The following is a 52,467-nucleotide window of genomic DNA, read 5'->3' on the forward strand; positions in this document are numbered from 1 at the left end:
ACGCCTGTCTGTAGATACAGGAGGAGCAGGGAAAGCACTCTCGTGGCTCTCTGCTTCTGACAGCTCTAAATTAAACCTAAACATTTCCAATTAAAAGAATTTATTAAAAAATTAGAGAAACCTCAGGAGCAAGAACAGATTTGAGGAGCAAGAACAGATTTTTCTGCAGCTGCAGCATGAGGGGGATTTGCTTTGTTTTGCCAAGAGACTTAAACTTGATGGAGATTTTCTCTTTTCCTGTGGGATAAGACTGGATGGGTGCTTGGTGCCATGGCCTTGTTGATTGGATAGGGCTGGGTGATAGGTTGGGCTGGGTGAGCTTGGGGATGTCTTCCAGCCTGGTTGCTTATGGTTCTATATGCTGGGTAACAGCAGGCTGGAAATTAGGAGTGCTGAAAGTGAGGCTGCTCTCAGCCCTATCCTGGGCTTTAAATATATACCTTCCTTATATTTTCTTCTCTTTTATGCTTCTCTAAGTCAATACAAATATCTTTTAGCGTTTAGTGTGTCCTTATATATATATATGCACACACATATGTAAAAATGGATGAATATAGAATATATAGATTTACAGAATCAATCATAGATATATGTGCATATCTTCTATGTATGTAGTAATGAAAATACTTTGTATAAAGGTACTATATGTATAGAATTGGTTAGGATTTTTACTCTACATATTTAGATCTGTCATAAACATACATATATTTATATTTATATTTATATATATATAAAGATTTATGGTTTATATGCTGTGTAACACCAGGCTGAAAGTTGGGAGTGCTGAAAGTGAGGCTGCTCTCAGCCCTATCCTGGGATTTAAATATATACCTTCCTTATATTTTCTTCTCTTTTATGCTTCTCTAAGTCAATACAAATATCTTTTAGCATTTAGTGTGTCTTTCTCTATACATATGCAAACATCTATCTATACATATGTTTGCATATGTATAGAGAAAGACACACTAAATGCTAAAAGAGCACACTAAATGCTAAAAGAAAAGAGCAGGCTCGAGCTGCACTGCTGCTGGGACTGCCCTTGCTCAGCTCACTGTGAGGGAGGTCCTGATTGTCCCGAGGATTTGATGAGAGTGGCTTCAGGCTTTTGTGCTCTTGCCTCCCGTCCTGCCCCAAGCCTTCTGCCTCCTAGACCACATAGGGGATTTTTTTTCCCAGTTACAAAGCCCAAATCACTCTTTTTCATGAGCAGAAAGAACTGCATTCCAGACAGCCTCTTTACATAAGTTACAGATTTTAATAGAAAGCAATAAATATTTCTCTTCTCACATTAGATAACTGCCTGGATACAGGGAGGGGGAGGGGAGGGGGGAGCAACCAACAAAACAGACAGCCCCCCCAGCTAATCAGAAAGAGAGTAACTGTCTCCAAACTCAAGGAGAAAACCTTTAACTTATCCTCTAAGCTACCCTCCCAAACTCAAACTCCAAAACTTATCTCCTAAACTTATCTCCTAAACTCGAACTCCAAAACTTATCTCCTAAACTCGAACTCCTAAACTTATCCTTTACTTGATAGACTAAGCAGGCAAATCTGTGTGCCTGCTGCCTTCCCAATCTACGATCCTAGCACAGTAACTACAGTGGGAGTTAGTCAGCCGCAGGTGATCACAGTGTAGGTCTAACAGTGCAGGTCTCATAGCAGCTGCTGATGGATTATTTCCCACACCATCGTCTTGCGGAAGGCAGGCATGTCGTTCTAGAAAGGAAAGGAAAAGTCATGGCACAGGGAGTGGTGGCAGACAGAGGCAAAGCACACAAGCACCCCATGAGCTCTTGAACTTGGAGCTCTGAACAGGTCAGAGGCTGGCACATGCAGAGGTTAGATGCCACAAACCCACTGGCTGCTGTGTCTTGCCCCAGAGGAACCTCCTGGCTTCTGCCAGGAAGCAGATGCCAGCCGTAAGGATGGAAAAGGCAGCTCTGTCCTGCTCAGCCCATTTGGCAGTTCCATCCCAAGCAGCCATGCACCAAAAGCAGAGAGGTACAAAAGCTCAGCCCCTCCTGATGCAATTAAGAGCTGCTGCAGAACCTCCCTGGCTCTTGCATGTGTGCCAAAAGCTCTAGAGCTGCTGGCAGCCTTCGCTCACCTGAGTAAAGGTGGTGGCTCTGTCCCTGGAGATGTACTCAGCATATTTGCACATGAACACCCCACAGTCACTTCCGTTGGATTGCTGAGGGATCTCCTAATGAATGCAAAGCAGAGAAAGAATTTCCATCTCCCACTGCTGGACATAAGGAATAGGCTCCAGGCACTGCACATCATCCCTGCCCTCTGCTTCCTCCACTGGGAGGTCACAAGTCACTTTCTGGGCAGGCCATAAGGGAGAGCAGCTTCCTCCTAGCAGGTGTGTGGAGCTTGGCACACTGCTGCTTCCTCCATCAAGCCTTCACATGCAGTGCTTTGTACTCTCGAGTGGCTGAGAACCATCAGCTCCACCTCCAGCCTGAGGTGGCACCATAAGAACAGGAGATGCTCATGGATATTCTCTTAAGAGCTTGGACCTACTGAAAAGTGCTAAGGCCTTTGTGATGAGCAGAGTTCAGAGTTCAAAGCCAAGCAGTGCTCACATACATGGGATTCCATGCTGTGAAGAGTCCACTCTGAAGAAGCCAGCTCCAAGTTTCTTTTCTCCAGGCTTTCTTCTCGCAGGTATTGGCTGTGGAAAACAAAACCAAATCTCTCACACACTGGGTTCACCTCTGGAAGAGCAAATGCAAAAGCCCTTGGGCCAAGGCCTCTCGTTGAGGAAGTGCCCAGGCCACTAGCTGCTGGCAGAATGCTCTTGAAGCAGCAATTCTTTGAAGCAGGCATCTGTCTTGATGAGAATGGCAACACCACCAGTAACACCCAGCAAAGGCACCAGAGCACACTACAGTCCACATGATGAGCTGTAGCAGTGGGGGGTGAGGGGAAGTCCCCACACAAGACAGATTAAAAGAGCTACAGTTGAAACACTTGTTTCACATGTCCAAGAACTGTGGAAGGTTGCAGTCGTTGTTACAGAAACAAACCCCAGAAACTTTCTCCTAAGTCACAACACAAAAGCGTCAACTGAGCAGTTACTTACAACAGAGTCTGGCAAATCTTGTCCCCGCTCTTTGCCATGGAGTCGTAGTACCGGATGGTCTTCCTTCTGACATCCACCACCTGTTATTAGAAGGTCACTGTCAGACAAGAGCACAACCTTGTCTGGCACACAGAACTAAACCTGAATGACTTTTCCTGGGAGTTTCTCCTCTCTGTCCAATTCAATCAAATTTGACTCACCACTAGTGCCCAGTGCACCCTCAGGTGAATGGGTACGAAGATGAGGTCCTGCTGGAAGAGATCCACACCTTTGGTCCACTTTCTCACAGCTGAGTAGCCCCCAGAGATGAATTTTGGGTAGAAGAAAGTGCTAAAGGCATGGACTGCTGCAAATCCCTCCTTCTTACTTCTTTCTGCAATGAGCTTCATGTAGAAATTGATGACCTGTGCCAAAAGATGTACTTGAGATGTGAAGGAAAGCATGAGCTTACCAAAGGGAAAAGAGCAACCTGTTTCTGGTGGCCCCTGTTACGTGCTAAGGCTTTGGCACTTGGTTTCTTCTCCACCTGCCACCTGTTGCAGTAAGCTTGACTATCTCCTGAAAGATGCCTGTACAAGGGAGAAAACTTCCAGAAACCCCAGACCCTGAAGTCCCTGAAGGAAGAACTGCACAGACACTTGCAGTCTCTGCAGGGCAGGTTGTTGAGGAAGCCTGCAAAGCCTTGTGCAGGCAGTGCAGGGGTGTTGGTAAGTCGCTGCTGGATCCAAGTGTCGCCGAGCGGCAGCTGCTGTACCTCATCGTTCAGCCAGCGATGCTCCCTCAGGGTGCCGATGTCCTCACGGGTGACCTTCAGCTTGAAGGCACTGCTCACGATCTCATCGGGGTCCCCTCTGCCAAAGGCATCACAGACCTCCTTCTCCAAGGCCTGAAATGAACAATGAGATGGGGAGGCACTTGTGAAACGGAACTGAGCATCTGTGGGCAGCTTTCAACTCCAACAAGGCCTGAAAATCAAGCTCAGGTGACACAGCCGACAGCAATTCTTGTTGGCTGCTTCAGCATCCCAACTTGGAACTTCAGAGCCCAGGTTTGCTGCAATTTGTTTTCACAAAGGAAGCTGATCTAAACCATGTGGAGTCACAAACACTCCAAAGCAGACGAAAACCGGAGTAGAAGTTCAGCAAACACCTTTCCCACAGCCTGCAGCTCTCACAGTCCCAGGGCTGAAGCCAACCACAGCAGGTGTGCTCCCTCCCAAGGCAGCTAAGGCAGAAGCCTGACAGAACTGGGTGGTGGGGGCTTCAGAGGGCACTGAAGGAACAGCAAAGGGGGAGACTGAGGCAGCTACCTTGGAGCCAGGCAATCGGAAGCTCAGGCTGTGCTTGCAGCTGCTGTCCCATGGATAGCTCTGCCTAAGTTTGCTTAAGGAGACCTTAAGGCTGCTGCTTTCTCTAACAGCATTAGCTGTGGTACCTCTGTGAGCACAGAAGAGCCTTCTGATGGTTTCTCCACTCCTGGGACTTTGCTTTCTTCAGCCTCGAGGCCAGCTGACTTTCTGGGCAGAAGAGGTGCCAGATGTAGTTGGTGTACTGCCTCTTCTGAGCGTTGAGCTCCATGCTTGCCCTGTTAGACAAATAGATGTGAGGGTAGGAAGTAATCGTCTAGAAGCACAGCTTGTTCTTCCCCTTCTTCTGCTGGCTGCTGCTGCTGCTTCAGCTGCCCCTATCTTCCCTGGCTGCTGTTTTGGCTGCTGCTGCTTCTGCTGCTTCGCCGCCGCTTGACCCCTCCCCCATCTCCCTTAAGGTTATTGTATAGGTTTTTTTTCCTCTTCCTTCTCTAGCTATTCTCTCTCTTTACACTGTTATACTTCTACTATAAGAAATACAATTTCATCTTTCCCTGACTTTCAAAAAACCAAAATCTGTCTTGTGCTGAGTTTATTTCTCCCCGGGGGAGGGATCTGCCTGAACCCAGGACACCACAGGATGGCTTGTCAGCTGAGGAGGAGGGTGGATCCCAGCACATTTTTCCTTTACCAGCTGCAAGAGCTGTCTGTATTTCACCTTTTCTCCTCGCTGAACATCCTAGTAGAATGAGAGGAAAAACACAGATGAGCACAGCATATGAAGCAAATGTTTGCAATGGGGACCATGTGCGTGGTGCACAGGCTGTTCCCAAAATACTGGTACATTATTCAGGTTTACTTCAGCAGGATTTCCCACACCTTCATTCAGTGTCAGCCCTGATGCAGAGATGTGTGTCCCACTGTAAGCCTCAGAATTCCTTCTGCAACTGTTTTGCAGACTAATGTGCATTCTTGTCAATAGACATAAGTATTAGGTGCCAGGAGTCCCCAGGGTGTCTTAATCTTATCCCACAGCTTGACACAGCCTGCTTCTTGAGTCCTTCAGTGTAAGTGCTTCTTCCATGTGAGCTAGGCTTACCAGGACTTTTACAAGTGCTGCTTCAGGTATTGGAAGGAAAAGGCAGGGGAAGACGTCTGAGATAGTCTGGTGAGGATGGATTAGCAGCAACTGAGTGCTCTTTTGCCTACTTTATCCTTGTAAAATTGTGGTGTAAAGACCACAGTTGAACTAGACTCAGGACAGAACAGTGAAACGACCAGAAGGCTCCTCCCCCAGTACACCACTTCCATGAAAATGCCTTCAAATTCCATTATTTGTTCCTTTTGAGCAACAAAGCCCTGCCCTCTTCCAAGACTTCATATATCTAAGGGCAGATTGAATTCCATATGCTGATTTTCCAGAAGCATTCTCTCAACGTCATTACTACACCACTGTGCAGTTGCTTACTGATGCTCCAGCCTTTACATACATCCTTGGCCTAACTGCTAAGCTGTTTCATTGCAGAAGTCCCCTCTCTCAGCCAGCCTACCTCTGCAGCAGTGCAGTGAACCTTCCTCGTTTTGGTGGCTTCTGGAGTCACGGACTCTGGCACAGCGCGCTCCTTCATGGGGGGCCTTAGTGTTAAGCTGCCGTCTGGAAGGTGTTTGGCAGAGTGTTTGCCATTCCTGCCCGTGCTAAAATCACCAATGGAAAAAGAAATAGCATCAAGAGAACATTCAGAAATGCACCTCCTCATTCCAGCTCCAACAACAACTCTTTCCTAAAGTGTGTACAGTGATAAGGGCAGAGACAGGAGAAGCTCATAAGGTTCAGGTGAAGACCTGCTGCCCTCAGCTGGCTAAGGGGAAAGTATAGAGAAGCAGAAATGAACAGCTGCAGTGCCTTCCATATCCACTGTGGAAAGCAAATACCAGCATCAAATCCCATCATGAGCCATTCCCTGCTCTACTTTGAGATAAGTGTGCACACAGGGCCTCAGCGTCTGGTTAGGAGTATCTGAGATGCACCTGGCTTGTGAGAAGTAGTTCCAGAGCTACAAGCTTGGTACTCATCTTTCACAGCACCAAGATGAGGAACATGATTTGTCTTCTTCTGGACAGTACTGGAGGTTAAAAGAGATACTCACACAGAGCCAGAAGAAACAAGAACCATGATTAAGATTACTCTACCTGATCGTATCACTTCTCCGAGCCTGCTGGGGGCTGCGAACATCTGCACAGTTGATATCTGCACAGAAAAGGTATCATGGAACAAGAGTCAGCTCTGAAATACCATCAGCTGTGCAGAGCTCTCCGAGTGATAACACACACAAAAATAGTTCATGACAACTCTGTGGTTAGGGGGCTCAAATTCTGGCAAATCCTTGGAACTTTGACAATGTAAGTGCAAGGGAGATGCAGCAGGGCATTTGTTCAGTTTAAATCTATGACAGTTGGAGTTGATGATCTTAGAGGTCTTTTCCAACCAAAGCAACTCTATGATTCTCCTGTTAAGTGATGCCTGCAGCTACAAATATCACTGGTACCCTGATCTCTGTCAAGTACAGTTGTAAACGAACGTTCCACTTCAAGATGAAGTCATTACAGCCCATAACCAGCTATGATTTGGGGGTGGGGGTGAAGCTCCCTTCTTTATCTCTCTTTCTTTCAGTGTTTCTCTGTCCAAGCAAGTATTGAACAGGGCACTTTATGTAAAAAAGAAGAGCATAAGCCATCAGTGACTATCAGAGGAAACCAAAGAGTTTTAGGAGTTTACAGTAAAGAACTTCATCAAAGATATTTTTTCCTCATACATTATAATATGATTTGTGTTACATTACTCTAGGACGTGTTTGGATTTTCATGCTGGCTGCCACAGCAAGTTGTGCACACAAACTACTGCCTGCCTAAACCTTAAATGTCAAAAAGGGTTATCAGGATGAACTACCTAAAATGAGTGTTTAAAATAATTTGGCATCAAAACTGAAGGACTGCATCCAAAGCAGCTCTTCTACTGAGATGACAAATATCTGGCCCAAATCAAGAGGCAATGCCAGGCTGCAAGGAGGAAACAGAGTGCATGCTCACATAACCCTGTACACTCCCTCAACATCATACCTGCACTAATCCACACATCCCTAGGGGTAGAGTGGCAGAGCACACAAAGCAGGGACATGAATGCATTAAAGACTCGATGTCACCCTTACCAATCTGTGGCATTTCTGTTTCTGGTGCAGAAACTCTTGGTCTTTTAGGTGAAGGCTTGGAAGTAGTGGCTTGACCCTTACAACAGAAACAAAACCAAGACAACAAAGTAAGTCCCAATGTGAGTATAACCTGAATGCGAATCCAAGCAAACATTAATTCCAGGCTTGAGGACAATGATTTGCTGGTTCACACTGCAGCAGGACACAAAACTGACTTGCATGCTTGGCTTTTTTAATGCAAGCTGCATCTCAGTTAAAGATGATTTAGAGAGAGCTGCTCCCTCTGTCATCTTGCACAGATTCTACCCACTCTCAAAGGACTTGCTAACCTCTTCTGCAGTTGGAGTGGCATTGCGCTTCCTGGCCCTCTTTGGTGGCAATTGCTCCACTGCAGGACCTGCAGGAACTTTATGCACAGAGATGACATTGTCTGGGAAGAAAAGAGACAGGCCACAGAAGACCACGATTTAAAAAGGGATGAGGATTCCATTTGCACTACAGCCCATCTCCTTAATGCAGCCTAAAGCTGGGTAACACTTTCTAAGTCACCAAGCCTTTTCCCCAGAGCAGTTGTCTCAGCCTTGAAGAGAATGACACTGTGGCAGTGAAGGCATAGAGGGCACCGTGGTCTTGGAATCACCAGTCCCACTACCTAAGATGTGGGAACTGTTTCTACCAAGTTGGTCTTGCTGCTAAAAGGAGAAGCAGAGGAAGAAGAGATCAGTGTGACCTGTTTGTCAAAGCTGCTTAAGCCTGGAAGGGTCTCTTGGACAGCCACTACCATTAAATCAGGGGCAGCCAAGCAGGAACGAGGAAGCTCCATGCCTTCCTGTGGATCTTGTGCTAAGAAATGGCATATAGTCTAAGGGCTTACTTCTTCCCTCTTCATATCAGCAAAGAAGGGAACAGAGGAAATGTCCACCTCCAATTGTAAGCAATGCAGCTGGCATCCAGAAGGTCCAGTGTGTCTGCAAGCGGCTGCAATGTTTTACCTCTACATGTTTTAAGGAGGGAGGTTCAGAGAAAGGCTCACCCAAGAGAGCACATCTCTACCCTGCTGTTCTCTTCTAAGCCTGGCCTTGGCTGCATCTCCATCATCTCCATCCTTCTTTACTCATTCTCCCACTGCCTTTTCAACATTCACATGCCACAACTGTCAGGTTCAGACAAAATGGACTCTTACGACTTCAGTTCAGCTTTCCTTTTTCCTCAAAGGTCACAGAAATAGCTTTTCTCTTTGCCTGACATCCCTTTGAAGTGACCTTCCTTCACAGCCCAGATTCAAACGATTTCTTTGGAAACAGGGAGGTATTTTGAACCAGCAGAGGTACATTGTGAGTGCAAGAAGCTGGGCTTTAAACTGCTCTTTCTGCTGGCATGCATGAGCTTCCCAGCAAAGAGAGGGACCTGGGGTAGCTCCTGCTGCTGGTAAACGTCTTGTGCCTTGCCACAGCCAACACAGAGAACATTGTGGAGACACCCTCAGGCACTGGCTACACCAAGGGCCAGAAGGAAAAAAAGGCTTAAAATGCCACGGGTTCAGTGAGAGTGCTGAAGGACGAAAGGCAGAGTTTTGGCAGGTGCACAAAAGCTAAGGCAAATCAGGTAGAATAAAGACTCCTGTCATGGGCAGTACCTGTTCTTTGCTTTTTTGATGGAACCTGCTCCTCATCTTCCAGAGGTGGCTGAATGCTGAGGAGAGAACACACGAAACAGTGTTGGGCTACCAGGGCAGGCTTCTAACGGGCGTTCAAGGGCCCCAGCATCGGGAGTTCCTTTTCATAGCACAAAGGCCTCCCCATCCAAGTGTCCCCAAGAGCATCTCAGATGCAACCGTCTCTCAACTGCCACCGCTGAGCACCTCTCATTAGCACCTTCATCTCTCCCAGTCAACAGACTGCTCCCAGAGAGGTACTTATCTCACCAGAGCGTCTTAGGATGCTTTATCTCCTTAATGCTCCCAAATGTCTTACGTTTGTTCCACCAACGAAGTGCCGAAGTGCAGGCACGGGGGAAAGCTCCAGTTACTGACAAGCTCCCTAACTCCTCATACACTCCTATTACCTCTGGCCTCTTTTCAAAGGAAGCTTCTCCATGGGTGCTGAGCACAGCTCAAGAAGATGGTAGGAAACGCGAGTTTGGGTGGCTTAGACGCGTACACACAACAAAGTCGCAGTGCTCCAGCGGCGCAGTTGCAGAGATGCTCCTGCTGCTCGGCTGCCAACAGACGGACGCCCAGGAGCGCTCGTTGCCAACGGGCAAAGTGTCAAGCTGCCGACGTAACAACTCGCGTGGGGCACAGCCTGCCCGGGATAGGCTCCTGCGGGGCACCCGCGAGCATCCCTGCCACGTCAGGCTGTGCCTTGGAGATCGCTGGTGGGAAACTTCGTGTCTGCTGTCCAGCTTCTGGAGCCTCCGAACGCAACTTCCCTTGGCTGCTTGGAACGCCACTCCCTGGGGTCGCCTAACTGAACTGGGCTCCTGGTCAGCCTGTGGCAAGGGCAGCCTGCAGTGCCCACAGAGCAGGGCTGTGGCCAGCATGGCACTGGGAGCAGTGGCCTGTGCACCAGCCAGGCTCTGTCCAGATGATTGCTTTTCCCATTCTGTCTGGAGTGAGAGACACTGAGTAGAGTCTACTGTGGAGCAGGTTTCTTCCAGAGAGAGCAGCCACATGCCTCAACCCCATCCCTGATGCATTCCTTCCCTCTCTTCGGACATGGGAGCAACAAGTGCAGAGATGGCTTAGCCATCTGTGCCTGTGAGCTCTGGGCCAGCAGCAGCAGCTGATGCTTGAGAAGGCACTGCCCTTGCTTGCACTGCACACACCCTAACTCCCATCTGCACACCTGTCCTGCAGCCCATCTATCCCTAGGGGCATCTGTAGTGTTGTGTTCAACCCCCCTGCTCCGAGTCTCCACCTCTCCTCTTCTTTTCACCCCCCCTTGTGCAAATGGAGAGCGAACGAGTGGGTTTGGCAGGGAGGCGGCGTTAGGGTCGGCGGGGCCGGTGCTGGGGCGAGCCCCGGGCAGGCCGTGAGGCGCGGGGCAGCTGAGCTGGGGAGCGGCCTCTGGCGCGGCGGCGTGGGGCGGCGGGCGGCGGCCCAGAGAGCGCTGAGGGCCCCCAGCAGCCGCTGGGGTGGGCTTTGGGGGGCGTTCGGGGGCGAGCTGCCCGGGGTGATGCCGAGCGCCCCGCTGTGTCCGCAGGGAAAGTGGAGCTGCAGGGCACAGCGATGGAAGTGGCCTGCTCCGTGCCCGGAGAGCTCAGGTAACTCGTGGCCAGCGCCGCCGCACAGCCCAGCACCCTGCCGTGCCCCCGGCCCTGGGGGAGGAGGGTGGGAAGCGGCGGGAGCGGCGAGATGGGCAGAGGGGAGGCGAGAGAGCCGCCGGGTCTTGCTTTGGCTCTGTGCAGCGGCGCCGGGCGGAGGCAGCTGCCGGCCCACGGCAGAGCTGCCGCGGGGGTCCCGCAGCGGTGCCGGTGGGCCTGGTCCCCTCGCCGAGCCGCTGCCGGGCAGCCTTTGCTGGGCGTGCGGGCAGTGCCGAGCCGCTGCGAGCGGAAAGCTGCCTCTCGTTTGTGTGCTGTTATTTGGGGTGGACGCGTGTGAGAAAGCTCCGTTCTCTGCCGCTCGCTGCTGGGGCGAGCTGGGAGTTGGCAGGCAGGGAGGTGGTGCCCAGCAGCGGGGCTGCCAGCGGCGCGGGAAGAGGCTGCTTGCAAAGGCAGTCAGCAAGTGACGCTCCCCACACACCTGCGCTTCCCTCTTGTCCCGACGGAGGATGCTTAAACAGCTCACAAATAAGTGATGTATTTTACATCGCTCTCTTCTCACCTGCCTCCAAATTCTCTTTCCCAGCTCAGCTCCTGGATTTTCCCAGGTCATTGATTGCTGTTGTGGCTTTTTTTCCCCGCAGCTAAACCCCACAGTGCCTTATATTAACCTGTTCACTCAGGAGGGCTGTGCTTTTGCCTCACTGGACTATAGATTTTATGTGTACAGTGTGGTATGTTTTTGGCAGGGAGCAGAGCCTCCCGTGGTCATGTTTTAGTTCTCCTCCCCCTACATCTGTAGCCAGTCCATGTTTTGTCCTTGTGGTCAAGTTCCAGAGTAGCCCTGGGACTTCAGTGCCGGGAGGGGGGAGGTGTTCACAGGGTGAAATCCCCCAGTTATTTAAATGGGTTTGTGCTTGAATTGGGTTTGGGGAACCTGAGCCCCTTTGGGCTCTCCTCCCCCAGCGTTTCTGTGTCATGGGGATGGAAAGCAGGAGGTGCTGATGCCAGACGCTTCCCCGCAGCGCCCGGATTCCCCTGGAGTGCTTTCTTTCCATAACCAATCTAACAGAGATCTGTGTTACCGGTGCGCTCAGCCCTGTATAAAGATGGTTCCGTAAGAAAGGAGCTGGCAAACACTGTCACCATCTCGCCCCGTGGAAGGGAGGGGAAGGGACTTCCTCGAGGTGCTGCTGGCAGTGCCTAGCGGGGGCTTGTTTCTCTTCCTCCGAAGGCAGGCATTAAAGGTGGCGGTGGTAGGAAGGAGCCGGAATGCTGCCTGCTCTGCCCCGAACAAGTTAAAAAGCAGCCATTCTGCTGCTTTGGGCTTCTGTAGGAAGGATCCAACAGTGTCTCGATTGTTGTCGTTTCCCTCGTGTATACTGTGTTGTGCCTTGGAGAATGATTGATTGAAAGAGAAGGTTAGGTTGGTTTTGGGTTTGTTTTTTCCTATGTTTCAAAATGTTGAATTGAGTTTTAAATGAGAGGTTAACTTCAGCAGCAGTAGAGACTGCTTTTGTTTGCTTGAAGCAGAAGGATGCAATCCCTCTTGAAGAGTGTTTTGTATCTCAGAGTGTGGTGGTGAGGGGAGCATCAGCACCTTCCCCTTTTCAGATGTGAAGTCTTTGAAAGTCCTCTTCGCGGGAAAGAAAGATTAACAACAAACTAAGATTGGCTGTGAAATAGGGAAAGTCAAACCCAGCCACCCCAATGCTAACTTCTATACAAGGATTAGATAAAGACAAGTAGTAGTAGTAAAATAGTAAGTAGTAGTCTGATAAGTAGTGGGGATGTAACCCAAGTGCCGTTCAGTGTCTCCAAACCAGTGACTATCTTGTGTTCCCAGCTGCAAAGGTGCCTTTTAATTTCTGCTTCTGCTGTAAACTTCAGCTGTGAGAAATGGAAGCTGAGGGACATCTGAAGAGCAGGCAGTGGAAAGCTGATAGAGGGAGCTGGGGCTGGAAATCTCTGTAATATTAAAAAAAAAAAAAAGGCATTTTTGCTGTTGTAGCAAATGGCCAAACTTGGGTGGTTTTGTCCCAGACAGTGGTTGCTGGTGGAACAGTGCTGCAAGTGCCTGTGAGCTTTGCTGGAGGTGATTTTTACAGGTCCTGCAGGATTGTCTCCTGTTTCCAAAGGAATTACTCTTCAGTAAGTTAGTGCCAAGGTCTGGTTGATTGGCTAGGGCTGGGTGCTAGGTTGGACTGAATGATCTTGGAGGTCTCATCCAACCTGGTTGATTCTGTGACTCTGTGATCTTGAGCGTCCACTCAGTTCTTGTTTCCAGATGTTTAGTTTGGTTGTTTTTCGTTGTTGGTTGGTTTGGTGCATTAGTGATGTTGGGGGGGTTGGGTTTTCCTTACCTAGTTAGTTATTTGTTCCTTCACACCCCCGTGTTTTGAAACCCAAACTGCTGGTAATGGTAGGGCTTGGAATCAATGTACCAAGCCCCTTGGTCTCCTCACTGGCAGCCTGTCTTCCCTGTCCTTTTGAATTGCATGTCATCCACGGGCTGCCTGGTGAGGGGAGAAGAGATCCTCCTGCAGAGCAGTTGCTTTGCCAGGAAAGGTCCCCAGCAGCCATGGGCACGCCTGTCTGTAGATACAGGAGGAGCAGGGAAAGCACTCTCGTGGCTCTCTGCTTCTGACAGCTCTAAATTAAACCTAAACATTTCCAATTAAAAGAATTTATTAAAAAATTAGAGAAACCTGAGGAGCAAGAACAGATTTGAGGAGCAAGAACAGATTTTTCTGCAGCTGCAGCATGAGGGGGATTTGCTTTGTTTTGCCAAGAGACTTAAACTTGATGGAGATTTTCTCTTTTCCTGTGGGATAAGACTGGATGGGTGCTTGGTGCCATGGCCTAGTTGATTGGATAGGGCTGGGTGATAGGTTGGGCTGGGTGAGCTTGGGGATGTCTTCCAGCCTGGTTGCTTATGGTTCTATATGCTGGGTAACAGCAGGCTGGAAATTGGGAGTGCTGAAAGTGAGGCTGCTCTCAGCCCTATCCTGGGCTTTAAATCTATACCTTCCTTATATTTTCTTCTCTTTTATGCTTCTCTAAGTCAATACAAATATCTTTTAGCGTTTAGTGTGTCTTTATATATATATATGCACACACATATGTAGAAATGGATGAATATAGAATATATAGATTCACAGAATCAATCATAGATATATGTGCATATCTTCTATGTATGTAGTAATGAAAAATACTTTGTATAAAGGTACTATATGTATAGAATTGGTTAGGATTTTTACTCTACACATTTAGATCTGTCATAAACATACATATATTTTTATTTTTATATATATATATATATATATAAAGATTTATGGTTTATATGCTGGGTAACACCAGGCTGGAAATTGGGAGTGCTGAAAGTGAGGCTGTTCTCAGCCCTATCCTGGGATTTAAATATATACCTTCCTTATATTTTCTTCTCTTTTATGCTTCTCTAAGTCAATACAAATATCTTTTAGCATTTAGTGTGTCTTTCTCTATACATATGCAAACATATATCTTTGCATATGTTTGCATATGTATAGAGAAAGACACACTAAATGCTAAAAGAGCACACTAAATGCTAAAAGAAAATAGCAGGCTCGAGCTGCACTGCTGCTGGGACTGCCCTTGCTCAGCTCACTGTGAGGGACGTCCTGATTGTCCTGAGGATTTGATGAGAGTGGCTTCAGGCTTTTGTGCTCTTGCCTCCCGTCCTGCCCCAAGCCTTCTGCCTCCTAGACCACATAGGGGATTTTTTTCCCAGTTACAAAGCCCAAATCACTCTTTTTCATGAGCAGAAAGAACTGCATTCCAGACAGCCTCTTTACATAAGTTACAGATTTTAATAGAAAGCAATAAATATTTCTCTTCTCACATTAGATAACTGCCTGGATACAGAGAGGGGGAGGGGAGGGGGGAGCAACCAACAAAACAGAAAGCCCCCCAGCTAATCAGAAAGAGAGTAACTGTCTCCAAACTCACGGAGAAAACCTTTAACTTATGCTCTAAGCTACCCTCCCAAACTCAAACTCCAAAACTTATCTCCTAAACTTATCTCCTAAACTCAAACTCCAAAACTTCTCTCCTAAACTTGAACTCCTAAACTCGAACTCCTAAACTTATCCTTTACTTGATAGACTAAGCAGGCAAATCTGTGTGCCTGCTGCCTTCCCAATCTATGATCCTAGCACAGTAACTACAGTGGGAGTTAGTCAGCCGCAGGTGATCACAGTGTAGGTCTAACAGTGCAGGTCTCATAGCAGCTGCTGATGGATTATTTCCCACACCATCGTCTTGCGGAAGGCAGGCATGTCGTTCTAGAAAGGAAAGGAAAAGTCATGGCACAGGGAGTGGTGGCAGATAGAGGCAAAGCACACAAGCACCCCATGAGCTTCTGAACTTGGAGCTCTGAACAGGTCAGAGGCTGGCACATGCAGAGGCTACATGCCACAAACCCACTGGCTGCTGTGTCTTCCCCAGAGGAACCTCCTGGCTTCTGCCAGGAAGCAGATGCCAGCCGTAAGGATGGAAAAGGCAGCTCTGTCCTGCTCAGCCCATTTGGAAGTTCCATCCCAAGCAGCCATGCACCAAAACCAGAGAGGTACAAAAGCTCAGCCCCTCCAGATGCAATTAAGAGCTGCTGCAGAACCTCCCTGGCTCTTGCATGTGTGCCAAAAGCTCTGGAGCTGCTGGCAGCCTTCGCTCACCTGAGTAAAGGTGGTGGCTCTGTCCCTGGAGAGGTACTCAGCATATTTGCATATGAACACCCCACAGTCACTTCCGTTGGATTGCTGAGGGATCTCCTAATGAATGCAAAGCAGAGAAAGAATTTCCATCTCCCACTGCTGGACATAAGGAATAGGCTCCAGGCACTGCACATCATCCCTGCCCTCTGCTTCCTCCACTGGGAGGTCACAAGTCACTTTCTGGGCAGGCTGTAAGGGAGAGCAGCTTCCTCCCAGCAGGTGTGTGGAGCTTGGCACACTGCTGCTTCCTCCATCAAGCCTTTAGATGCAGTGCTTTGTACTCTCAACTGGCTGAGAACCATCAGCTCCACCTCCAGCCTGAGGTGGCACCACAAGAACAGGAGATGCTCATGGATATTCTCTTAAGAGCTTGGACCTACTGAAAAGTGCTAAGGCCTTTGTGATGAGCAGAGTTCAGAGTTCAAAGCCAAGCAGTGCTCACATACATGGGATTCCATGCTGCGAAGCGTCCACTCTGAAGAAGCCAGCTCCAAGTTTCTTTTCTCCAGGCTTTCTTCTCGCAGGTATTGGCTGTGGAAAACAAAACCAAATCTCTCACACACTGGGTTCACCTCTGGAAGAGCAAATGCAAAAGCTCTTGAGCCAAGGCCCCTCGTTGAGGAAGTGCCCAGGCCACTAGGTGCTGGCAGAATGCTCTTGAAGCAGCAATTCTTTGAAGCAGGCATCTGTCTTGATGAGAATGGCAACACCACCAGTAACACCCAGCAAAGGCACCAGAGCACACTGCAGTCCACATGATGAGCTGTAGCAGTGGGGGGTGAGGGGAAGTCCCCACACAAGACAGATTAAAAGAGCTACAGTTGAAATGTTTATTTCACATGTCCAAGAACTGTGGAAGGTTGCAGTCGTTGTTACAGAAACAAACCCCAGAAACTTTCTCCTAAGTCACAACACAAAAGCATCAACTGAGCAGTTACTTACAACAGAGTCTGGCAAATCTTGTCCCCGCTCTTTGCCATGGAGTCATAGTACCGGATGGTCTTCCTTCTGACATCCACCACCTGTTATTAGAAGGTCACTGTCAGACAAGAGCACAACCTTGTCTGGCACACAGAACTAAACCTGAATGACTTCTCCTGGGAGTTTCTCCTCTCTGTCCAGTTAAATCAAATTTGACTCACCACTAGGGCCCAGTGCACCCTCAGGTGAATGGGCACGAAGATGAGGTCCTGCTGGAACAGATCCACACCTTTGGTCCACTTTCTCACAGCTGAGTAGCCCCCAGAGATGAATTTTGGGTAGAAGAAAGTGCTAAAGGCATGGACTGCTGCAAATCCCTCCTTCTTACTTCTTTCCGCAATGAGCTTCATGTAGAAATTGATGACCTGTGCCAAAAGATGTACTTGAGATGTGAAGGAAAGCATGAGCTTACCAAAGGGAAAAGAGCAACCTGTTTCTGGTGGCCCCTGTTACGTGCTAAGGCTTTGGCACTTGGTTTCTTCTCCACCTGCCACCTGTTGCAGTAAGCTTGACTATCTCCTGAAAGATGCCTGTACAAGGGAGAAAACTTCCAGAAACCCCAGACCCTGAAGTCCCTGAAGGAAGAACTGCACAGACACTTGCAGTCTCTGCAGGGCAGGTTGTTGAGGAAGCCTGCAAAGCCTTGTGCAGGCAGTGCAGGGGTGTTGGTAAGTCGCTGCTGGATCCAAGTGTCGCCGAGCGGCAGCTGCTGTACCTCATCGTTCAGCCAGCGATGCTCCCTCAGGGTGCCGATGTCCTCACGGGTGACCTTCAGCTTGAAGGCACTGCTCACGATCTCATCGGGGTCCCCTCTGCCAAAGGCATCACAGACCTCCTTCTCCAAGGCCTGAAATGAACAATGAGATGGGGAGGCACTTGTGAAATGGAACTGAGCATCTGTGGGCAGCTTTCAACTCCAGCAAGGCCTGAAAATCAAGCTCAGGTGACACAGCCGACAGCAATTCTTGTTGGCTGCTTCAGCATCCCAACTTGGAACTTCAGAGCCCAGGTTTGCTGCAATTTGTTTTCACAAAGGAAGCTGATCTAAACCATGTGGAGTCACAAACACTCCAAAGCAGACGAAAAACAGAGTAGAAGTTCAGCAAACACCTTTCCCACAGCCTGCAGCTCTCACAGTCCCAGGGCTGAAGCCAACCACAGCAGGTGTGCTCCCTCCCAAGGCAGCTAAGGCAGAAGCCTGACAGAACTGGGTGGTGGGGGCTTCAGAGGGCACTGAAGGAACAGCAAAGGGGGAGACTGAGGCAGCTACCTTGGAGCCAGGCAATCGGAAGCTCAGGCTGTGCTTGCAGCTGCTGTCCCATGGATAGTTCTGCCTAAGTTTGCTTAAGGAGACCTTAAGGCTGCTGCTTTCTCTAACAGCATTAGCTATGGTACCTCTGTGAGCACAGAAGAGCCTTCTGATGGTTTCTCCACTCCTGGGACTTTGCTTTCTTCAGCCTCGAGGCCAGCTGACTTTCTGGGCAGAAGAGGTGCCAGATGTAGTTGGTGTACTGCCTCTTCTGAGCGTTGAGCTCCATGCTTGCCCTGTTAGACAAATAGATGTGAGGGTAGGAAGTAATCGTCTAGAAGCACAGCTTGTTCTTCCCCTTCTTCTGCTGGCTGCTGCTGCTGCTTCAGCTGCCCCTATCTTCCCTGGCTGCTGTTTTGGCTGCTGCTGCTTCTGCTGCTTCGCCGCCGCCTGACCCCTCCCCCATCTCCCTTAAGGTTATTGTATAGGTTTTTTCTTTCCTTCCTTCTCTAGCTATTATCTCTCTTTACATTGTTATACTTCTACTATAAGAAATACAATTTCATCTTTCCCTGACTTTCAAAAAACCAAAATCTGTCTTGTGCTGAGTTTATTTCTCCCCGGGGGAGGGATCTGCCCGAACCCAGGACACCACAGGATGGCTTGTCAGCTGAGGAGGAGGGTGGATCCCAGCACATTTTTCCTTTACCAGCTGCAAGAGCTGTCTGTATTTCACCTTTTCTCCTCGCTGAACATCCTAGTAGAATGAGAGGAAAAACACAGATAAGCACAGCAAATGAAGCAAATGTTTGCAATGTGGACCATGTGCGTGGTGCACAGGCTGTTCCCAAAATACTGGCACATTATTCAGGTTTACTTCAGCAGGATTTCCCACACCTTCATTCAGTGTCAGCCCTGATGCAGAGATGTGTGTCCCATTGAAAACCTCAGAATTCCTTCTGCAACTGTTTTGCAGACTAATGTGCATTCTTGTCAATAGACATAAGTATTAGGTGCCAGGAGTCCCCAGGGTTCCAAGACTTCATATATCTAAGGGCAGATTGAATTCCATATGCTGATTTTCCAGAAGCATTCTCTCAACGTCATTACTACACCACTGTGCAGTTGCTTACTGATGCTCCAGCCTTTACATACATCCTTGGCCTAACTGCTAAGCTGTTTCATTGCAGAAGTCCCCTCTCTCAGCCAGCCTACCTCTGCAGCAGTGCAGTGAACCTTCCTGGTTTTGGTGGCTTCTGGAGTCACGGACTCTGGCACAGCGCGCTCCTTCATGGGGGGCCTTAGTGTTAAGCTGCCGTCTGGAAGGTGTTTGGCAGAGTGTTTGCCATTCCTGCCCGTGCTAAAATCACCAATGGAAAAAGAAATAGCATCAAGAGAACATTCAGATATGCACCTCCTCATTCCAGCTCCAACAACAACTCTTTCATAAAGTGTGTACAGTGATAAGGGCAGAGACAGGAGAAGCTCATAAGGTTCAGGTGAAGACCTGCTGCCCTCAGCTGGCTAAGGGGAAAGTAGAGAGAAGCAGAAGTGAACAGCAGCAGTGCCTTCCATATCCACTGTGGAAAGCAAATACCAGCATCAAATCCCATCATGAGCCATTCCCTGCTCTACTTTGAGATAAGTGTGCACACAGGGCCTCAGCATCTGGTTAGGAGTATTTGAGATGCACCAGGGCTGTGAGAAGTAGTTCCAGAGCTACAAGCTTGGTACTCATCTTTCACAGCACCAAGATGAGGAACATGATTTGTCTTCTTCTGGACAGTACTGGAGGTTAAAAGAGATACTCACACAGAGCCAGAAGAAACAAGAACCATGATTAAGATTACTCTACCTGATCGTATCACTTCTCCGAGCCTGCTGGGGGCTGCGAACATCTGCACAGTTGATATCTGCACAGAAAAGGTATCATGGAACAAGAGTCAGCTCTGAAATACCATCAGCTGTGCAGAGCTCTCCGAGTGATAACACACACAAAAATAGTTCATGACAACTCTGTGGTTAGGGGGCTCAAATTCTGGCAAATCCTTTGAACTTTGACAATGTAAGTGCAAGGGAGATGCAGCAGGGCATTTGTTCAGCTTAAATCTATGACAGTTGGAGTTGATGATCTTAGAGGTCTTTTCCAACCAAAGCAACTCTATGATTCTCCTGTTAAGTGATGCCTGCAGCACAAATATCACTGGTACCCTGATCTCTGTCAAGTACAGTTTTAAATGAACTTTCCACTTCAAGATGAAGTCATTACAGCCCATAACCAGCTATGATTTGGGGGTGGAGGTGAAGCCCCCTTCTTTATCTCTCTTTCTTTCAGTGTTTCTCTGTCCAAGCAAGTATTGAACAGGGCACTTTATCTACAGAAGAAGAGCATAAGCCATCAGTGACTATCAGAGGAAACCAAAGAGTTTTAGGAGTTTACAGTACAGAACTTCATCAAAGATATTTTTTCCTCATACATTATAATATGATTTGTGTTACATTACTTTAGGACGTGTTTGGATTTTCGTGCTGGCTGCCACAGCAAGTTGTGCACACAAACTACTGCCTGCCTAAACCTTAAATGTCAAAAAGGGTTATCAGGATGAACTACCTAAACTTAGTGTTTAAAACAATTTAGCATCAAAACTGGAGGACTGCATCCAAAGCAGCTCTTCTACTGAGATGACAAATATCTGGCCCAAATCAAGAGGCAATGCCAGGCTGCAAGGAGGAGACAGAGTGCAGGCTCACCTATCCCTGTACACTCCCTCAACATCATACCTGCACTAATCCACACATCCCTAGGGGTAGAGTGGCAGAGCACACAAAGCAGGGACATGAATGCATTAATGACTCGATGTCACCCTTACCAATCTGTGGCATTTCTGTTTCTGGTGCAGAAACTCTTGGTCTTTTAGGTGAAGGCTTAGAAGTAGTGGCTTGACCCTTACAACAGAAACAAAACCAAGACAACAAAGTAAGTCCCAATGTGAGTATAACCTGAATGCGAATCCAAGCAAACATTAATTCCAGGCTTGAGGACAATGATTTGCTGGTTCACACTGCAGCAGGACACAAAACTGACTTGCATGCTTGGCTTTTTTAATGCAAGCTGCATCTCAGTTAAAGATGATTTAGAGAGAGCTGCTCCCTCTGTCATCTTGCACAGATTCTACCCACTCTCAAAGGACTTGCTAACCTCTTCTGCAGTTGGAGTGGCATTGCGCTTCCTGGCCCTCTTTGGTGGCAATTGCTCCACTGCAGGACCTGCAGGAACTTTATGCACAGAGATGACATTGTCTGGGAAGAAAAGAGACAGGCCACAGAAGACCACGATTTAAAAAGGGATGAGGATTCCATTTGCACTACAGCCCATCTCCTTAATGCAGCCTAAAGCTGGGTAACACTTTCTAAGTCACCAAGCCTTTTCCCCAGAGCAGTTGTCTCAGCCTTGAAGAGAATGACACTGTGGCAGTGAAGGCATAGAGGGCACCGTGGTCTTGGAATCACCTGTCCCACTTACTAAGATGTGGGAACTGTTTCTACCAAGTTAGTCTTGCTGCTAAAAGGAGAAGCAGAGGAAGAAGAGATCAGTGTGACCTGTTTGTCAAAGCTGCTTAAGCCAGGAAGGGCCTCTTGGACAGCCACTGCCATTAAATCAGGGGCAGCCAAGCAGGAACGAGGAAGCTCCATGCCTTCCTGTGGATCTTGTGCTAAGAAATGGCATATAGTCTAAGGGCTTACTTCTTCCCTCTTCATCAGCAAAGAAGGGAACAGAGGAAATGTCCACCTCCAATTGTAAGCAATGCAGCTGGCATCCAGAAGGTCCAGTGTGTCTGCAAGCGGCTGCAATGTTTTACCTCTAAATGTTTTAAGGAGGGAGGTTCAGAGAAAGGCTCACCCAAGAGAGCACATCTCTACCCTGCTGTTCTCTTCTAAGCCTGGCCTTGGCTGCATCTCCATCATCTCCATCCTTCTTTACTCACTCTCCCACTGCCTTTTCAAAAATCACATGCCAAAACTGTCAGGCTCAGACAAAATGGACTCTTACGACTTCAGTTCAGCTTTCCTTTTTCCTCAAAGGTCACAGAAATAGCTTTTCTCTTTGCCTGACATCCCTTTGAAGTGACCTTCCTTCACAGCCCAGATTCAAACGATTTCTTTGGAAACAGGGAGGTATTTTGAACCAGCAGAGGTACATTGTGAGTGCAAGAAGCTGGGCTTTAAACTGCTCTTTCTGCTGGCATGCATGAGCTTCCCAGCAAAGAGAGGGACCTGGGGTAGCTCCTGCTGCTGGTAAACGTCTTGTGCCTTGCCACAGCCAACACAGAGAACATTGTGGAGACACCCTCAGGCACTGGCTACACCAAGGGCCAGAAGGAAAAAAAGGCTTAAAATGCCACGGGTTCAGTGAGAGTGCTGAAGGACGAAAGGCAGAGTTTTGGCAGGTGCACAAAAGCTAAGGCAAATCAGGTAGAATAAAGACTCCTGTCATGGGCAATACCTGTTCTTTGCTTTTTTGATGGAACCTGCTCCTCATCTTCCAGAGGTGGCTGAATGCTGAGGAGAGAACACACGAAACAGTGTTGGGCTACCAGGGCAGGCTTCTAACGGGCGTTCAAGGGCCCCAGCATCGGGAGTTCCTTTTCATAGCACAAAGGCCTCCCCATCCAAGTGTCCCCAAGAGCATCTCAGATGCAACCGTCTCTCAACTGCCACCGCTGAGCACCTCTCATTAGCACCTTCATCTCTCCCAGTCAACAGACTGCTCCCAGAGAGGTACTTATCTCACTGAAGCGTCTTAGGATGCTTTATCTCCTTAATGCTCCCAAATGTCTGACGTTTGTTCCACCAACGAAGTGCCGAAGTGCAGGCACGGGGGAAAGCTCCAGTTACTGACAAGCTCCCTAACTCCTCATACACTCCTATTACCTCTGGCCTCTTTTCAAAGGAAGCTTCTCCATGGGTGCTGAGCACAGCTCAAGAAGATGGTAGGAAACGCGAGTTTGGGTGGCTTAGACGCGTACACACAACAAAGTCGCAGTGCTCCAGCGGCGCAGTTGCAGAGATGCTCCTGCTGCTCGGCTGCCAACAGACGGACGCCCAGGAGCGCTCGTTGCCAACGGGCAAAGTGTCAAGCTGCCGACGTAACAACTCGCGTGGGGCACAGCCTGCCCGGGATAGGCTCCTGCGGGGCACCCGCGAGCATCCCTGCCACGTCAGGCTGTGCCTTGGAGATCGCTGGTGGGAAACTTCGTGTCTGCTGTCCAGCTTCTGGAGCCTCCGAACGCAACTTCCCTTGGCTGCTTGGAACGCCACTCCCTGGGGTCGCCTAACTGAACTGGGCTCCTGGTCAGCCCGTGGCAAGGGCAGCCTGCAGTGCCCACAGAGCAGGGCTGTGGCCAGCATGGCACTGGGAGCAGTGGCCTGTGCACCAGCCAGGCTCTGTCCAGATGATTGCTTTTCCCATTCTGTCTGGAGTGAGAGACACTGAGTAGAGTCTACTGTGGAGCAGGTTTCTTCCAGAGAGAGCAGCCACTTGCCTCAACCCCATCCCTGATGCATTCCTTCCCTCTCTTCGGACATGGGAGCAACAAGTGCAGAGATGGCTTAGCCATCTGTGCCTGTGAGCTCTGGGCCAGCAGCAGCAGCTGATGCTTGAGAAGGCACTGCCCTTGCTTGCACTGCACACACCCTAACTCCCATCTGCACACCTGTCCTGCAGCCCATCTATCCCTAGGGGCATCTGTAGTGTTGTGTTCAACCCCCCTGCTCCGAGTCTCCACCTCTCCTCTTCTTTTCACCCCCCCTTGTGCAAATGGAGAGCGAACGAGTGGGTTTGGCAGGGAGGCGGCGTTAGGGTCGGCGGGGCCGGTGCTGGGGCGAGCCCCGGGCAGGCCGTGAGGCGCGGGGCAGCTGAGCTGGGGAGCGGCCTCTGGCGCGGCGGCGTGGGGCGGCGGGCGGCGGCCCAGAGAGCGCTGAGGGCCCCCAGCAGCCGCTGGGGTGGGCTTTGGGGGGCGTTCGGGGGCGAGCTGCCCGGGGTGATGCCGAGCGCCCCGCTGTGTCCGCAGGGAAAGTGGAGCTGCAGGGCACAGCGATGGAAGTGGCCTGCTCCGTGCCCGGAGAGCTCAGGTAACTCGTGGCCAGCGCCGCCGCACAGCCCAGCACCCTGCCGTGCCCCCGGCCCTGGGGGAGGAGGGTGGGAAGCGGCGGGAGCGGCGAGATGGGCAGAGGGGAGGCGAGAGAGCCGCCGGGTCTTGCTTTGGCTCTGTGCAGCGGCGCCGGGCGGAGGCAGCTGCCGGCCCACGGCAGAGCTGCCGCGGGGGTCCCGCAGCGGTGCCGGTGGGCCTGGTCCCCTCGCCGAGCCGCTGCCGGGCAGCCTTTGCTGGGCGTGCGGGCAGTGCCGAGCCGCTGCGAGCGGAAAGCTGCCTCTCGTTTGTGTGCTGTTATTTGGGGTGGACGCGTGTGAGAAAGCTCCGTTCTCTGCCGCTCGCTGCTGGGGCGAGCTGGGAGTTGGCAGGCAGGGAGGTGGTGCCCAGCAGCGGGGCTGCCAGCGGCGCGGGAAGAGGCTGCTTGCAAAGGCAGTCAGCAAGTGACGCTCCCCACACACCTGCGCTTCCCTCTTGTCCCGACGGAGGATGCTTAAACAGCTCACAAATAAGTGATGTATTTTACATCGCTCTCTTCTCACCTGCCTCCAAATTCTCTTTCCCAGCTCAGCTCCTGGATTTTCCCAGGTCATTGATTGCTGTTGTGGCTTTTTTCCCCGCAGCTAAACCCCACAGTGCCTTATATTAACCTGTTCACTCAGGAGGGCTGTGCTTTTGCCTCACTGGACTATAGATTTTATGTGTACAGTGTGGTATGTTTTTGGCAGGGAGCAGAGCCTCCCGTGGTCATGTTTTAGTTCTCCTCCCCCTACATCTGTAGCCAGTCCATGTTTTGTCCTTGTGGTCAAGTTCCAGAGTAGCCCTGGGACTTCAGTGCCGGGAGGGGGGAGGTGTTCACAGGGTGAAATCCCCCAGTTATTTAAATGGGTTTGTGCTTGAATTGGGTTTGGGGAACCTGAGCCCCTTTGGGCTCTCCTCCCCCAGCGTTTCTGTGTCATGGGGATGGAAAGCAGGAGGTGCTGATGCCAGACGCTTCCCCGCAGCGCCCGGATTCCCCTGGAGTGCTTTCTTTCCATAACCAATCTAACAGAGATCTGTGTTACCGGTGCGCTCAGCCCTGTATAAAGATGGTTCCGTAAGAAAGGAGCTGGCAAACACTGTCACCATCTCGCCCCGTGGAAGGGAGGGGAAGGGACTTCCTCGAGGTGCTGCTGGCAGTGCCTAGCGGGGGCTTGTTTCTCTTCCTCCGAAGGCAGGCACTAAAGGTGGCGGTGGTAGGAAGGAGCCGGAATGCTGCCTGCTCTGCCCCGAACAAGTTAAAAAGCAGCCATTCTGCTGCTTTGGGCTTCTGTAGAAAGGATCCAACAGTGTCTCGATTGTTGTCGTTTCCCTCGTGTATACTGTGTTGTGCCTTGGAGAATGAGTGATTGAAAGAGAAGGTTGGGTTGGTTTTGGGTTTGTTTTTTCCTATGTTTAAAAATGTTGAATTGAGTTTTAAATGAGAGGTTAACTTCAGCAGCAGTAGAGACTGCTTTTGTTTGCTTGAAGCAGAAGGATGCAATCCCTCTTGAAGAGTGTTTTGTATCTCAGAGTGTGGTGGTGAGGGGAGCATCAGCACCTTCCCCTTTTCAGATGTGAAGTCTTTGAAAGTCCTCTTCGCGGGAAAGAAAGATTAACAACAAACTAAGATTGGCTGTGAAATAGGGAAAGTCAAACCCAGCCACCCCAATGCTAACTTCTATACAAGGATTAGACAAAGACAAGTAGTAGTAAAATAGTAAGTAGTAGTCTGATAAGTAGTGGGGATGTAACCCAAGTGCCGTTCAGTGTCTCCAAACCAGTGACTATCTTGTGTTCCCAGCTGCAAAGGTGCCTTTTAATTTCTGCTTCTGCTGTAAGCTTCAGCTGTGAGAAATAGAAGCTGAGGGACATCTGAAGAGCAGGCAGTGGAAAGCTGATGGAGGGAGCTGGGGCTGGAAATCTCTGTAATATTAAAAAAAAAAAAAAGGCATTTTTGCTGTTGTAGCAAATGGCCAAACTTGGGTGGTTTTGTCCCAGACAGTGGTTGCTGGTGGAACAGTGCTGCAAGTGCCTGTGAGCTTTGCTGGAGGTGATTTTTACAGGTCCTGCAGGATTGTCTCCTGTTTCCAAAGGAATTACTCTTCAATAAGTTAGTGGCATGGTCTGGTTGATTGGCTAGGGCTGGGTGCTAGGTTGGACGGAATGATCTTGGAGGTCTCATCCAACCTGGTTGATTCTGTGACTCTGTGATCTTGAGCGTCCACTCAGTTCTTGTTTCCACATGTTTAGTTTGGTTGTTTTTCGTTGTTGGTTGGTTTGGTGCATTAGTGATGTTGGGGGGGTTGGGTTTTCCTTACCTAGTTAGTTATTTGTTCCTTCACACCCCCGTGTTTTGAAACCCAAACTGCTGGTAATGGTAGGGCTTGGAATCAATGTACCAAGCCCCTTGGTCTCCTCACTGGCAGCCTGTCTTCCCTGTCCTTTTGAATTGCATGTCATCCACGGGCTGCCTGGTGAGGGGAGAAGAGATCCTCCTGCAGAGCAGTTGCTTTGCCAGGAAAGGTCCCCAGCAGCCATGGGCACGCCTGTCTGTAGATACAGGAGGAGCAGGGAAAGCACTCTCGTGGCTCTCTGCTTCTGACAGCTCTAAATTAAACCTAAACATTTCCAATTAAAAGAATTTATTAAAAAATTAGAGAAACCTCAGGAGCAAGAACAGATTTGAGGAGCAAGAACAGATTTTTCTGCAGCTGCAGCATGAGGGGGATTTGCTTTGTTTTGCCAAGAGACTTAAACTTGATGGAGATTTTCTCTTTTCCTGTGGGATAAGACTGGATGGGTGCTTGGTGCCATGGCCTAGTTGATTGGATAGGGCTGGGTGATAGGTTGGGCTGGGTGAGCTTGGGGATGTCTTCCAGCCTGGTTGCTTATGGTTCTATATGCTGGGTAACAGCAGGCTGGAAATTGGGAGTGCTGAAAGTGAGGCTGCTCTCAGCCCTATCCTGGGCTTTAAATCTATACCTTCCTTATATTTTCTTCTCTTTTATGCTTCTCTAAGTCAATACAAATATCTTTTAGCGTTTGGTGTGTCTTTATATATATATATGCACACACATATGTAAAAATGGATGAATATAGAATATATAGATTCACAGAATCAATCATAGATATATGTGCATATCTTCTATGTATGTAGTAATGAAAAATACTTTGTATAAAGGTACTATATGTATAGAATTGGTTAGGATTTTTACTCTACACATTTAGATCTGTCATAAACATACATATATATATATTTATATATATATATATAAAGATTTATGGTTTATATGCTGTGTAACACCAGGCTGAAAGTTGGGAGTGCTGAAAGTGAGGCTGCTCTCAGCCCTATCCTGGGATTTAAATATATACCTTCCTTATATTTTCTTCTCTTTTATGCTTCTCTAAGTCAATACAAATATCTTTTAGCATTTAGTGTGTCTTTCTCTATACATATGCAAACATCTATCTATACATATGTTTGCATATGTATAGAGAAAGACACACTAAATGCTAAAAGAGCACACTAAATGCTAAAAGAAAAGAGCAGGCTCGAGCTGCACTGCTGCTGGGACTGCCCTTGCTCAGCTCACTGTGAGGGACGTCCTGATTGTCCCGAGGATTTGATGAGAGTGGCTTCAGGCTTTTGTGCTCTTGCCTCCCGTCCTGCCCCAAGCCTTCTGCCTCCTAGACCACATAAGGGATTTTTTTCCCAGTTACAAAGCCCAAATCACTCTTTTTCATGAGCAGAAAGAACTGCATTCCAGACAGCCTCTTTACATAAGTTACAGATTTTAATAGAAAGCAATAAATATTTCTCTTCTCACATTAGATAACTGCCTGGATACAGAGAGGGGGAGGGGAGGGGGGAGCAACCAACAAAACAGACAGCCCCCCCAGCTAATCAGAAAGAGAGTAACTGTCTCCAAACCCAAGGAGAAAACCTTTAACTTATCCTCTAAGCTACCCTCCCAAACTCAAACTCCAAATCTTATCTCCTAAACTTATCTCCTAAACTCGAACTCCAAAACTTCTCTCCTAAACTCGAACTCCTAAACTTATCCTTTACTTGATAGACTAAGCAGGCAAATCTGTGTGCCTGCTGCCTTCCCAATCTAAGATCCTAGCACAGTAACTACAGTGGGAGTTAGTCAGCCGCAGGTGATCACAGTGTAGGTCTAACAGTGCAGGTCTCATAGCAGCTGCTGATGGATTATTTCCCACACCATCGTCTTGCGGAAGGCAGGCATGTCGTTCTAGAAAGGAAAGGAAAAGTCATGGCACAGGGAGTGGTGGCAGACAGAGGCAAAGCACACAAGCACCCCATGAGCTCTTGAACTTGGAGCTCTGAACAGGTCAGAGGCTGGCACATGCAGAGGTTAGATGCCACAAACCCACTGGCTGCTGTGTCTTGCCCCAGAGGAACCTCCTGGCTTCTGCCAGGAAGCAGATGCCAGCCGTAAGGATGGAAAAGGCAGCTCTGTCCTGCTCAGCCCATTTGGAAGTTCCATCCCAAGCAGCCATGCACCAAAACCAGAGAGGTACAAAAGCTCAGCCCCTCCTGATGCAATTAACAGCTGCTGCAGAACCTCCCTGGCTCTTGCATGTGTGCCAAAAGCTCTAGAGCTGCTGGCAGCCTTCGCTCACCTGAGTAAAGGTGGTGGCTCTGTCCCTGGAGATGTACTCAGCATATTTGCACATGAACACCCCACAGTCACTTCCGTTGGATTGCTGAGGGATCTCCTAATGAATGCAAAGCAGAGAAAGAATTTCCATCTCCCACTGCTGGACATAAGGAATAGGCTCCAGGCACTGCACATCATCCCTGCCCTCTGCTTCCTCCACTGGGAGGTCACAAGTCACTTTCTGGGCAGGCCATAAGGGAGAGCAGCTTCCTCCCAGCAGGTGTCTGGAGCTTGGCACACTGCTGCTTCCTCCATCAAGCCTTTAGATGCAGTGCTTTGTACTCTCAACTGGCTGAGAACCATCAGCTCCACCTCCAGCCTGAGGTGGCACCACAAGAACAGGAGATGCTCATGGATATTCTCTTAAGAGCTTGGACCTACTGAAAAGTGCTAAGGCCTTTGTGATGAGCAGAGTTCAGAGTTCAAAGCCAAGCAGTGCTCACATACATGGGATTCCATGCTGCGAAGAGTCCACTCTGAAGAAGCCAGCTCCAGGTTTCTTTTCTCCAGGCTTTCTTCTCGCAGGTATTGGCTGTGGAAAACAAAACCAAATCTCTCACACACTGGGTTCACCTCTGGAAGAGCAAATGCAAAAGCCCTTGGGCCAAGGCCTCTCGTTGAGGAAGTGCCCAGGCCACTAGCTGCTGGCAGAATGCTCTTGAAGCAGCAATTCTTTGAAGCAGGCATCTGTCTTGATGAGAATGGCAACACCACCAGTAACACCCAGCAAAGGCACCAGAGCACACTGCAGTCCACATGATGAGCTGTAGCAGTGGGCGGTGAGGGGAAGTCCCCACACAAGACAGATTAAAAGAGCTACAGTTGAAATGTTTATTTCACATGTCCAAGAACTGTGGAAGGTTGCAGTCGTTGTTACAGAAACAAACCCCAGAAACTTTCTCCTAAGTCACAACACAAAAGCATCAACTGAGCAGTTACTTACAACAGAGTCTGGCAAATCTTGTCCCCGCTCTTTGCCATGGAGTCGTAGTACCGGATGGTCTTCCTTCTGACATCCACCACCTGTTATTAGAAGGTCACTGTCAGACAAGAGCACAACCCTGTCTGGCACACAGAACTAAACCTGAATGACTTCTCCTGGGAGTTTCTCCTCTCTGTCCAATTCAATCAAATTTGACTCACCACTAGGGCCCAGTGCACCCTCAGGTGAATGGGCACGAAGATGAGGTCCTGCTGGAAGAGATCCACACCTTTGGTCCACTTTCTCACAGCTGAGTAGCCCCCAGAGATGAATTTTGGGTAGAAGAAAGTGCTAAAGGCATGGACTGCTGCAAATCCCTCCTTCTTACTTCTTTCCGCAATGAGCTTCATGTAGAAATTGATGACCTGTGCCAAAAGATGTACTTGAGATGTGAAGGAAAGCATGAGCTTACCAAAGGGAAAAGAGCAACCTGTTTCTGGTGGCCCCTGTTACGTGCTAAGGCTTTGGCACTTGGTTTCTTCTCCACCTGCCACCTGTTGCAGTAAGCTTGACTATCTCCTGAAAGATGCCTGTACAAGGGAGAAAACTTCCAGAAACCCCAGACCCTGAAGTCCCTGAAGGAAGAACTGCACAGACACTTGCAGTCTCTGCAGGGCAGGTTGTTGAGGAAGCCTGCAAAGCCTTGTGCAGGCAGTGCAGGGGTGTTGGTAAGTCGCTGCTGGATCCAAGTGTCGCCTGAGCGGCAGCTGCTGTACCTCATCGTTCAGCCAGCGATGCTCCCTCAGGGTGCCGATGTCCTCACGGGTGACCTTCAGCTTGAAGGCACTGCTCACGATCTCATCGGGGTCCCCTCTGCCAAAGGCATCACAGACCTCCTTCTCCAAGGCCTGAAATGAACAATGAGATAGGGAGGCACTTGTGAAACGGAACTGAGCATCTGTGGGCAGCTTTCAACTCCAACAAGGCCTGAAAATCAAGCTCAGGTGACACAGCTGACAGCAATTCTTGTTGGCTGCTTCAGCATCCCAACTTGGAACTTCAGAGCCCAGGTTTGCTGCAATTTGTTTTCACAAAGGAAGCTGATCTAAACCATGTGGAGTCACAAACACTCCAAAGCAGACGAAAACCGGAGTAGAAGTTCAGCAAACACCTTTCCCACAGCCTGCAGCTCTCACAGTCCCAGGGCTGAAGCCAACCACAGCAGGTGTGCTCCCTCCCAAGGCAGCTAAGGCAGAAGCCTGACAGAACTGGGTGGTGGGGGCTTCAGAGGGCACTGAAGGAACAGCAAAGGGGGAGACTGAGGCAGCTACCTTGGAGCCAGGCAATCGGAAGCTCAGGCTGTGCTTGCAGCTGCTGTCCCATGGATAGCTCTGCCTAAGTTTGCTTAAGGAGACCTTAAGGCTGCTGCTTTCTCTAACAGCATTAGCTGTGGTACCTCTGTGAGCACAGAAGAGCCTTCTGATGGTTTCTCCACTCCTGGGACTTTGCTTTCTTCAGCCTCGAGGCCAGCTGATTTTCTGGGCAGAAGAGGTGCCAGATGTAGTTGGTGTACTGCCTCTTCTGAGCGTTGAGCTCCATGCTTGCCCTGTTAGACAAATAGATGTGAGGGTAGGAAGTAATCGTCTAGAAGCACAGCTTGTTCTTCCCCTTCTTCTGCTGGCTGCTGCTGCTGCTTCAGCTGCCCCTATCTTCCCCGGCTGCTGTTTTGGCTGCTGCTGCTTCTGCTGCTTCGCCGCCGCTTGACCCCTCCCCCATCTCCCTTAAGGTTATTGTATAGGTTTTTTTCCCCCTTCCTTCTCTAGCTATTCTCTCTCTTTACACTGTTATACTTCTACTATAAGAAATACAATTTCATCTTTCCCTGACTTTCAAAAAACCAAAATCTGTCTTGTGCTGAGTTTATTTCTCCCCGGGGGAGGGATCTGCCTGAACCCAGGACACCACAGGATGGCTTGTCAGCTGAGGAGGAGGGTGGATCCCAGCACATTTTTCCTTTACCAGCTGCAAGAGCTGTCTGTATTTCACCTTTTCTCCTCGCTGAACATCCTAGTAGAATGAGAGGAAAAACACAGATGAGCACAGCATATGAAGCAAATGTTTGCAATGGGGACCATGTGCGTGGTGCACAGGCTGTTCCCAAAATACTGGTACATTATTCAGGTTTACTTCAGCAGGATTTCCCACACCTTCATTCAGTGTCAGCCCTGATGCAGAGATGTGTGTCCCACTGTAAGCCTCAGAATTCCTTCTGCAACTGTTTTGCAGACTAATGTGCATTCTTGTCAATAGACATAAGTATTAGGTGCCAGGAGTCTCCATGGTGTCTTAATCTTATCCCACAGCTTGCCACAGCCTGCTTCTTGAGTCCTTCAGTGTAAGTGCTGCTTCCATGTGAGCTAGGCTTACCAGGACTTTTACAAGTGCTGCTTCAGGTGTTGGAAGGAAAAGACAGGGGAAGACATCTGAGATAGTCTGGTGAGGATGGATTAGCAGCAACTGAGTGCTCTTTTGCCTACTTTATCCTTGTAAAATTGTGGTGTAAAGACCACAGTTGAACTAGACTCAGGACAGAACAGTGAAACGACCAGAAGGCTCCTCCCCCAGTACAGCACTTCCATGAAAATGCCTTCAAATTCCATTATTTGTTCCTTTTGAGCAACAAAGCCCTGCCCTCTTCCAAGACTTCATATATCTAAGGGCAGATTGAATTCCATATGCTGATTTTCCAGAAGCATTCTCTCAACGTCATTACTACACCAGTGTGCAGTTGCTTACTGATGCTCCAGCCTTTACATACATCCTTGGCCTAACTGCTAAGCTGTTTCATTGCAGAAGTCCCCTCTCTCAGCCAGCCTACCTCTGCAGCAGTGCAGTGAACCTTCCTGGTTTTGGTGGCTTCTGGAGTCACGGACTCTGGCACAGCTCGCTCCTTCATGGGGGGCCTTAGTGTTAAGCTGCCGTCTGGAAGGTGTTTGGCAGAGTGTTTGCCATTCCTGCCCGTGCTAAAATCACCAATGGAAAAAGAAATAGCATCAAGAGAACATTCAGATATGCACCTCCTCATTCCACCTCCAACAACAACTCTTTCATAAAGTGTGTACAGTGATAAGGACAGAGACAGGGCAAGTTCATAAGGTTCAGGTGAAGACCTGCTGCCCTCAGCTGGCTAAGGGGAAAGTAGAGAGAAGCAGAAGTGAACAGCAGCAGTGCCTTCCATATCCACTGTGGAAAGCAAATACCAGCATCAAATCCCATCATGAGCCATTCCCTGCTCTACTTTGAGATAAGTGTGCACACAGGGCCTCAGCATCTGGTTAGGAGTATCTGAGATGCACCTGGCTTGTGAGAAGTAGTTCCAGAGCTACAAGCTTGGTACTCATCTTTCACAGCACCAAGATGAGGAACATGATTTGTCTTCTTCTGGACAGTACTGGAGGTTAAAAGAGATACTCACACAGAGCCAGAAGAAACAAGAACCATGATTAAGATTACTCTACCTGATCGTATCACTCCTCCGAGACTGCTGGGGGCTGCGAACATCTGCACAGTTGATATCTGCACAGAAAAGGTATCATGGAACAAGAGTCAGCTCTGAAATACCATCAGCTGTGCAGAGCTCTCCGAGTGATAACACACACAAAAATAGTTCATGACAACTCTGTGGTTAGGGGGCTCAAATTCTGGCAAATCCTTGGAACTTTGACAATGTAAGTGCAAGGGAGATGCAGCAGGGCATTTGTTCAGCTTAAATCTATGACAGTTGGAGTTGATGATCTTAGAGGTCTTTTCCAACCAAAGCAACTCTATGATTCTCCTGTTAAGTGATGCCTGCAGCTACAAATATCACTGGTACCCTGATCTCTGTCAAGTACAGTTCTAAACGAACGTTCCACTTCAAGATGAAGTCATTACAGCCCATAACCAGCTATGATTTGGGGGTGGGGGTGAAGCCCCCTTTTTTATCTCTCTTTCTTTCAGTGTTTCTCTGTCCAAGCAAGTATTGAACAGGGCACTTTATCTACAGAAGAAGAGCATAAGCCATCAGTGACTATCAGAGGAAACCAAAGAGTTTTAGAAGTTTACAGTAAAGAACTTCATCAAAGATATTTTTTCCTCATACATTATAATATGATTTGTGTTACATTACTCTAGGACGTGTTTGGATTTTCATGCTGGCTGCCACAGCAAGTTGTGCACACAAACTACTGCCTGCCTAAACCTTAAATGTCAAAAAGGGTTATCAGGATGAACTACCTAAACTTAGTGTTTAAAACAATTTAGCATCAAAACTGGAGGACTGTATCCAAAGCAGCTCTTCTACTGAGATGACAAATATCTGGCCCAAATCAAGAGGCAATGCCAGGCTGCAAGGAGGAACAGAGTGCATGCTCACCTATCCCTGTACACTCCCTCAACATCATACCTGCACTAATCCACACATCCCTAGGGGTAGAGTGGCAGAGCACACAAAGCAGGGACATGAATGCATTAATGACTCGATGTCACCCTTACCAATCTGTGGCATTTCTGTTTCTGGTGCAGAAACTCTTGGTCTTTTTGGTGAAGACTTGGAAGTAGTGGCTTGACCCTTACAACAGAAACAAAACCAAGACAACAAAGTAAGTCCCAATGTGAGTATAACCTGAATGCAAATCCAAGCAAACATTAATTCGAGGCTTGAGGACAATGATTTGCTGGTTCACACTGCAGCAGGACACAAAACTGACTTGCATGCTTGGCTTTTTTAATGCAAGCTGCATCTCAGTTAATGATGATTTAGAGAGAGCTGCTCCCTCTGTCATCTTGCACAGATTCTACCCACTCTCAAAGGACTTGCTAACCTCTTCTGCAGTTGGAGTGGCATTGCGCTTCCTGGCCCTCTTTGGTGGCAATTGCTCCACTGCAGGACCTGCAGGAACTTTATGCTCAGAGATGACATTGTCTGGGAAGAAAAGAGACAGGCCACAGAAGACCACGATTTAAAAAGGGATGAGGATTCCATTTGCACTACAGCCCATCTCCTTAATGCAGCCTAAAGCTGGGTAACACTTTCTAAGTCACCAAGCCTTTTCCCCAGAGCAGTTGTCTCAGCCTTGAAGAGAATGACACTGTGGCAGTGAAGGCATAGAGGGCACCATGGTCTTGGAATCACCTGTCCCACTTACTAAGATGTGGGAACTGTTTCTACCAAGTTGGTCTTGCTGCTAAAAGGAGAAGCAGAGGAAGAAGAGATCAGTGTGACCTGTTTGTCAAAGCTGCTTAAGCCAGGAAGGGCCTCTTGGACAGCCACTACCATTAAATCAGGGGCAGCCAAGCAGGAACGAGGAAGCTCCATGCCTTCCTGTGGATCTTGTGCTAAGAAATGGCATATAGTCTAAGAGCTTACTTCTTCCCTCTTCATCAGCAAAGAAGGGAACAGAGGAAATGTCCACCTCCAATTGTAAGCAATGCAGCTGGCATCCAGAAGGTCCAGTGTGTCTGCAAGCAGCTGCAATGTTTTACCTCTAAATGTTTTAAGGAGGGAGGTTCAGAGAAAGGCTCACCCAAGAGAGCACATCTCTACCCTGCTGTTCTCTTCTAAGCCTGGCCTTGGCTGCATCTCCATCATCTCCATCCTTCTTTACTCATTCTCCCACTGCCTTTTCAACATTCACATGCCAAAACTGTCAGGTTCAGACAAAATGGACTCTTACGACTTCAGTTCAGCTTTCCTTTTTCCTCAAAGGTCACAGAAATAGCTTTTCTCTTTGCCTGACATCCCTTTGAAGTGACCTTCCTTCACAGCCCAGATTCAAACGATTTCTTTGGAAACAGAGAGGTATTTTGAACCAGCAGAGGTACATTGTGAGTGCAAGAAGCTGGGCTTTAAACTGCTCTTTCTGCTGGCATGCATGAGCTTCCCAGCAAAGAGAGGGACCTGGGGTAGCTCCTGCTGCTGGTAAACGTCTTGTGCCTTGCCACAGCCAACACAGAGAACATTGTGGAGACACCCTCAGGCACTGGCTACACCAGGGGCCAGAAGGAAAAAAAGGCTTAAAATGCCACGGGTTCAGTGAGAGTGCTGAAGGACGAAAGGCAGAGTTTTGGCAGGTACACAGAAGCTAAGGCAAATCAGGTAGAATAAAGACTCCTGTCATGGGCAGTACCTGTTCTTTGCTTTTTTGATGGAACCTGCTCCTCATCTTCCAGAGGTGGCTGAATGCTGAGGAGAGAACACACGAAACAGTGTTGGGCTACCAGGGCAGGCTTCTAACGGGCGTTCAAGGGCCCCAGCATCGGGAGTTCCTTTTCATAGCACAAAGGCCTCCCCATCCAAGTGTCCCCAAGAGCATCTCAGATGCAACCGTCTCTCAACTGCCACCGCTGAGCACCTCTCATTAGCACCTTCATCTCTCCCAGTCAACAGACTGCACCCAGAGAGGTACTTATCTCACTGAAGCGTCTTAGGATGCTTTATCTCCTTAATGCTCCCAAATGTCTTACGTTTGTTCCACCAACGAAGTGCCGAAGTGCAGGCACGGGGGAAAGCTCCAGTTACTGACAAGCTCCCTAACTCCTCATACACTCCTATTACCTCTGGCCTCTTTTCAAAGGAAGCTTCTCCATGGGTGCTGAGCACAGCTCAAGAAGATGGTAGGAAACGCGAGTTTGGGTGGCTTAGACGCGTACACACAACAAAGTCGCAGTGCTCCAGCGGCGCAGTTGCAGAGATGCTCCTGCTGCTCGGCTGCCAACAGACGGACGCCCAGGAGCGCTCGTTGCCAACGGACAAAGTGTCAAGCTGCCGACGTAACAACTCGCGTGGGGCACAGCCTGCCCGGGATAGGCTCCTGCGGGGCACCCGCGAGCATCCCTGCCACGTCAGGCTGTGCCTTGGAGATCGCTGGTGGGAAACTTCGTGTCTGCTGTCCAGCTTCTGGAGCCTCCGAACGCAACTTCCCTTGGCTGCTTGGAACGCCACTCCCTGGGGTCGCCTAACTGAACTGGGCTCCTGGTCAGCCTGTGGCAAGGGCAGCCTGCAGTGCCCACAGAGCTGGGCTGTGGCCAGCATGGCACTGGGAGCAGTGGCCTGTGCACCAGCCAGGCTCTGTCCAGATGATTGCTTTTCCCATTCTGTCTGGAGTGAGAGACACTGAGTAGAGTCTACTGTGGAGCAGGTTTCTTCCAGAGAGAGCAGCCACATGCCTCAACCCCATCCCTGATGCATTCCTTCCCTCTCTTCGGACATGGGAGCAACAAGTGCAGAGATGGCTTAGCCATCTGTGCCTGTGAGCTCTGGGCCAGCAGCAGCAGCTGATGCTTGAGAAGGCATTGCCCTTGCTTGCACTGCACACACCCTAACTCCCATCTGCACACCTGTCCTGCAGCCCATCTATCCCTAGGGGCATCTGTAGTGTTGTGTTCAACCCCCCTGCTCCGAGTCTCCACCTCTGCTCTTCTTTTCACCCCCCCTTGTGCAAATGGAGAGCGAACGAGTGGGTTTGGCAGGGAGGCGGCGTTAGGGTCGGCGGGGCCGGTGCTGGGGCGAGCCCCGGGCAGGCCGTGAGGCGCGGGGCAGCTGAGCTGGGGAGCGGCCTCTGGCGCGGCGGCGTGGGGCGGCGGGCGGCGGGCAAGAGAGCGCTGAGGGCCCCCAGCAGCCGCTGGGGTGGGCTCTGGGGGGCGTTCGGGGGCGAGCTGCCCGGGGTGATGCCGAGCGCCCCGCTGTGTCCGCAGGGAAAGTGGAGCTGCAGGGCACAGCGATGGAAGTGGCCTGCTCCGTGCCCGGAGAGCTCAGGTAACTCGTGGCCAGCGCCGCCGCACAGCCCAGCACCCTGCCGTGCCCCCGGCCCTGGGGGAGGAGGGTGGGAAGCGGCGGGAGCGGCGAGATGGGCAGAGGGGAGGCGAGAGAGCCGCCGGGTCTTGCTTTGGCTCTGTGCAGCGGCGCCGGGCGGAGGCAGCTGCCGGCCCACGGCAGAGCTGCCGCGGGGGTCCCGCAGCGGTGCCGGTGGGCCTGGTCCCCTCGCCGAGCCGCTGCCGGGCAGCCTTTGCTGGGCGTGCGGGCAGTGCCGAGCCGCTGCGAGCGGAAAGCTGCCTCTCGTTTGTGTGCTGTTATTTGGGGTGGACGCGTGTGAGAAAGCTCCGTTCTCTGCCGCTCGCTGCTGGGGCGAGCTGGGAGTTGGCAGGCAGGGAGGTGGTGCCCAGCAGCGGGGCTGCCAGCGGCGCGGGAAGAGGCTGCTTGCAAAGGCAGTCAGCAAGTGACGCTCCCCACACACCTGCGCTTCCCTCTTGTCCCGACGGAGGATGCTTAAACAGCTCACAAATAAGTGATGTATTTTACATCGCTCTCCTCTCACCTGCCTCCAAATTCTCTTTCCCAGCTCAGCTCCTGGATTTTCCCAGGTCATTGACTGCTGTTGTAGCTTTTTTCCCCACAGCTAAACCCCACAGTGCCTTATATTAACCTGTTCACTCAGGAGGGCTGTGCTTTTGCCTCACTGGACTATAGATTTTATGTGTACAGTGTGGTATGTTTTTGGCAGGGAGCAGAGCCTCCCGTGGTCATGTTTTAGTTCTCCTCCCCCTACATCTGTAGCCAGTCCATGCTCTGTAGTTGTGGTCAAGTTCCACAGTTGGTTTTGGTTTTGTTTTTTCCTATGTTTAAAAATGTTGAATTGAGTTTTAAATGAGAGGTTAACTTCAGCAGCAGCAGAGACTGCTTTTGTTTGCTTGAAGCAGAAGGATGCAATCCCTCTTGAAGAGTGTTTTGTATCTCAGAGTGTGGTGGTGAGGGGAGCATCAGCATCTTCCCCCTTTCAGATGTGAAGTCTTTGAAAGTCCTCTTTGTGGGAAAGAAAGATTAACAACAAACTAAGATTGGCTGTGAAATAGGGAAAGTCAAACCCAGCCACCCCAATGCTAACTTCTATACAAGGATTAGATAAAGACAAGTAGTAGTAAAATAGTAAGTAGTAGTCTGATAAGTAGTGGGGATGTAACCCAAGTGCCGTTCAGTGTCTCCAAACCAGTGACTATCTTGTGTTCCCAGCTGCAAAGGTGCCTTTTAATTTCTGCTTCTGCTGTAAGCTTCAGCTGTGAGAAATAGAAGCTGAGGGACATCTGAAGAGCTGGGAGTGGAAAGCTGATGGAGAGAGTTTGGGCTGGAAATCTCTGTAATAATAAAAAAGGGTATTTTTGCTGTTGTAGCAAATGGCAAAGCTTGGGTAGCATTTAATGTGTCTTTATATATGCACACACATATATAAAAATACATGAATAGATATAATCATAGAATCAGTCATAGATATATGTGCATATCCCCTATGTATGTAGGAATAAAAATTACTTTATATAAAGGTACTATATATCTATCATAGAGAGTCATAGAGTGGTTTAGGTTGGAAGGGACCTCAAAGATCATCTAGTTCTAACCCCTGCTATAGGCAGGGACACCTCCTAGTAGTGCAGGATGCTCAAGGCCTCATCCAACCTGGTCTTGGACACCTCCAGGGAGGTTGTGGAGCACAGAATCACCAAATGTGATCAATGATATATAAGTGGTTGGGTTTTTTACTCTATAAATACCCATTTAGTTATAATTTAAACATTTAGACATATGTATATATATATAATAATTTAGGTATTATATGCTGGGTAACACCAGGCTGAAAATCAGGAGTGCTGAAAGTGAGGCTGCTCTCAGCCCTGGTTTGGGTTTTAAATATATACCTTCCTTTGTCCCAGGGCAAGACAAAGCTTCATAAAACCGCCTTCCAGTTGCCAAAACCTGGCTGTGTTAGAGAACTCCCCTCTGATTTTGGCAGAGGTGGTGTGGCTCTTCTCTGGCCAGGGCATTAGAGCTGGACTAGGTGAGATCATGCCTGCAAGCATCCAGGTGTACAGTGAATGAGTTCATAGCTTGGCTGAATCCTCTGTGGACTTGGATGTCTCAGAATTCCCCACTGCCAGGCTGGGGAGGGTTTTGCTGGCTATTACCTCTTGGGAAGCCTTTGGAATGCTTCCTTTGCATCCCTATACCAAGGCTGTCCCTCAGCTATGTCAGGAGTGCAACCCCATCCAGGTTGGGTGTGTTGGCCATCTGGAAGGGCAGGCCTTGGGGATATGAGTTTAGATTTCTCCTTGGAAAGCAGCCCCACATTGATTGGAAGTGGTGGGCATTGGCAGGATGTACTTTTGGAGTTCCCACCTCAAGGGACAGCAGGGCCATGGAGGGTCTTGGGGTCCTGTCCCCACCCAGCTGGCCAGCCCAGGGCAGTTCTGTCAGGGTGATGCATACGTCCCAGCTGTGCCTGTGTGGCCATGGCTCTTTTCAGGTCTCTTGGTAGCCAGAGAACAGAGCATTCTGGGGACAGCTTCAGCCCCAGCAAATAGTGCCTGGGGTGAGGCTGGCAGAAATGGCTTTCCCTGGCAATGAGCTGCTCCAGCTCAGCCTGGAGAAGGAAGATGCTTTGGCAGTCTCTTGCCAGCTGCTGTCTGACTCCTGGAGAGCCTTTGTCCTCTTGCCATGGTATGCCTGCAGACCCTAACCCAGGCCTTTGTCTTTGCAGGAGCAGGAAGATCCAGGTTTCAAACATTCCCCCCCACCTGCAATGGGAGGTAAGAAGTGAATGATCCTAAAACCCATCCCATTCATCTCTTCTTCCATCAGCTGAGCAGCATGAGTTCTGCTGCTGGAGTACGTGGCCTGCACACAAGCCGCCTCCAGTAACCCCAGGAGGGAGGTGGAACATGACCTGGGCTCCATCTCCTGCCTGCTTTTGGGTCCCTGAGCCAGCTCTGAGGAGTGGGGATAGGCACCGAGCTAAGGGGCTGCAGGTGGATGAAGAAATTCAAGCAGCTGGGTGACACTGGCTCTTTGGAAGGTGTCTGTGGGTGAAGCATGGAAGAGCTATAGATCATTTAGAGTAGTCAAATACATTTTCTTAGACAACATTCAATGCCTGGTAATTGATATAGAACATATGGCTCTGGCCAGCCTCATCTAGGGTAGGGTGTCCCTGCCCATGGCAGGGAGGTTGGGACTGGGTGATCCTTGTTGTCCCTTCCAACCCTGACTGATTCTATGATTCTGTGTGTAGTGAAACAGGACATACATTTTTCAGCTTTGAGAGATGGTGAGCCTGTTGGTTTTCCTGTCAAATAAATGTCACTGTGTTTTCCTGCTAGCTGTATGAATCCATGAGAAATCAAGGTCTTAGTTTAATACTGATACATGCTGTTGGAATTCTTTAAAAATAAATTATTTTATTATATTGAACAAAAATAGGAAACAGTGCAGTACAAAACACTATCATTATATAGGTATTTTGGATGGTTAAGAAACTATTCTAAACCACAACTCTTATTTTGGACTCGATGGTCTTGAAGTTCTTTTCCAATCTAAGAAATTCTGTGATTCTGTCATCCTGCTCTGGCAGGGAGGCTGGCCAGCATCAGGAACAGTGTGGCCAGTAGGACAAGGGAGGTTATTCTCCCCCTGTACTCAGCCCTGATCAGGCCACACCTTGAGTACTGTGTCCAGTTCTGGGCCCCTCAATTCAAGAGAGATGTTGAGGTGCTGGAACATGTCCAGAGAAGAGAGACAAAGCTGGTGAGGGGCCTGGAACACAAACCCTATGAGGAAAGGCTGAGGGAGCTGTGGGTGTTTAGCCTGGAGAAGAGGAGGCTCAGGGGTGACCTCATTGCTGTCTACAATTACCTGAAGGGAGGTTGTAGCCAGGTGGGTTGGGCTCTTCTGCCAGGTAACCAGCAACAGAACAAGGGGACACATTCTCAAGTTGTGCCAGGGGAAGCATAGCTGGATGTTAGGAGGAAGTTGTTGTCAGAGAGAGTGATTGGCATTGGAATGGGCTGCCCAGGGAGGTGGTGGAGTTGCTATCCCTGGAGATGTTCAAGCAAAGCCTGGATGAGGCACTTAATGCCACGGTCTAGTTGATTGGCTAGGGCTGGGTGCTAGGTTGGACTGGATGACCTTGGAGGTCTCTTCCAACCTGGTTGATTCTATGATTCTATGATTCTATGTGGTATGAACATGCTGTTAGGAATTTCTTAAAATCAACTTTTTTTCTTGGAGAAAACATTCATGTAAACTATGCTTTCACATGAGTTACAGGTTTCATGCCAGCTTGATGTCAATGCTGCTACTAGCTTATTTTAACCATAAATGTGAACGATATATATTGAAGTGATGATTCATCTCAATTTCCTTTTTGTTTTCTTTTTGAAAGAGATGCACCTTTTAGACTTAGATTTTTCACTTTATCTTTTGTCAAATCAACATTATATGCTTATTATCATAATGAATAATATGTTGTTCATTTCTGAGATCACAGAATCATAGAATGGTTTAGGTTGGAAGGGACCTCAAGGATCATCCATTTCCAACCCCCCGACATAGGCAGGGACACCTCCCACTAGAAGAGGTCACTCAAGGCCTTGTCCAATCTGGCCTTGGACACCTCCAGGGAGGTTGTGGAGCACAGAATCACCCAATGTGATCAAAGATCACATTGGGTGATTCTGTGCTCCACAATCTCCCTGGGCAACCTGTGCCAGTGTCTCACCACCCTCACTGTAAAGATCCCTTTCCTAACATCTAGTTTGAATCTTCCCTCTGTCAATTTAAACCCATTACCCCTTATCCTGTCATTATAAGACCTTGTCAATAGTCCTTCCCCAGCCTTCCTGTATTGATCTGCAATATATCTTTCTGCAGAAGTCCTTACTGAGCCATATGATGGACATTAACTTAGATTCCCAGAATTTCACTTTCTGTTCATTTACAACTTAAGATGATTTTTGTTCAAAAGTAAGATTGCCTGGCAAAATTATTGTTGAAGTCACAGAAGTGACAGGTATGTGGTTGATCAAGGAGAAGGCAGCTTGACAAAATCAAGTTAAAATCATTGTTTTAAATCAATATTCAGTCAGTCCACATTGGCTAACGTGGATTCTAGTTTCCTAACTTGAAACTGCCTAAATCTGTTATGAAAGCACACGCTAAGAAGAAAATTCATTGACAGAAAGTGAGGAAAGAGGATTTGTTGTTCAGTGGCTCTACTCACATAGAATTACATTTTACAGTGTGTTGTTACACAGAAATTTGATGAATACAGTATTAGATGCACGTCATGAAAGTTGTGGTAGTCATTTTCTTGAAAGGAAATAATCACAAAGTGTCCTGAAAGGAAATAGTCACAAAGAGAAAAGAATATGCTGACGTGTTTCTTCTACCCAAAGACTTACAATTGATCACCAAATGCTTAAAGAATCTTGGTCTATTGGTATTAAATTAGCAAATACCTTGTAAGAATTAACGTGCTGCTCTATAAAGAAAGAGAATAAAACCTCTACATTTGTAACTTTAAATGTATAAAGTTTAAGTTTAGTACTTGACATGTAAAAAAAACCCATCAACCTAATACACTCTTCAAATATTACACCATTACACCCAAATACTGCAATCACTATTGCTAATATTCAGATCTTTAGTCAGTGGCAAATGATATATCAATCAGCTGATGATTACAGAGTAATATTTGACCACTTAATTACTGAAGTTGATTGTGGAAGCAAGTCAGACATGTCAGTAAGAACTGCCTTCATTGTACAGCACTTAAGTAAGCATTTTTACAGCCTGGTAAGAGAGCAAATTTCTCTTTTCAAATATGCAACTTGAACAACTGAAGCAAATTAGTTCCAGAAGCTCCTGAATTAGCAACATCAAGGAATAATTTTGCCCATATGCCATTCTGGCAGGATGCCTCAAATGTGACTTTGATGGAGTGTCCCAGATCCTAGAATCCTAGAATCCTAGAATCATGGAATCATAGAATCAACCAGGTTGGAAGAGACCTCCAAGATCATCCAGTCCAACCTAGCACCCAGCCCTATCCAGTCAACTAGACCATGGCACTAAGTGCCTCATCCAGTCTTTTCTTGAACACCTCCAGGGACAGTGCCTCCACCACCTCCCTGGGCAGCCCATTCCAATGGGAATGGGATCACTTGATCCACACCTTTAATCACCAAGGAAGTTTCTTCCTGGTGACAAAATCATTATTTGCTTGAAGTTTAGGTAATGAATTTAGAAACATTTAAACTAGCTGCATGGTGGTATCAGCTTTATCATGGTGGTAGACCTTTATCATTCATCAGCAAGTTTTGTAGTAAGAAGCAATGATTTTCTATAAAGAACAGTATCAATGTCAGCATCTGATATGGATGGAGCATGTATATATAGAATGGTAGAATAATTTGTGTTGGTAAGAACCCTAAAGATCTTCTAGTTCCAGACCCTCTTCCATTGGACCAGGTTGCTCAAAGTCCTGTCTAACCTGGCCTTGAATACCTCCAAGGAAGGGGCATGAACAACCTCCTTGGGCAATCTGTTCCAGTGTCTCACTACCTTCACTGGAAATAATTTCTTCCTAATCTCCAGTCTAACTCTACCCTCTTCCATCTTAAAGCCATTGCCCCTCATCCTATCACTACAAGCCATTGTAAAAAGTCCCTCCCTAGCCTTCCTGTAGCTCCCCTTCAGTCAGTAGAAGGCTGCTCTAAGGTCTCTCTGGAGCTTTCTCTTCTCCAGGCTGAACAGCCTCAACTCTGGCAGTCTGTGCCTACAGATGAGGGCCTCCATCTCTCTGATCATCTCTGTAGCCCTCCTCTGGAGCCACTCCAAGAGTCTGATCTCCTTCTTATGTTGAGAGCACAAAACCACACCATTAAATTACATGAAGTTTATAATACAGTATTTATTTTTGAATATTTGGGAAGATAGTCTGTGTCTATTACCTACCCCTTGTAAATTACACCAGAGCAGAGTCACACTGAGTCTTCCCTAGAATGTTCCACCCTTCTAAATGTGTAACTGCAGGGACCTGAGAGGATTTGTACTAGGTTTCTCCAAGGCAACTAGGTGGTATGTCTGTCACAAGTAGTAACAGCAACAGAAATGCACAAGTCCTAGAATAACTTCAGTTCCACACTGCTGATGTAGCTGGATACATCCAAGGGAGCAATTAGTAAGCGCAGCAAAGCTGTACCAGAGTATACTCGGTCCTGTCTGTGTTGTTCTTGAGTTGTGACAGCAATCATCCTGCAGCCACACAAAATATGAGAGCTTATTTTAGCAAAGGGAAAAGCAAGAATTATTGGGCAAAATTTCTGTTCATAGAATCAACCAGGTTGGAAGTCACCTCCAAGATCATCCAGGCCAACCTAGCACCCAGCCCTGTCCAATCAATTAGACCATGGCACTAAGTGCCTCATCCAGGCTTTTCTTGAACACCTCCAGGGATGGTGACTCCACCACCTCCCTGGGCAGTCCATTCCAGTGGCAAATCTCTCTCTCTGTGAAGAACTTCCTCCTAAATATTATACTCCCAAAGTGAAAATATACACATCTTGAAAGGGTTTTGTTTAAATTTCTGCTTATTTTCTGTCTCTCATCATTCTGCTGATCTGATGAGAAAAGGACACCACCAAGTTAAAAAGAGCAGAGCCTGGTTTTTAATGTCACCTGTTTAGAAAAATACAGAAAGAAAAAGATAACCACTGTCATTATTGGGGTTTGCCTCTAATGGCTACTGAAAGTCGCAGTAACATTTAGATCTTCCCTTTTGTAAATCAGAATAAACTGCACGGTGGCCAGCACAGAATTCCTCCACTCTCGTGTTGGGAACCTGGCTCCCTCTGGTGGGAGAAGCTTCTTTGAGCTCACTGTTTTCACTGTCTAAAGAACTTGTAGAAGATAAGCTAAATGAATCCTGTTCTGAGCTTGCGGTGGGAGACATCACAGTGCAGCACAGTGCAGGTGTCAGGGCAGTGTTGTCCGGTGACACTGTACCCCTGTGAGATGGAAGGGTCCCCGATCCCACACCATCATTTTCCTATCTGCTCTGCAACGTTTGCCACAGTGGTGGTTATAGATGCAGTGCTGCTGTTCAGTCACTGACAACCAGCTGTAAGGCACCACTGTTCATCTGGCTTTTTCACCAGCTAGACTGAATGTGTGTGAAAGAGAACATCTCATTTTTCCAAGTCCATTACCAACCAAATCACTGCCCAAGTGCATACCTGCAGGCACATTTGTAATTGTGGGCTGGGGCAAGAGTGTAGGCAGCTCTGACGGATTTAGAGGTTTAGTTTCATCCAGGAGGTCATGGATAAGGGGAGTTAGCCTCGCAGGGTCAACAGGAGTTAACATTGGAGACCTCTTTAATGCATCCCCCTTCTGTCTCACTTGGTGCAGGCTGCTTTTTGCACAGACACTGCAAAATCTGAGAAACCAGCAGCTCTACTGCATGAGGATCTCCCTTTCGTGTGAGTCTGTGCTGCTGGCCCAGTGGACACCCCCTGCAGTTAGTGGGCAGTTATGACAGCCTGGGTCAGTAGTTACAAGTACTCCAAGGCCACAACAGCCTCCTGTTCCGTTCTCACTTACTAGGATTCACTCCCCATCAAGGGAAATTTGACACACATATTCCATTTCTGATTCCTTCAGGCGTCTGGAATGCTGTGTCTGTACCTGTGCTCACTCAGCTGGTGACCACAGAAGGGAATGCACTGTAATGTGAGTGCTACCATTCCCCGCATTTGTGACGTTGGTTTCAATCAGTGGTTGTGTAAGTGGGGGTTCTGGTGGTCTTTCCCCCAAGAGAGAGCTGTTCCCCTTGTGTTTTTTTTTTATCCCCTAACCCTAGCTGTCCCTGCCTTGTAGGTGACATTTAGCATGATTTGGGTGGAGAGTTGAGTAACACAGTGATACCTGTCCAGCTCACACTGAGCAGTGCCAACTTTAATACTAAAACTCTAGTTACTTAGGCATAGGTCTTTGCTAGGGCACTACAGCCTTCAAAGTGTGTTTTGAAGACATGTGTTTTGCTGTTTTAGCCTTGCTTTCACTAGTTTTAGCCAAAACAGAGCTATCTTATCTTCACAAGACTCCTTCCTTCAGCTGTTTTGCAGGCCAGCTCCATGGATCTTCTCTCCCAGGAGTAACATAAACATCTCTGGTTTGCCAGCACCTCGACCTTGCTCCTGAAGCACACTAACTTGCAATCCTGCCCCATGGTAAGTTGGGCACTTATCCCACACCACCACCTCCAATTTCTTGTGCTCGCCTGAATACACTCTGACTAAGGCCTTTGTGCCCACACAATAGGATCAGCAGTGCAGCCATAGCCTCTTGAACTGGCAGCAATTTTCTACAGAACTTTTATTGCAGTCTTGGGCCACATAGCTTCAACATAATACAGGCCTTATGAGCAGTCTTATCGTGGTACAATTTGCAGATTTACTCTGTACCAGAGGCATGTCCTCTTCTCCCAACTACAAGGTTACTACATCTCTTTGAGGTGTTTCAGAGAGTAGCTAGCTGTCACACCAGACTTGAGTCACATCTGGTTTCATCTTCCCCCTAAGGTCTCCCTATTACTTTTGTTTTCACTAACCAACACAAAACTTCACAGGCTTCATTCTAGGCTCCTATGGCACTCCTGGAAAGAAGAATTATTTTCCGTTTAATATGTTTTGCTTCCTTATTTTTTTCATAATCTAAACCTTTTCTTCTTCTGAGTTACTGCAGCAGTCTTAGGCTCTGATCAGAACAGAAAATATAATTTTAAGGTATTCAGAGCCATAAAAATAAGCTTTCTAGATCACATCTCTAAACTGTGATCTTTCCATCTCTCCAATTACCTGACACTGCACAGACCAAGAAAGCTGGAAAAGATGACCTCTCATAACCCTTCCCAACATGGCCTAAGTTATCCTATGACTTTTATCTTTTTGCACCAACAGATTTTTCCTCATTCTTCTGGGACTTTCAGGCTCTCCCTACCTGTTTATTACCCCTTATTCAGCACTGAGAGGCTACCTTTAGCTCCTGTCAGCCAATAAGGGCAACTTCTGTTATTTACTCTTTAAAGTTTCAATTTGGTATGTTCGTGCTGTTCCCCCATATTCTCCTGATAGGTGGAAAGAGCTTCCTAGCAAGCAAAAATAATATGTCTTTTCCCTGTGTTTCTTACAGTTCCTTGCTGTGAGGTCTACAAAACTCTTTCTTTGTGCTCTTACCTCTTGCCAAAGCCTTATGGTGGCAATGGTTCTTCAATTTCTTAATGAGTGTAGCGTAAGAGTATCCTGGTCCATTCCAACAACGCAAACCATAATGCAATGCAGAGGGTTTAGGTTTCAAATGGTGTGGTCAACAGGAGCAGGGAGGTCATTCTGCCCCTGTACTCTGCACTGGTTAGACCACACCTTGAGTACTGTGTTCAGTCCTGGGCCCCCCAGTTTAGGAAGGACATTGAGATGCTTGAGCATGTCCAGAGAAGGGCAACGAGGCTGGTGAGAGGCCTTGAGCACAGCCCTATGAGGAGAGGCTGAGGGAGCTGGGATTGGTTAGCCTGGAGAAGAGGAGGCTCAGGGGTGACCTTATTGCTGTCTGCAACTACCTGAGGGGTGGTTGTGGCCAGGAGGAGGTTGCTCTCTTCTCTCAGGTGGCCAGCACCAGAACGAGAGGACACAGCCTCAGGCTGCACCAGGGGAGATTTAGGCTGGAGGTGAGGAGAAAGTTCTTCACTGAGAGAGTCATTGGACACTGGAATGGGCTGCCCCAGGGAGGTGGTGGAGTTGCCGTCCCTGGGGCAGTTCAAGGCAAGGTTGGACGTGGCACTTGGTGCCATGGTCTAGCCTTGAGCTCTGTGGTGAAGGGTTGGACTTGATGATCTATGAGGTCTCTTCCAACCCTGATGATACTGTGATACTGTGATAAACCTGGAAGTAGCATGTAACACCCAGCCATGGTTGCAATGGAATTACCTGGATCACTGTGTTTATTATATGCAACAGAAGTTTGCAGGATAAGCACAGCCTCTCTAACAGGCTCTCTAAGATCTAGTTAATATCGCACCCATTCAGTTGTTTGGATCCAGGTGATTAATTTATTGTTGCAAACTTTAAGCAAAGCAGGTGGGTTGAGGATTACATTAAACAGGAGATGAGTCAAAATCAAATATTGGCTGCCCAGCAAATCTAATAATTTATTTTAAAACACATTTCTAGTCTTCATGAAACTTTAGAAAGCCCAACAATATCTTCAAGCTCCAGAAAGGAAATGATGTACAGGAGCAATGGGGCAGGAAGCTGTTTCAGGAAGTCATAGTTACCTTGGCAGAGACTGAGGACATGTTCCAGAACTTTGGCACCAAAGACTAGAGCAATCTGAATTGTGATTAAAAAAACCCTGTGACCCAAAACTAAGAGACAAGACATTTGTAAAAGTCTGAAATTTCTTCCCAACAATCCCATGTTAGTCAGAGACATCCTAAAAAAATAAATCAATTAGAAAAGTCTGTTCAATTTTTTAACAGGTAATATCTTCTACTGAACATCATCTGAAATACTACAAATTACTAATCTTAAGAGTTGGCAGTGACATCCAGGAAGCCAGCCCAGTGAAACAAAACTTTAGTTAAAAACCTGTACATTATGTAGCACACAGCAACCTTTTGTCTCAGCTGAGGAACACTGAAACGGTAGCAATGCTGAACTGAGATCCATTTGGTCCACTTTTCCACATAGACTGGTACTTGATTACATAAAGAATGTGCTGTTTACTCAAGAGTAGGATTAGTAAAACAACTGGGAAAAGTGCTTCAGTTTTGTGTTTTGGGGAAAATAATAGCATCTCTGACATCAGGCTCACAAAGAGGAGCAGTGGCCTGGAGCATCTCTCCTGTGATGACAGGCTGAAAGAATCGAGGCTGTTCAGCCTGGAGAAGAGAAGGCTTGGGGGAAACTATATTTCAGTATCTGGAGGGGACCCACAGGAAGGCTGAGGAAGGACTGCTTAGAAGGGCTTGTAGTGATAGGATGATGTGCAACGGTTTGAAACTGGAGCAGGGTAGATTTAGGTTTGACAAAAGGAGGAAGTTCTTTACAATGAGAGTGGTAAAATACTGTAACAGATTGTCCAGAGATGTGGCTGTGGCCCTGTCCCTGCAGACATTCAAGGTCAGACTTGATGTCGCCCTGATCAACTTGATCTACTTGAAGATTGACTGCAGGGGGTGGGACAAGATAACCTTTCAGGGTCCCTTGCAACTCGATGCATTCTGTGATTCTGTGATGAAGAGTCCCTGTAGTTCTGCTTCTTACCTTACATAGGTACAGTTAAAGCACTACAATGAAACTGAAGCCAGTCCTCTCCTACAGTGACATGACACTTTTTGACTCGTTTACTTTACAATCCAGCACAATGATAAGTTTTTTTTCTATGTATTGGCTACCTAGTGAGCTATTCCCCATCCTGAATTCCTAGTGTCAATGATTTCTGCTTTGGTATCCAACCTGGAACTTGGCCTTTGGAATATGACACTCTCTTTTCAGACCGTTTAGCTATTTTAGCAAATTGCTGTAATAAAAATACTAGTTCATTCTAAATCAGGATCCCAAATTCAACTTGCAACACTGCCAATGAATCATCAGTGGTAACACTGGACCTGCATGTTGTTTCTGAGGATTTCATGACATGAACAATGTGCCCTTGTGGCCAAGAAGGCCAATGGGATCCTGGCGTGTATTAAGGAGAGTGTGTCCAGCAGATGAAGGGAGGTTCTCCTTCCTCTCTACTCTGCCCTGGTGAGACTTCATCTTGAATACTGCATTCAGTTTTGGGCTCCCCAGTTGAAGAGGGACAGGGATCTGCTGAAGAGGGTCCAGTGGAGGGCTACAAGGATGATTAGGGGACTAGAGGGCACTGCCTGATGAGTAGAGGCTGAGGGACCTGGGGCTGTTTAGTCTGGTGAAGACTGAGAGGGAATTTAATAAATGTCTGTAAACATTTGAGGGCAGGGCAGATCAGGAGTGGGGGGACAGGCTCTGCTCACTGCTCCCTGGGATAGGACAAGGAGCAATGGGTGTAAGTTGCAGCACAAGAGGTTCCACCTCAACACAAGAGGGAACTTCTTTACTGTAAGGGTCACAGAGCACTGGCACAGAGTGGTTGTGGAGTCTCCGTCTCTGGAGACTTTCAAGGCCTGCCTGGATGTGTTCCTTTGTCATCTGTGCTAGATTGTGTGGTCCTGCTCTGGCAGGGGGGTTGGACTGAATGATCTCCTTGGGTCCCTTCCAACCCCTAATACCCTGTGAGCCTGTGATCTGGATTTGCAGAGGCCTTTTATTTTTTTTTCATGCATGCATACTGAGACCAACATTCAAAATTAAAGCAGAATTACCTTTCAGGAATTACAGCTGAAATGCACAATTCCATTTCATAATTTGGAAAAGGTTGCCCAGGGAGGTGGTGGAATCACCATCCCTGAAGGCATTTAAGACATGCATGGACATGGCACCTCAGGACATGGTTAAATGGCCATGGTGGTCTAAGGTTCACAGGTGAACTTGATGATCTTAGAGGTCTTTTCCAACCAAAGCAATTCTATGTTCTTATGACTCTATTACTACTTTTTGGATCAATTGTTGTGGCTGTTTTAACCAACCAAAGTCTGTTAAATCATAAAAGGAGAGAGAAATAGAATCATGGAAGTTAAACCTATATTGGCCACAGACAGCAAGTTCATCTGGCTTGGATGCAGTACTTTTTCTCCTAAAACATTTTGTGAGGTTAGTTAAAAACCCTCAAGCTTATGTGAACATATTTGAAAGAGCATTCCAAAGATTTGGCCATTAAGATACACTTTTTTCTCATTTTTTGTTCCAAACATTCCTATATTAATTATGTAGAAGGAAGCTATCACCTTTTTTGGCCCCTTTTTGGGTAAATAGCCCAAATCTGTGCAAACTTGCTTGTCTGTTGGTATATCCTACTGCAAGAGGAAATAGTTGGCTGCTGGTTCTTATTTGCTTTTTTTGCTTTCCAAGCATATAGTTGGTAATTCCTTTTGCAAGTACAAAAATGATCTACACAGCTAAAAATTGTCTGCCTAATCTAACACAGGCTGATATGTAAGAATGATCCAAAGCTTCGCTTACAAGGAAGGGCAATGAGAATGTTTGTAGCAAGCATCTGTCTGATACTGGATGATTAAGCAGCTACTACATGACTACATCAGTAGAGAAGGGGAGGGCAGTGGATGTCATCTGTTTGGACTTTTACACTGTCAGCCACAACATTCTTCTCCCCATGCTGGAGAGATATAGATTTGATGGGTGGACTGTTCAGTGGATAAGGAATTGACTGGATGTTTCCATCCAGAGGGTAGTGGTCAGTGCCTTGATGATGATGGGTATTTACATATATTCTCATGCCTTTTTGCTTTTCCAGTATTCATACATTAATTAATATTAATAAACTAATTAAAGAAGCTTATTAGCCAAAGCAATCACATCTTTCATGAAATTTATTTCAGATCAATATTGCTAGATTAATTCAGTTACATACCATGGCACATTTATAATCATTACTGTCATCTTACGATGAAGTGATGGATCATCAACAAAATCCTCCTGAGATTCTTTAATTTCTCCAGGTCTTGATTCATGAAATTCATTCTTAAGTGAGATTTTTTTCATCATCTGAAAAAGTATCTACAATAATGGAAGGAAAATAAAAAGGAGAATAGGAAAAGAAAAAAGAGAAAAATAAATAAGGGAAAAAAAATGGAGAAAAGTAAAAAGAAGAAGAAAATGGAAGAAGAAATTAATATGAAGTACCATGAGATAAATACACTGCTGATATTCTGGACTCTAGTTGTGTAAATATTAGTACATTCCCAAAACAAAGTTATTGTAAGAGATCAGACCATGGTTACATCACCAGGGGCCCTAGAATGTGCTCCGAAGGACAATAAACATCCTGTA

General features: G+C 47.9%; 4 protein-coding genes and 1 long non-coding RNA gene across 5 annotated transcripts in view; all 5 read right to left on the reverse strand.

Moving 5' to 3' along the window:
* Positions 1-1,303: 1,303 nt before the first annotated feature.
* On the reverse strand, positions 1,304-7,569 carry LOC135186739 (sentrin-specific protease 2-like). The gene is made up of 10 exons (XM_064164716.1): positions 7,512-7,569; positions 6,585-6,642; positions 5,945-6,089; positions 4,523-4,672; positions 3,843-3,974; positions 3,289-3,492; positions 3,089-3,168; positions 2,593-2,677; positions 2,108-2,203; positions 1,304-1,716 (listed from the first exon to the last, which is right to left on the reverse strand). Exons 1-10 carry the CDS (start codon positions 7,567-7,569, stop codon positions 1,654-1,656), a joined length of 1,071 nt encoding a protein of 356 aa, XP_064020786.1. The 3' UTR covers positions 1,304-1,653.
* Positions 7,570-7,596: 27 nt separating this feature from the next.
* LOC135186841 (uncharacterized) lies at positions 7,597-10,414 on the reverse strand. The gene is made up of 3 exons (XR_010307124.1): positions 9,237-10,414; positions 7,930-8,030; positions 7,597-7,676 (listed from the first exon to the last, which is right to left on the reverse strand). It is a non-coding gene; the product is annotated as an uncharacterized LOC135186841 (long non-coding RNA).
* A 4,490-nt stretch (positions 10,415-14,904) lies between these two features.
* Positions 14,905-20,933, reverse strand: LOC135186740 (sentrin-specific protease 2-like). The gene is made up of 12 exons (XM_064164717.1): positions 20,928-20,933; positions 20,713-20,788; positions 19,698-19,755; positions 19,058-19,202; positions 18,486-18,599; positions 17,989-18,138; positions 17,309-17,440; positions 16,755-16,958; positions 16,555-16,634; positions 16,059-16,143; positions 15,574-15,669; positions 14,905-15,183 (listed from the first exon to the last, which is right to left on the reverse strand). Exons 1-12 carry the CDS (start codon positions 20,931-20,933, stop codon positions 15,121-15,123), a joined length of 1,209 nt encoding a protein of 402 aa, XP_064020787.1. The 3' UTR covers positions 14,905-15,120.
* Positions 20,934-27,840: 6,907 nt separating this feature from the next.
* LOC135186741 (sentrin-specific protease 2-like) lies at positions 27,841-34,058 on the reverse strand. The gene is made up of 11 exons (XM_064164718.1): positions 34,034-34,058; positions 33,138-33,195; positions 32,498-32,642; positions 31,555-31,686; positions 31,076-31,225; positions 30,396-30,527; positions 29,841-30,044; positions 29,641-29,720; positions 29,145-29,229; positions 28,660-28,755; positions 27,841-28,268 (listed from the first exon to the last, which is right to left on the reverse strand). Exons 1-11 carry the CDS (start codon positions 34,056-34,058, stop codon positions 28,206-28,208), a joined length of 1,170 nt encoding a protein of 389 aa, XP_064020788.1. The 3' UTR covers positions 27,841-28,205.
* Positions 34,059-48,696: 14,638 nt separating this feature from the next.
* FBXO36 (F-box protein 36) overlaps positions 48,697-52,467 on the reverse strand; it is a 4,407-nt gene continuing 636 nt past the window's right edge. The window contains exons 2-3 of the mRNA XM_064165224.1: positions 52,085-52,194; positions 48,697-48,874 (exon numbers count right to left, since the gene is read on the reverse strand). Of these exons, the coding sequence (XP_064021294.1) occupies positions 48,712-48,874; positions 52,085-52,182 (261 nt within the window). The 5' untranslated portion in view covers positions 52,183-52,194 and the 3' untranslated portion in view covers positions 48,697-48,711. The remainder of the gene's footprint in view (positions 48,875-52,084; positions 52,195-52,467) is intronic.

Source organism: Pogoniulus pusillus, chromosome 26 (assembly GCF_015220805.1).
Source record: "Pogoniulus pusillus isolate bPogPus1 chromosome 26, bPogPus1.pri, whole genome shotgun sequence".
Taxonomy (NCBI): domain Eukaryota; kingdom Metazoa; phylum Chordata; class Aves; order Piciformes; family Lybiidae; genus Pogoniulus; species Pogoniulus pusillus.

Coding starts and splice junctions, on each gene's coding strand:
- LOC135186739 (XM_064164716.1), bottom strand. CDS start 7,569: ATGTCCCTGCTTTGTGTGCTCTGCCACTCTACCCCTAGGGATGTGTGG. Junction 3,975..4,522: donor GCTCTTCTGTGCTCACAGAG/GTACCACAGCTA, acceptor TGTTCATTTCAG/GCCTTGGAGAAGGAGGTCTG. Junction 2,204..2,592: donor TTCACAGCATGGAATCCCAT/GTATGTGAGCAC, acceptor TGCATTCATTAG/GAGATCCCTCAGCAATCCAA.
- LOC135186740 (XM_064164717.1), bottom strand. Junction 19,756..20,712: donor AACAGAAATGCCACAGATTG/GTAAGGGTGACA, acceptor TTTTCTGTGCAG/ATATCAACTGTGCAGATGTT. Junction 15,184..15,573: donor GAGCCACCACCTTTACTCAG/GTGAGCGAAGGC, acceptor TTTCCTTTCTAG/AACGACATGCCTGCCTTCCG.
- LOC135186741 (XM_064164718.1), bottom strand. CDS start 34,058: ATGTTGAGGGAGTGTACAGGGATAG. Junction 30,528..31,075: donor GCTCTTCTGTGCTCACAGAG/GTACCACAGCTA, acceptor TGTTCATTTCAG/GCCTTGGAGAAGGAGGTCTG. Junction 28,269..28,659: donor GAGCCACCACCTTTACTCAG/GTGAGCGAAGGC, acceptor TTTCCTTTCTAG/AACGACATGCCTGCCTTCCG.